This window comes from Elgaria multicarinata, chromosome 13 (assembly GCF_023053635.1).
Source record: "Elgaria multicarinata webbii isolate HBS135686 ecotype San Diego chromosome 13, rElgMul1.1.pri, whole genome shotgun sequence".
Classification (NCBI taxonomy): Eukaryota; Metazoa; Chordata; class Lepidosauria; order Squamata; family Anguidae; genus Elgaria; species Elgaria multicarinata.
In genome coordinates, this window is record NC_086183.1 from 10742657 (window position 1) to 10814334 (window position 71678).

The window sequence follows — 71678 nt, forward strand, 5'->3', positions numbered from 1 at the left end:
GCAGCCTTCCAGATGTTGGTGGAGGCTGTTGGTTGTGATGTCAGTGGTGTGGTGAATCTGTTCTGGGTTTCAGCACCTGGGATAGTTCCTTTAGTATTCTGACGGGGACCCCGAGCAGATTCACTGCCCCACTGACAACAGAGCCACCAGACTTCCACTATTCCTCCATGCTTTCAGCTAACCCTTTTAAAAAGCCATCTAAGCTTAGTGGTCATTCCAACATCTTGTGGCAGTGAGTCCCATAGGTTGTCGCCACCTCCACCATTGCTAGAAGGTTTTTTTGACGTCGAGATAAAACTGGAATTCATTTTATTGTGTAACTATATACAACAAAGAAGTGGGAGGAAAGTCAACAGACGTCTTTAAAGTTCAGCTACAGGCATTGAGGCAGAAGATATACTTTCTCCGATCCTTCCTCCTAGATCCAAAAGTTAATCAAAGCTATTTCTTCTTTTTTGTTTGCTAAGGTCTAATGCTAAACTTTCCTGTCTTCTCTAGTGGCTACACAGTGCAAAGAAGTGGTTTAACTAAATGCCAGAATCAATCAATGTCCTTCAGTCTGTGAAAGGCTGCTCTGAAGCAGGAAAAAAAAAGATGGAAAAAAGCTTATTTGTTCTTTACAAAAAAGAAAAATCAAGTGCCATGACAATTATGTACAAAAACACACAGCATATAAAATGTACGAAAGGTTCCGTTTTGCACCCGTGTATAAAAGTGTCTTTGTGCAAGTTTTTCTTTCTGAATTGCCAAGAACTCCACATTCCAAATGGCTCTTCCGTGGCTGGACTTCGCCCCATTCCTCCTCCCGTTGCTTTTCCGGCATTCAGTTTGGATTTTCCCCCACCCCACCCCTCCTCCTCTCCTTTCTCCTCCTCCCCAAATCCTCCCAGTATCTGTACAGGTAGAGTTTCTTCTTTCCCCTTGGAATTTGTTCTTTTTTCCTGCTTTGTTACTGAGGACCTGAAACAAAAACAAAAAACAAAAAAAAAAGGAGATAGAAAAGGTAGGTTAGGGAAAGGAACCAATTCAGGACAAAAGGTCATGTTTGATGGAAGCCAATCTGTGGATACTGACAAGATAAGGACCACATGCACAGGGGTTTGCTGGAAAAGACAAAGTCATTGACTTATGAATGGATTTTTGTGCCAGGATAAAATATATGTCTCAGGTTGAATCCAATATTAGTCTTTCTTAGAGTTGGCCCCTCGAAATGAATGGGACTTAGGTTAGTCATGAAAGACAAATTGCTGCTTTTGTGTGTGTGTACACACTTCTACTTTCTTTCTGGTTTACAGGTCTAGTAGGTTTTTGTCTTGGTTCAAAAACCTGCAAAATCTATGTAACCAGAGACAACAGTGGGCATTTCATGCAGATGCCTCTCTCAAACGTTCTTTAACTCTTAAAAGCTATTAAGAGCCTTGGTCACACTGGAGCAAGACAGACAAAAATAGGGAACTGGCTGAGGGCATTTGTATGTAGGCTTTATTGAAAAGAGTTTTAGTAGTATCAATATTCTGAATAGAATAGCTCAGCCATGATGCTCTTCATGATGGCTTTTATAATGGTGAAACTATAGCTAATGACAAGTATTTGTAGGGGGGAAAAGAAAATATTTATTGGCTGGGCAGAAGCTAGTTTATCCAGAAGAGTTAACCCATCAGTTTGAAAACAGAAGAACAACCTTCAGGGGGTTAGAGCAATGCTTCATATATCCCAGTCTCCTGCCTCTGACAGTAGTCAGCTCCTAGATGCTTTATAGAATAAATGCCCAAGAAGTAAATAATAGAGAAAGCCAGTCCCTGCTGCTCTGTTATGTGCCATGGGGATGCTGCTGAAAACAGTATCCCTTGATTTGGGCCACAGCTAGACCTAAGGTTTTTCCTGGGATCATCCAGGGTTCGCCCCTGCCTGAGCACTGGATCCCCTGTGTGTCACCTAGACGAACAGGTTTGACCCCTGGATGATCCAGGGATAAACCTTAGGTCTAGCTATGGCCATGGTCTCATGATCCATCCCATTGGGAGTGTCCCCACCTCCATCAGTAGCAGCCAAAGATGTGGGAAGTGGCAGAAGGGGAAGTCACGTCACAAGAAACATGCTAGGGAAGGATCATAGAATAGCAGAGTTGGAAGGGGCCTACAAGGCCATTGAGTCCAACCCTCTGCTCAATGCAGGAATCTACCCTAAAGCATCCCTGACAGATGGTTGTCCAGCTGCCTCTTGAATGCCTCTAGTGTGGGAGAGCCCACCACCTCCCTAGGTAACTGGTTCCATTGTCGTACTGCTCTAACTGTCAGGAAGTTTTTCCTGATGTCCAGCCGGAATCTGGCTTCCTGTAATTTGATCCCATTCTTCCGTGTCCTGCACTCTGGGAGGATCAAGAAGAGATCCTGGCCCTCCTCTTTGTGGCAACCTTTCAAGTGCTTGTAGAGTGGTATAGAACTCAACAGTCCGTTCCCATGGTATCATTTCACACACACACACACACACACACACACACACACACACACACACACACGGGCTCAAATGCCATGTCCAATGGCATCCTCCCTCTCCCCACACCCTGGTTCTGGCCTCCAACTACGTTTATCCTCATGAGAGTGCATATCCTTCATCTCTTTTTCCCCTTTTGCTTGCTCTTTTTTCCGTACCTACCATCCACATTTCGGACTTGAGGGTCCTCCTCTTCTGTTTCTTCTTCCTCGTTCAGCTCTTCATCATCTTCATCTTAAAAAGGAAGGGAGGAAACAATTCAGGAATGGTAGAACCACATTTTCTACTGAGAACCCACCTGCTTAAGGACATTTCTGAGAGGGAGGCTTAAGAACAGGCCAAGGGTCCATCTAGTCCAGCACTCTGTTCCCACAGGGGCCAACCAGCTGCCCATGGAAAACCCACAAGCAGAATATGAGTGCAACAACACCCTCCCATCCATGTTCCCCAGCAACTGATGTATACAGGCTTACTGCCTCTGATACTGGAGGTAGCACATAGCCATCAGGACTAGTAGCTTGAGTAAGAAAGGGTTTATACAAGGTCAGACTATTGGTCGATCTAGTCCAGTATCGCCTGTTCTAACTGTCAGCTCAAAGCATTTGTCCATCTAAGCCAGTATTTTCTGCTCTGACAGGCAGCAATTTCCCAGGTTCCTTTCCCCATTTCCTCCACTCTTACACTTTTTGGACTGGAGATGCTGGGGGTTTGAACCAGGGACCCTTCTCTATGCAGCTCATGTGCTATTACTGGGGATGGGAGAAAAATAGCTCAATGGCGGTATCCAGGGATATGCTGTAACATTAGTACACTCGGTGTCCTGGATCTGCCACAAAAAGTCCTCTCTGTGGCTGAAATGACTATTCCCACCCCCCAAACAAGCAAAACCTGTCGTGTCGTGGAGCTGCAAGCCCCAAGCAATTAAGCATGTTGCACAGAAGGTAATTGGAAGTCCAGAGATGTAAATAAATAATAAAGTAATTTGTATTAAAAGATGATACAGGTTCACCAGCAGGTTTGCAATGAATTCTGGGTAACTGGCATAAAAATAATTGTCAAGGATGACCTGGATGGTATCCAAAGAGAAAATGCTGATTTAAAGCCCTACCACTTGGGCCAAAAAAAGTTATTTGAGTAATGAACAGGTGTATTACTTCAGGACAAAAGCGTACTTAAAAGTTTTCGCTTATCGTAATGAGCAAAAAATATTCTGTAAGGTATGCACATCAAAAAGCTTGATATACAGATGTCTAGAAAAATGATAAATTTATGTACTTAAGTTTAATTAGTACATTTTGAATAAAGAGTGATTTGAAAGATAAAAAATTCCAAAAAAATTGCATTTCAAAATTTTGAAAGCGTGTTCAGATGAGGGCAACCAGGATGATCGGGGGTCTGGAAACAAAGCCCTATGAAGAGAGACTGAAAGAACTGGGCATGTTTAGCCTGGAGAAGAGAAGATTGAGGGGAGACATGATAGCACTCTTCAAATACTTAAAAGGTTGTCACACAGAGGAGGGCCAGGATCTCTTCTCGATCCTCCCAGAGTGCAGGACTCGGAATAACGGGCTCAAGTTAAAGGAAGCCAGATTCCAGCTGGACATCAGGAAAAACTTCCTGACAGTTAGAGCAGTACAACAATGGAATCAGTTACCTAGGGAGGTGGTGGGCTCTCCCACACTAGAGGCATTAAAGAGGCAGCTGGACTACCATCTGTCAGGGATGCTTTAGGGTGGATTCCTGCATTGAGCAGGGGGTTGGACTCGATGGCCTTGTAGGCCCCTTCCAACTCTGCTATTCTATGATTCTATGAATCTTACTAGTTTGAAAGTTCTTTGTGTAAGATTCATATGTATAGGAAAAAAAGCCCTGCTGGATCCAATTTTTAGGAATGTTTTAATAACAATGAGATAATTAAAACTGTGTGCCCCAATTCATGAGACTAGTTAATAGTATTATGAGATAATTTCTCCATAAAAAGGGTATAAGTACATGCTGATTTTACAATGCAGGAGCTTCTTAGAAGCTGCCTGGTAACCTTTCACCTGAATAGCCTATTCATAGAGTGAGATCTCTTCTTTTTTTAAAGGGTTAAAACTAGAAGTCTAAGAACAAGAAATGGTTAAGAAATTCTATTTCTTCTTAAGCTATTAAGATCTAAGAATCTTCAGCAATGCTGTCTAATAACAGAAATGTTTTTATGCACACAATGGGAACCACAGTATAACAATAGTGGACTTTAGTCGCTGGAGAAATCCACAATGGATTTAAATGAGTTTAGATTTCAATGAATTCAACCTGCAGATTTCACAGTTGACTGACTTTTTCCGGGTCCCGTGAATTCTATGGATTTGTGGACCACTTTTTTTAAAAAAACTTTTGAGGGTATTTGCATAATTTCATTCATTTGCAAATGCACATTTGCGCACGTGTGCATGAGCTAATGTACATTAATTAATGCGCCCTTGCACATTTGCGGACAAATGAAATTCTCGTGCAAAAAATAAAATTCCATCAATGATCAACGACGGAATGAAAGATGCCTAAGAATCCACAAAATGCAGACGGAACTGATTTAATTAAAACTGTACATTCCTAACCACAGGGCAGGTACAGAGGCGAATTAGAGCTCAAATGAATTTGCTTCCCCAAATTCTCCATTATGATGCTCTCCCTCGATTATCTGCATGCTCAAATATTTATTGAACAAACTGCATTTGACAACCTCCCCCCACATCACCTGTATATTTCATGGCAACATTTGATAGATGAAGCATGACAGTTGGCATGCAACGGTATTAAATTTAAGAGTTGACATGAAATGGTACTAGTATTGGTGGCTGATACATATAAATCACAGTGGTTTTCACACTGTATTGTTTCTTATTATATTTTAGCACATGGTTCATTGGTCTGTGCAATTTGACCTTCAGGATGAACTAAACCTCTCAGACTCCCTGTCCTTGCTATCCATACTGTCATTTCTGACCATAGTTTTCCTTATCAAAAGGGTGGATTTGATAGGTCTGAAGATAGGAAGCTTGATATTATTTTCAACAGATGCTAGCGGGTCCTAATTCACCTAGCAATGAGAAGTTCAAAAGGGTAATTTCGTACACTGAAAGGGTGCCGACTGAGTTACCATACCTGCTTCAAAGTCAATGCCTCTCAGGACTTCCGTGACATTTTCCAGGTCTACGGTGAAATAATCCATATTTTCAAAACCTTGCTCAATCTTCCCCAATTGAGCTCCCTTTGATGCCTCCACAATTCTAGGGAGAAAACAGAATGGGAAATGATTTTGTTTTCTTCCTGCTATTAGTGTGTTTCAGTGTCTTACCCAAGGCTTTTATTCTGTTGTTTTTCAACAACTTGCACTGTGTTGTTTTATATGTTGTTGTAAACCAGGCTTGGGTAACCTGTGCCCCTCCAGGTGTTGCTGGACTACAACTCCCATTATCCTTGATCATTGGCAATGATGATGATGATTGTATTTTTTGAAATCTGGAACCTGTGCCTTGAAGGCAGAATTATGCCCTAAATTGCAGTCTATAAAACCAGGTAATAAATACAAATAAATGAATTTGTCATGCACTAAGAGAGAGACGATGTCTCAAAGTGCCTGAAAAATCACGCAGCGAAAGGGGTCCAATTTGGGCGAGTTCTTACAGCACGCTGCGTGATGATTCATGTGCCCCTGGCTTATTGCAGCTCAAGAACCCAACAAAATAGTACAGCCCATTTAAAATTTTGTATTTAAGTTTTCAGCCAGAGGGGCCTTCATGTTCAGAGCCCTGTGTTTGTCACTGAGAACAACTATAAGACCATTTGCACAAGGAATTGCAACTTAGAAAAAGAAATTCCAGGACTTACGTTTTAATGAGCTGCTTGGCAGTCTGGAATGAGAAAAGAAGAAAGACAGAGAGAGAGAAGGGGATCATTAGTGCATAAAGACAATTCAGTTTAAAATTGGGCCAGTTTGTCTCAAATTCTATTTGGGTTGACTGATTACATTAGTATCCTACCCTTCCTCCAAGGAGTACAAAGCAGCAGACCTGCTTGTCCCACCCCCTTTTATCCTCACAACACAACAACCAGCCAGAGAGCCTCCTGTCTGAAGAGGGATTTGAATTTGGGTCTCCCCAGTCCTAATGAGAGCAACAACTGACACAGGGCCTGTTCAGACAACACGCTAAACCATGGTTAGGCTGCTAACCCTTTTGCAGCAAGTGGATAGTGAGTGTGTTTAAACTGTGGTTATGTAGCCACCATGGTTAGGAGTGGTGCGCACAACACACTAAGTCAGGGTGCACATGACACGCTAAGCCATAATGTTTAGCTCAAACCGCTTAACCATCATGGTTTAGCATTACAGGGCCATCATGAGAATTTTTGTGCCTGGAGAATTACGTTTAGATAGTGGCTGATAAAGGCCCCAGTTCAAATCTCACCTTGGCATGGGGTCCGTAGGAATCTTTAAGTAAGAGCACAATCCTATGCACGTTTAGACAGAAAATGTCCTACAATTCCCATCATGCTGGGAATTATAGGCCCCTTTTCCTGGCTAAATATGCACAGGATTGCACCCTTAATTAATTAAAAAACCCAGATGGAGAACACTAATTCATGACAAATACCCTCCAACCACAGGAAACAGGAAGCAATTAACGCAGAATGAAGCAGCAAGGAGGAAGCTACTAATTAATGTTACAGGCAACCTTTGTTAAATGGCGCTTCCTGGTAAATAAATATTATAGAAGGATCTTGGCCATGCAATTGGCCATTGCTGGATAATACACTACTATATTAAGGGCCATCTGAATCCACCCTTCCCATTCTGCTTCCATGGGCTTCTTTAAATGAGTGATTTATAGCACACCCGTGACTGGCTGCTCATGGAAGTTTGTGGGTCGTTTTGACGACGTCATGAGCCTCCTGCATGTCGCCTGCTCCTTCCCCTGGTTATTCTGTTTTTTAAAAAAAACCTTGAATATCCCGATTGTTCTGAAATATCTCGAGATTTCCTGTCCTGTGCAGCCGAAGTTGCACTACAAAATACCCACGAGAAGGCGCAGTCCCATCCAAGTGTATGAGCAGGGAAGTCTTCAGTTACAGACCACGTGGTGGCCCCTCTCCTCCCATGTAATTCAGCTCATTACAATTGCGGAAGAGAAACAGGAAGCAAAACACTGGGTAAGCAAAGACAATTTGAACTCTCTTCCCGGGGAAGCTAGGCTGGCTCCCTCCTTGATGGGCTTTCGGAAGCAGGCTAAAACTTGTTTGTTCCAACAGGCCTTTGGAAAATAATCTGGTCCTCCATCTATGTTAATAACTTATAATTTTGTCGTGTATTTTAAATGTGTATGTTTTTATTTTATTTTATTTATTTATTATTTTTATTTTTACATTTCTTTTCCTTGGTTTTACAACGTATGTTTTAAACTTTGTAAGGCCGCCTTGAGGCCCAGTATTGGGCAAAAGGCGGGATACTACTACTACTACTACTAATATATTTAATATATTAAATTATATATTGTTTTAACTTGGATCATGGTTTAATTTGTTTTTAATTGTGTATATTTATTGTTTTATAATGTATGTTTTTATCTGTACGCCGCCCTGAGATCTTAGTGATATAGGGCGAGATATACATATTTTAAATAAATAAATAAATAATATCCCTTTAATCTCTAAAGACATGACTATGGAAAAAGCAAGGCCTCGGCAGAGCTAAAAGCCAGAAGTGTGGAAGCCACCCTGGTGTGTTCTCTAAGACACCCTCCTGATGAGTTGGGCGTGCAATTCCCATCATTTCCTGCAGACATGATGAGTGTGGATGATGATTTCATGTTTGATTCTTGTTTTCTCATGTATCTATGGATCGCAATAAAGTGGTATGGTATGGTATGGTATGAGTGTGGATGACTGGGCTAAGTCGCCCCGCGGTTGCCAAAGGGAAGAGAAAGGCAATCTGTCCCCAGTCTCCAACTGGAAGATGAAGAGCACTTGGCCATGGCTTGCCTTTCCCTAGTAATATATATATATATATCGCAACGGGGCTCACCATGAGGAAGGCAGCTCCTGCCTCCTCCTCCATGGACTGGATGGCGGACTCCACCAACTTGCTCGACTGCTCCAGCTGATCCTTGTACTGGAGGACCAGGCTCTGCATGAACCCCACCTTCTCTTCTTGCGCCTTGGAGATGCGCTCTAGCAGGTTGCTCCTCTTCTCCTCCAAGACGGCAATGAGGGCTTCGAACTTCTCGCACAAGGCCTGCTTGACCACTTGGCTATTTTCCTGCAAGGGAATGAGAAGAAATGAAGCGATTCCCTGTACATTTTTGATTAATTAAGGGCGCAATCCTTATGCATATTGAGCGGGGTGGTGGTGGAAAGCCCTACAATTCCCAGCATGCCTCAGCCAGCTGGCTGGGGCATGCTGGGAATTGCAGGGTTTTTTTCCCCGTCTATGCATGTGTAAGGTTGTGCCCTAAAAAGATTTTCCTGTCCTTTTATCCCCCAAAATGGGACTTCTAGGGCAGCTAATACAATCACATCACTGGCAAAAACAACACCAACACCCTGAGCAAGCAACAGAGACAGCACAGACTAAAATGCAGCAGCAAAGTCATAATGGCGACAAAGTTCATCGCAGAAACTCAAGGCAACGGCTTGTTGGAAAAGTACATTTTGTTTTGTCTTTCTAGGGAACACTAGCACGAGGATTTCAATTGAGATTGTAAGCCTATGCGGCAGGACCTTGCTATTTACTGTTTTACTCTGTACAGCACCATGTACATTGATGGTGCTATATAAATAAATAAAATAATAATAATAATAATAATAATAATAATAATAATAATAATAATAATAAGATTTTGCTGCTCATTTTGTTGCTCCTGTTTTGGTGCACCTTTGACCTGAGCAACGGGCAAAATGCTCCCCTTTCTCCTTTATACTTTATATCAGCGAGTGATTGGGAATTATTCAGACATCCGAATCTCGATTCGGATTCGAGGCAAGGCGGACTGGTTCCGAATCGTTCCAAAACGAATCGGGCTCGATTCGGAAGGTCCGAATCGGGGTCTGAAGTGAATTGCGGGGTCCATGCACAGGCCTAGTGTTGTTTATCCACTGTTATTTTAAAAAAAAATATTTGTTTTTTATCCTTTGTCGACATGCATTATCTAGTTATAACCCTTACCACAGCCTCTTAAGGGAAGTCAGTATTATTATTCCCCATATTAAAGGTTGGGTGGGGGAGCGCTGAGGCTTGGCAAGAGTGGCTTGCCTAAGGCCACCGTCTGAGTTCATGGGGGAGGTGAGATTTGAACAGGGGACCTCCTGATCCATAGCTCAGTCTCGTAAGCTTTACGCTCTACTGGCTTTCCAGTCCCTCAGTTGGAACACTGAATTCCCTCCAACCCCGGCACAGACTTAAATCAGGTTTCCCCAACCTGGCGCCCTCCAGATACGTTGGATTACAACCCCATCATTTTGGGCCACTGGCTGGGGATGATGGGGTTTGTAGTCCAATGCATCTGCAGGGCCCCAGGTTGGAGAAGGCTGTTCTAAATTAAATAGCCGTCTCCCGGACCCTCTTTAGAACTCCTCCCCGCCTAACTCCTGTGCCATCAGCCATCGCCCAGGGTTTGGGTTTCCCTTCCGCCGCTCAGATTTCGGAGGACTCAGCCGTTTCTCGCATTCCTCACCTCGGTGGTCTTGCACGACTCCTCCAGCTGGTTGATGATGGTCTGGACTCTGTCATTCCCTGCCACCAGCATAGAGATGCAGTTGGTCAGCTCCGTCTGCAAGGGGAGAGGATAAAAATAGGTGTGAATTCATGCCCTCTCCCTCTGAGTCAGAGGGCAAACAGTGGTCCGTCTTTGGAGCACAGTGAGAGTCGAGCAGGATGGCTGTGGAAACAGAAGATCCAACTTGGGGAGACAAAAGGGGATGCGACAATTCTAGGGGGAACTTGAGCTTCGGAAAAGATCAAAGGAAGGACATCTTTACACGGCGCATAGTTAAACTATGGAACTCACTCCCACAAAATGTAGTGATGGCCACCAATTTGGATGTCTCTAAAAGGGGGTTGAATAAATTCCTTCAGGCTATCAATGGCTACTAGTCCTGATGGCTCTCTGCTACTTCCAGTATTCGAGACAATATGCCTGTGTACACCAGTTGCTGGGGAACACGGGTGGAAGGGTGGTGTTGCACTTGTGTCCTGATTATGAGTTCTTGGTCAACAGCTGGATGGTCACTGTGTGAGCAGAATGCTGGTCTAGATGGACCCTTGTTCTGATCCAGCAGGGGCACAGTGGAGGCTGGTGGCTCCAATGTCAGTGGGGTGGTGAATGTGCTCCAGGATTCAGTCAGAACCAGTCAGAACTCTAAAGGGGCCATCCAAGGACTGAACAGGCAGGTACACAGCTCACCTGGTCACAGACATCCATGCACTGTGGTGAGATGGAAAGCTCCTTTAGAGTTTTTGATCAGTCCTAACTGAAACCTGGAGCAGATTCACTGCCCCACTGATGTCGGAGCCACCAGCCTCCACTGGCATGCAGGTTAATGGGACACGTGCATCTCTCTTGATTTAGGGTGGCCGCACATGAATCACCAAAAAAGAGGAAATGCATCTCCAAAAAGCAGAACAAAAGAGGACACCTACCTCCATAAGATTCGCACCTCCTCATTTGTACATAGGGATGCAAATTTAGAAATAATGATCATTCAAACAGAAATATAATCCAGCCATCTCACCCATAAGGACACCTGTGACCTGTGTGCCTGCCTGCTCAGTCCAGTGTGCAGGGGCTAACTGTGGATGGGCCATGCGTCTTATAGTCTTTGATCTTTAAACTGGACTTGGCCTGAACAGCTCTTCAAACAGAGGACGCCTTCAAATAGAGGACATCCCTCTGTGAAAGAGGACACACGGCTGTGTGTTAAGGACTCCCCCCTCTGCTGCTTTTGGCTTCTTCGGAGATGGCACAAAGACTCTCCGGGCTCGTAGAAAAAGCCCGTCCAAGAAGTTCAGGGAAAGACTCCCACCTGCCCCGGCCCGTTCGCAGCTGCTCCCTTGGGAATGAATGCCCTTCCCAGAGCTCCACTGCTGCTCCGTGGCTCTTCAGTGACTCTAAATATAACCTGCCAGGGACAGTTTGGGAGCTGGAGTCAGCTGTGTATTCATACCAGCTGTGTTAGGGGTCAGAGGCTATTCCTGAAAGACACAGCGCAGCACATCCGAACGTCTCCAATCGCCTGCCGGCACAAACTGGAGATACTCGCTGCTGCCCAGAGATCCCATTGGCGTGCCGAGCGACAAGCTGTGTGAACCCTCCTGAGGTCAAGGAGTGGGACCCCTTGATCTGGTGGGCAGCGATGAGTTTCTGGCTCTAATGCAGAGGTTTGCTTTTCAAACTGAGCTCCCGGAAACTCCAAAACTACTCAGAGCAGATCAGAAACGGCGGAAAAGCTACTGCGGAATACCGTTTAGGCACTGCAACTGATTAGAATGGATTTTCACACTTATTTTGGGCACCAGGAAAAAAGCTTTAAAAGGCTGCAGAATGTTTGCAGCGTGGGTCACTGTTGCTGAGACACCTGGTCCGGTGCTCCCTCCCATGCTGAAATCACCGCTTGGTAAAAATAACAACCGGAAGTGTTGGCCTGATTGACTTCGCATTGGGGATGTATTCCCTCCCACCCCCATGCCCATTCAGAGTGAGGGCAAAGTAAGCAGACTTCAGATGCCCTCACTCGAAAGTGTCGCACAACAAAATCTGCTTGATGACATGGCGCTGTATCCTCCTCTAGCCATGATCCCAGTGGTTGGCTGGGATCGTGTGTGAAGGAGGAAGGAAGGAAGATATTGTAAAAACTGCACTGAAGCAACATCCGATTGGAGGCCACAAGTTAGGGTGGCCAGGTGTCCTACTTTACAGAGGACAGTCTTCTATTGGAAAGTGTCCTCTATTTGAAGGGCTGTCCAGTCCAAATCCGGTTTAAAGATAAAGAACCATAAGAAAGGAGAGCAGAGGAGGGGGCCTTGAAGTTGCCCACCCGCAGGTAGCATCGGAAAAGCAGACTGAGCACCAAGCACGCAGGTGACCCGGCCTCACTCTTCCCCACTATGGTGAGATGTACTGTATTTCTAGTTGAATCCTAGCAATTATTTCTAAAGGTGCATCAATACATACGAATTGGCAGGTGCAAATTTTCTGGAAATCAGTGTCCCCTTCTGTCATCTTTTTGGGGTGATGCATTTCCTCTCTTTGGGCAATGCCCAAAGGACCACACTGCTGCAATCAAGTTACAAAAATCGTTGAAAAAAACAGAAGGTGGGGTATTGCTCTTGGAAGGAGGGGCGGTCTTTCTTGCGAGTAAAATGGCTGTACAGCCGTGCGGCTCGTTTCCCCCTCTGCTGTGCAGCCCCAGAGGGGAAGTTGGGTGTGTTTGGGGGGGGTGCATTCACCTGTTCTGCTTGGGGTCAGGGAAGGCCGACAGACCCAGCAGAAACCTCCATGTAGCAGCTTTCCCTAGCCTGACACCCTCCAGCTGCGTGGGACTGCAACCCCCATCCACCACAGCCAGCATAGTGTGGGTGATGGGAAACAACAGCTCTCATCCTCCACACGATGCAGTGGGGTGTGGGACTACCACTCCCCTCTTCCACAGCTGGCGTACTGTGGAATATGGGAGCTGTAGTCCAGCCGGTTGGGGAAGGCTGCTCTTCGACATGCAGGGCTTCCACGTCAGATTCTTAGACGTTCCTCTGCAGACCAGCGGACGTGGGGAAAGCGTTCACGGGAGGTGAGGGGTGGGATAGAGAATCGCAAAACAGCCGGCTTTGGGCTTGCTTTTACCTTTTGTCCCTGAAAGACGCTTTGCAGTGGTGCCACTTCGCAATCTTTGTGAGCGCCAAACACTTTGCACATGGAGCAGGTGGGCACCTCACAGGTAATGCAGTAGATATTGATCTTCTCGTCTTCGTGCTCTTTGCACATTGGATGGTTTCCCTTCTTCAGGGGCCGGCTGGAGGAAACACAAGATTGGGCCGTTGAGGGAGACAGCGGAGCAGAGTGGTGAGAGCAGCCTTCCCCCACCCCCAAGCGGGAGCCCTCCAGTTGTGTTGGATTGCAAGTCCCATCACCCCCGGCCCGCTTTCTCATCGTCGACGATGCCGTGTCAGTTTATGATTCCATGGGTATAAACTCAGCCCCGACCCCATCAGAGTCGTCACAGGTGTGACAGATTTGGCGTGAAGGTAATGGAGCCCAGAGCCGTCTCATCGTACAGTACAGTTTGGGTGGACTCCCACCTCGTCTGTAATATTAACCTCCTCTCTGGGGTTATGTATAGACCTTGCTTCTGTGCGTGCCAATGGGTCCGAAAAGCTAAGCTCGGTCTATGCAAGGCCATTGATTTTATTTTGGGAGGCCAATGCTATTTTTTCTTTTCCTCCTGGAGAAGACTTATGATGACACCCTCAAAGCATCATCAGCATCCCCTCCCCTCCCCATGTCCCCGAAAGGAAAGGGATTCCATTCATGTCCCCAAATGGATTTCTCACAGTATGTGTGTTGGTTTCCAGTAGCCTTTCTCAGCCCATAGTCCTCCAAAAATGTGGAACTGCCAATCCCATCATCCCCACTGGTTAACGACTGGGGTTGATGGGACTTGTAGTCCAACACCATCCGAGAACCTACATTTGGGAAAGCGTAATCTACTGTTCCCAACACTATCTACCTACGGATGGGAGAATTGGTCAGTTTCTGTTTCTCTCAGTTTGACGTTTTTCCTGTCTTAAGTTTGGTTTGTCAAGAACTGAGAATTTTCCCAATCTTGAATTCATTTCATCCTAAACTTTGAGAATCTATATATTTTTAATAAAATACTGGCATGAAAACTTGTGCACATTTTTTGGTGTGCATTTTGCCCAACCCATGCATTTTTGTATGCGATTTTGTCTAATATACACATCTTTTGCCAGCAATTTTCCTAAATAACATTTTTGAATGTTATTTTTTTCTGATATTTATTTATTTATTATATTTCTATACCGCCCAATAGCCGGAGCTCTTTTTATGCACATTTTTCCTTAATATAGATATGCTTGTATCCATTTCGTTTATGAGAGAACTCCATTTCAAAATCCGGAAAAGTGCACATTTCAAAGGATTACTGGCTTTCCGTGTTTTGTTTCAAAACTGCAAAAGTAGGTAAGTTTGCAATAAGATGCAAATGTAACCAATTTCTCCCCCATCCATATATAACCCATGTAAAGCTCACAAGTAGACCATGGAGACCACAGCTTACTGCCTTCTCGTTTGTTCCCAGTATCTGGCATCCCCCAACACCCCATCATTGTACTTCTGTGAACTAATTCCTCTTTTTGCACTCTTGCTTTTATTTTTTGTTTCAGTTTTGCAAATAGCCCTGTTTGGAGCTGAGTATTTATCCCCCAGCATCTTGATCTAGAGTGTTTAGCAGGTGCTAAGGATTTCTCTGCATGCTGTATAAAGCTTCGCCTGCTGATGTCTACAAATCATGCTGGGCTGGATCTACACTACTGCTTTAAAGCGCTTTATAACAGTTTTATAGCGCTTTAAAGCAGTTAAAGCGCTTTATAACTGTTATAAAGCGCTTTAAAGCAGTAGCGTACATCCAGCCCTGCTGCTAAGGATACACCAAGCAGGATATTGCACTATGCAAGTGATATATAAAAGGCAGGAGCCACACTACTGCTTTGTAGTGGTATTGAAGTGCTCTGACAACTGTCGGGGCCCATTGACACAGACCATATACCACTCCCATACTGCTTTCATTGTGCAATATCCTGCTTGGTGTAGATTAGGCCAAAGTATGGGTTCATCCCTCCCTCCCAAACAGCCACCCCTCCATGACAGAAGTCCCCAATTCAAACCCACTGTGGCCTCACATCTTTACACTGGGCAAATTCCATGGAGGAACAAAAGAGATGAACCCAGATGTATTCATTAGTTACAGACTGGTGCCTCCTAGCGCTTTTCAGAGAATAAACTGTACCAGATCATTCTAGCTCTAAAGTAGGGGCTAAGAATGCTTCCCCTGAGGAAGAGAGGAAAACAGCGGTGCACACAAACCTGGAATATTCCTGCTTGTAGATATCAATGATGTTCTCCACCAGTAGATTCCTCTGGAGGCCGTAGACTCCGTGACGGTCGAGGATGACTTCATGGCGGCAGGAGGGACAGCGGAACCGGCCCCCTGATATGGTGGTTCCTCGGGTCGTTTGCCAGTATGGGTTAGCGGCCTACACATGCCATCAACGACATAAGAGCAAAAGTCAGTCATCTTGGCACACACACACACACACGGCGCCCAACCCACTCAGTCTGGGAACAGTGATGTGAGAGTTCAGCTATTTAAGGATCATCCGAATCATCCATCAGGCAGCACCTCCTTAAGAATGATTCATGGCTGTCCTTTCTGATAGGAGTGGAAATCCCCCAGCATGCTTTGTGCTTGTTTCAGAGAGCTCGTCACTGGAAAACTGGGCAATATCAATGAATTGCTCCCACCTGAGCCTCTTTTCGGAAATGTTATAACCCCTTTCTTTTGGGGCTTGCTACAGGCGGGCAAAACTAAACTTTTCATTTGACACATATGATCTGGTCTGCTTTTTATCTGGATAGCGTGGGCATCTGATTGCCTCTGAGCCCAAGAGAGAGCAGCTGAAGGAGAGATCTAGAAATATATATATCTTTTTAAAGTAATGTATGTTAACAAGATTGTTTATCCCTAATTTATGGACATAAGAATGTAAGAATAGGCTTGTGGGATGAGACCAAAGTCCATCTTGGCTCTGGAAAGATTCTATTTCCAGCAGTGGTTGGACAAACTCTATTGGAACAACAGAAGGAGGCATGGTGAGATTTGTTCCCTAGTAGATATAGAAGAATGGGAAGGTAAACTGTCTCTGAACATGGATGGAGGTGCCACTTTAACTTATCATCGCATTAGGGTGTCGACTTAAGCATCACCCCAAAAAAGTGATGCGGGGAGATGACTCACCAAGAGAGGAAAATGAGGGAGCAGATTTGCATAAAATCTGCAGATGCTTATTTATATTTCTAGTAGCCGTTTGTGGCACTGTGGACTCCATGTGCTGTGTGACGATGGACTGTCTTTTGTTTATCTTCAGCCTCCTGCGAATCAGCTTCCTCAGGAGATGGTGAGAGAAGGTGTTCGCTCGAACCTTTGATCAGTCGTCAGGCAGATGCCGTGCAGATTTCAAAGGGTGTCGGCAAAGCCTTCCTAGAAACGGACTGCCAGATGCCACTGTCGGCTGAGTTCAGGTCCTATTGCATTTGAATGAGTACAAGTCCTACTACATTTGTTTCCATCTTGCAAATGGTTCAGCTGGTTTTAAAGCTCTTGGTGGACACATTCCAATGTCGGAGAATGGGCTAAACAGTTGGGCAAAAAAAACCCACCCACACCCTGGATTGTTGTGCTTTAGATCTCTTTCTTCTAAGGATGTGTCCATCATCGAGCAGTGTAGAGTATTGCAGAATAGCTGATTTGAGAGTCTGCCTTCAGATAGTTTGCATTCATAATGCAATAAATACATACAATTGCTCTAGTCTTATCTGCCCGGCCGTCAGGTCTTTGCAACAGGAGCAGGGATGTTGCCTCTAATTAGTACTTATGGTGTGTTTTTTAGCTCCTGAAGAAGGATTTTATCTGAAACTCGTCGAGCTAATTAAAGAAGAATTTCTTAAAGAAAAGATTTGTCTGTTGCTGTTTTTTATTAGCACCAGAGTTTGTCACTCTTTCCGCCTCTGGGCTAAAAATACCCCAAGTGGCAGCATAGTTTAGCTTAGCCTTAGGGGGGTGGGCAAGTCAGCCTTTAGGAAGATGAGAAAAATGGCACAACACCAGGGAAAATCCAAACTATTGGGGGAATTGGGGGCAGGGGATGAGGGTGTAGCCTTCTGGGGACCTCGGAGAGCCAGAGAGCCCCCCCCCCCGAAGGGCCACTTGGCCCCTAGACCTTTGATTCTGCACCCCTGTGCTACAGGAATGAACCAGAAAAGTGGATTTGTGCTGGTCCAACCTAGCTTTAAACCAGCTTTCCCCAACCTGGTGTCCTCCACATGTGTTGGACTAAGAACTCCCAGCATGGCTGGCTGGGGGTGTGTGTGCTGGGAATTGTAGTCCAACACATCAGGAGGGCTCCGTGTTGATAAAGGATGCTTCAAAACTCGCCTCCTCTCACAAATCGTCCCTAGGAAGAAACAGACAATTTGCCACCAAATAACCAATCCCAGGTCTGGTGCCAGAGGAGACTGTAAGGCTCAGTGGGTAGGGCTTGGCGTCAACTGTCCAAACCAGATACTCATTGGCTTCTGAGATGTGCATCTTGTATAGACTACAGGCTCTTCCCCATTGATATTGTGAACTATATGTCACTTGGATCAGCCTCCTGTGGCATTCCATTTCTGGAATCAGCTCATGAAATCTCTCCACACAAAATGGGTCTTCTCTTCCACGAGGATATTAACCTCATGTGTGTTTGTTCATTTGTTTAAAGGAGTTTGTCACGTGGCTGGGTTTCCCTAGATGGAAGGGATATCTGTCTGGAGGAAGCCATCTTGCGAGAAGTAGGGTATGTCACTTCTCAGGGACACATAGGGCCATCAGAGAACATTATCTCAAGGCATCCTTTAGTTGAAGGGTTCCCCTGCCCAAGTCCAAGTTAAAGACAAAGAACCAGAAGACAGGAGAGGAGCAGGGACTTTGAAGTTAGAAACACAGGAAGCTGCCTTATACTGGATCAGACCTTTGGTCCATCTAGCCCAGTATTGTCAACACTGACTGGCAGCAGCTCTCCAGGGTTTCAGGCAGGAATTTTCCCAACCCTACCTAGAGAAGCCGGGGATTGAACCTGGGACCTTCTGCAGGTAAAGCAGACGCTCTACCACTGTGCTAGGGCTCCTTCTATTGCCCCGTCACCATTTGGCACATGAATAATCAGAATGAGCAGCAGGCACAGTGGTCACGATCTTCTCCATCACGGTATCACGGTGTGCTTTGCACTCTACTTATCATTCCATGCAATTCAAATTGCGTCTAAAGGGGTATTTATACACACAAAATCAGCACATGTAAATGTTTAGGGAAATCTGGCTCCTCCTTTTCGGGTGATTTTTTTGACCATGTGTAAGTGGCCACCTTGAGGAGAAGAAGCCCTGGGTTATAAACAATCAATGGTAGGTCTGGCTACAGTTTCAGCAAGCACCTCTCTGCTCCTGACACCCTTCCCCTGCGGCACAATTGCCTGCCAAACGAGAAGACCTTTGGAAAACGTTGATCTCTCTTCCAGCAAACCGGATCTAGTTTCTCATCTCTCTGCCCCTGGGCTTTCCTTCCTGTCTCTCCTTATTTTGTTGCCCTGGAGGTCCCACAACAACGGTCAACATTGTTTGGGAAGACTGCGTCATACGTAGAACAGGCCCTGAGAGACCAGTGCCTTTATCGGCTGGTTCTTAGCCAAAGTGCCTCTTGGAGAAGGCAACTGATTCTCTTGCGAGCTGGTTCAAGTGCGTTCCCCAGGAATCAAAATCTGGTGTTGGGCGGGGGGGGGGGGGGCGGGGAGTATGTGTTTGAATGTTCAAAGATAGAGACCCTGACAAATATGAACTCAGACTGTATGTTGATTAATTTATATAAAGTGAAAAATGTTTCACAGTCATGACCATTTCATTAGACTTGACTTAAATATTAAAGGCGCAGTCCTATGATTGAAAAGTCCCTCAATTCCTAGCATGCTGGGAGTTGTAGGACTTTTTTTCTGTCTAAACATGCTTAGGACCCCACCTTAAGTCAGTTACAATTACACTCTTGTTGTACTTTTCCACAACTCTGCTCATGAGTTTTTCAAATGTAGTGCATTCATTTTCCCTTGCTTCTCTAGGGTGGCCACGTATCTCTTATTTTAAAGACAACAGACCCCAGTTTGAAGGTATCCTCTATTTGATGGGCTCTGTCCGCTCCAAGCCTGGTTTCGAGATAAATAACCCTAAGGGAAGGGAGAGGGCCTTTTCGGTGGTGGCCCCCCAACTGTGGAATGATGGCCCCGATGGGGCTCGCCTGGCACCAACACTGTTATCTTTTAGGCGCCAGGTCAAGACTTTTCTCCCAGGCATTTAACACCATTTAACAACGTTAAGTTTGTTTTTTAACGGACCCCCAGAACTGTTGTTTTTAAATGGATACTGTTGTTTTCATACTGTTGTTTTTATGTTTTTAAAATTTGTATACTTTTAATGTTTACTGTTTTTAACTTTTTGTAAACCACCCAGAAAGCTTCAGCTATGGGGCGGTATATAAATATAACAAATATATAAATGTAACAAATAAATAAATAAGAAGCAAGAGCAGCAGGTGCTTTGAAGTTGTTCATCAATAGTTGGCACATGGTCTGCAGACTGAGCAGAAGACACACAGCTCTTCTGGTCACAGTCTTCTCTACTAAGATGTGATGTATTGTATTTCTGTTCAACTTATAGTAAGCCTTTCTAAATTTGCATCTATACTATTAACTTTTATGCAAACCTGTGCCTCCTTCCGTCCCCATTTTTGGTGGTGCGTAAGTGGCCACTCAATGCATTTTCTGAGTGTGATAGTCTTTCGGTTCCTATACTCCCTGGTTCATTTCCATGATCAGTCAGAAGGTAACTTATTTCGGAACATACCAAGTCTCTTCAGTGATGAAGAAGAACCCTGAACTGTAGTTGAGATGGTTGGAAGTAGCCAGGGATGAATTCCGGACTTCATAAATACCTGGAAACCTCCAAGAATCTTGTGACACCTTAAAGATCTACAGGTTTATTCTAGCATAACTTCCATGGACTAGATTCCACTTCTTTTAGTCAGCTGAAGGGCAGAACAAATGTGTGAAGTCTTCAAGGTGCCACAAGAATTTTTTTGGTTGGTTTTGCTGCAATAATTGAACAGAGCTCCGCCTCTGAAAATCCCAGGATTCTAGCACTAAGGTTGGGTCGAAATGCAGCTTTGTTTCAACGAGAAAGTGACAAAAGTGCATTTGATAAATTGATCTCTGGGAGGGGGTGGGTGATGGAGAACGCTGTTCACTATCCAAGCCTCTGATATATATATATATATATATATATATATATATATATATATATATATATATTTTGTTATGAGCCTAAGCAGGCTTACAAGGGCATAAGTCAAAAGACCGCTGTCCTATCCGCACTTTCACCTACTCAGTCGAATTTTAAAATGTCTGGCTGTTATTTTAATAATGTATTCGTTTTATATGTTTTTAATCAGTTTTATGTATTTTATAGTAGTTTTGTATTTGATGTTGTTCCCCGCCTCGATCCGGAGGGAGAGGCAGGGTAATAAATATATTATTATTATTATTATTATTATTATTATTATTATTATTATTATTATTATTAGAGAGGGAGTCCCATTGAACTTAATGGGACTTGCTTCTGGATACTCAGGCATACGATTGACTCAAACCCATTTCTATTTCCATTACAGACCGATTTAAGGGAAAGCTGATTTAGACCTTTGTGAGAACATCTTTCCTCTGGTGGGTAAACCTGGTGCCCTTCTATCTGTTCCACCCACATAACCTTCCAGCTTTTCTGTAAGCAACCCTCAGCATGGGCAGTTTGGTTCTTATCAAGCACAAAGCCTTCTAAATCATGCCCACACCGTTACCGACCTTGGACCACGTTAGGGCCCCTACTGACCTGGAAGATGTCATTGGCACATTTCCTGCAGAGGTTATGCTGGCAGGGCAAGATCACCACGGGCTTGGCGAACATCTCCAGGCATATGGGGCAGATCAACTGCTTCTCCAGATTCTCCATCGGGTTAGAGTCCCTGATGATGCTCGACTGGTAATCCATGGTTCGGTTTGGCGCTTCCCAATTAAATCCTTAGCGGAGGACTTCACAGGAGACGTCGGACGGTCTTCTTCTGGGGCAGGCCGTCTGGATCCTTCTAGAACGGTGCTTTATGTGTGTCGGCTCTGGAAGTGAAGCCTTTGGGTTTCTGCGCTTTGTCTGCCTCTTGTCTATTTATAATTTATCTCTGAGAGTCACATGTGCTTCGGCTGGCAGAATCGGCCGGGAGGAGGGTCGTGTTTCCTAAAACCTGACATGCTGTCACATGAAGGGGTGTGTGGGGAGGGTGAGCACTCGTCCCTCCAGAGAGGTCTGTAAACAAGGCCGAGGGGACAACGTGTTCGAAGGCTGGGAAGTCGACTTCCAGGGATGAATGTTATTTTCCTCCACCCACACCTCCACCCGTGTCTTTTGGGACAAAGAAACCAGAGCTGCAGTTGTGCAAACGGGTCACACTTCAACAAGCAACATGAGCCTGCCTTCCCCCTGCTGTTACACCCACAAAACCAGGGGTTAAACTCTGAACCGCTCAACAAAATTGTTTGCTATGTCCAGCTCCCCCTGGCTGCTGCCCTCTTCCAATGGGTCACTCTTAGAGCTTCATCCCACGTACCTGCTTCCCTCGGATTATCCCCATAGCACTAAGCTTTCACGGTTGTTGTTGTTTTTTGCTACTAGGCAACAGCGATCCTTTGCATACTAGGAAGTGAGTTTAAGGGGGGAAATGTAAAAAAAAATCATTTAAAAAATCAACAGATGACCCAATTCAATTCAAATTTGGTATGCTTAAAGCTCTCCCTAATATCTATTACTGTGCCAATTTTGGTGTCTTTATCTTAAAAGCTTACACAGATGCAAGCATTTCTTTAAAATCCTGCTCCTGTGCCCCAGCGGCGGCTCGGAAGATACGCTCAAAAAGTAGGGGCTAAATACGGCAAATCTTTTGGCTTTATTGCACAATTAAGGCAGGATGCATGGGAGCACTTCACAATCCAAGCAGATTATAAGCTGGAAAACTTCTGAGTCCTTTGCATGCAATTCGCAGTGATTGCACAGTGTAACGCTGGTGTGATAAAGCTCCAAGGCTCATTACTCAAGAACTACCATGCGGATTTTGCTCATTTTTGTTTTGTTTTTCTACCACAAGTCCCCAAACGTCATGGGCCATTCCTGCACAGCGGAGATTTTAGTAGGGCTGAAAATGTATTCCCATATTAGAGCCAGCTGGCCCAAATGGTCCCTATCATGAGCTGAGGTGAATGATTAACAGAAGTGCACCTGTTATGCAAAATATTGGCGCTGCAAAAGATTCAATTCAAGAACATTTGTACAGGGAAATTTCCCAGTGGGTTGATGTGGTGTGTGTCAGCATTTCGACAGCCTGCCTGAGGAACCAAAATGGCTTAGGCCAAGCCCTAAAGTGTGTTTAACTGGTGCAAGAGCACTGAGGTAATAGCAAAGAGCCTCAGAAAAAGCAGATGTGCCTGTTACTTAGGGTGACCCTACGGAAAGGAGGACCGGGCTCCTGTATCTTTAACAGTTGCATAGAAAAAGGGAATTTCAGCAGGGGCTCATCTACACCAAGCAGGATATTCCACTATGAAAGCGGTATATAAAAGGCAGGAGCCACACTACTGCTTTATAGCGGTATTGAAGTGCACTGCAGGATCTACACTACTGCTTTATAGCGGTAGTGAAGTGCACTGACAACTGTTGGGGCCCTTGACACATCTACACAAAGCAGGACACAACACTATGAAAGTGGTCTATGGTATGTGTCAATGGGCCCCAACAATTGTCAGTGCACTTCAATACCGCTATGAAGCAGTAGTGTGGCTCCTGCCTTTTATATACCACTTTGTGCTATATAAATAAATAAATAAATAATAATAATAATAATAATAATAATAATAATAATAATAATAATACCACTTTCATAGTGGCATATCCTGCTTGGTGTAGATGAGCCCCAGGTGTCCTTTGTATGCAGGCAGCACCTGGTGAAATCCCTTTTCATCACAACAGTTAAAGCTACAGGAGTCATACTCTCTTTTGTATCTGATCGCTCTAATATAGCTCCTGCAGCTTTAACTGTTGTGATGATGAGGGAATTTCACCAGGTGCTGCATGCATACCAATGACACCTGCTGAAATTCCACTTTCAATACAAGTGTTAATAAAGATACAGGAGCCCTGTCCTCCTTTTCATATATTACTCAACTTCTGCTGGTACATATTTACTGATGTTGATCAGTGAGTCCCAGCAGAATCTCACAATAAGGAAGAAGGGAGGTGAAGCATCCCCCTAATAGTTCAAAGAGGGGCAGCTGATTTCCTTGAAAAATAAGTGGAAGAGGTTACGCTGCGTCCTTCAAGTTTCCAGAAAAAGATCTAGAATGAAAACATCCCTGTTTACAGTTCCATGCCAACAAACCAAGCCATGCCTCAAATCCCCAAGTGGGAGGAGCCCATTTCTTTGATAGGGCAGAAACTGAATACATAGCCAGGAGACTCCCGGCTCAGTGTCAGTGGGGATTGTGTGTGTTGGGGGGTGGGGGTGATAAAATTGCCTCTGTAATGCCAGTGGAAGTCTAGGACTGATGCAGGCTGGAAAAATCATCTCCTTTGCAGCCCTTTCTTCTGCATTTTTATTCAGCTGTATGCCATGCTGTGTTCAATGGGACTTAACTCCCAGGTGACTCCCCATAGAATTGCAGCCTTACAGTACAATCCCATTATATTGTGCTGCATCAGTGGAGGCTGGAGGCTCCAACGTCAGTGGAGTGGTGAATCCGCTCCGGGTTTCGATCAGAACCAGTCAGAATTCGAAAGGAGCTCTCCAAGCATTGGCAAATGTTATGCAAATTTGTGTCCCTTTTTGGGTGATTCACAAGCAGCCATCCTACTTTCTCTCGTATGCATTTTTCACTTTGTTCAATGTTCATTGAATCACTGTTTTACAGGGCAATCAATATATTATATATAAATTTCTGGGAAGTAATTCCCACGGTGTTCCGTGGGGCCTGCTCCCAGCCTGGAAAGTGTGCTTTGAATGGATTGCAGCTTGAGTCTGTTGCCATCCCATCCAATGTATCATAGAGTAAAATGTGACTATTCTTGTGTACTTCTCTAACCCCTCCAAGTTCATCAAGGTCTCTCTCTGCCTGAGCTTGCACCCTCCAACAGGCACACATGAAGAAAGCTCTTCGCCATTTGCTGTTAATTTTCTCTGTCCAGGGGGATCTACACTACTGCTTTTAAAGCGCTTAAAAGCACTTTGAAAACGTTTTGAAAACTGTATATGCAGTGTGTCCTGGGCCCAAACAGTTCTCAAAACTGTTATAAAGCGCTTTAAAGCAGTAGTGTAGATCCCTAACTTCTGAACCAGGATGTGTTACTCAAGTGATGAACAGTTTACTTTGCAAAGTGGGGAGAGAGAACTCTTGGAAATGTTTCGTATCTCATAACAGATCTTGTGACTCTTATATAGAATAGCTTAAACATGGTCAGCAGCCACTCAGTTTCTGAAGAAATGGGTCACCGGATGGAAGACTGCACTGACTAAGCCATGGTGGTTAAGCATTTTGAGCAAAACGTTATGTGTTAGCATGTCATGTGAACCATTAACCATGGTGGCTACATAACCATGGTTTAAACATGCTCGCTAATCATTTACTGCAAAAGGGTTAGCAGCGTAACTATGGCTTAGTGTGTCATCTAAACAGGCCCGTTATAAGACCACACATAGATGTACATTCATGTGCACTAAAATCAAGATAGATTTATTTATTTATTACATTTATATACCACCCTGTAGCCAAAGCTCTCTGGGCGGTTTACAAAAGCGCCCTCCACTCCAAAATTTAACTTCCCCTTCCCCAACCAGGTACCCTCAGAATGGGTTATACTGCATTTCCCATCATCCCCAGGCAGCCTGACATGGGCAGATTGGCTGGGGATGATGGGATGTGTAGTCCAACACATCTAGAGGGTGCCCAGTTGGGGGATGGCTGATTTAACATCTGGAGACCGGTGAGCTGTTTTCCCAATCAAAACCGCCCCTCCCAGGTGTTTTTCCACCAGTAGCAGGAAAAGTATCACATCAAAGGACAGAGGGGGGTGGGGGTGGAGAGGGATCATTCTGAAAAGTGGATAAAGGAGAGGCATGTTCTCCATCACTCGTAATACTAGAAGAAAGCGATAAAACTCATAGATGGGAGATTTAGGATGGACAGATGGGCACATGCCTTTGCACATCATGGAAATCGTTTATGGAATTTTCTGCAACAAGATGGCAGGGGGGATGCTTGGAATGAATTCAAAGGGAAAGACAAATTCATGGAGATGGAGGAGGAGGAGGAGGAGGAGGAGTCTGTCATGCTTTTGGGAGGAGGTCATAATAAGGATAAACTTTGTATTGAAACAGTCTTTAATATGGAATGGTGTATCTGATTAAATTCCCCCCTCCGACATTTCTATGCATGCAATGTTTCTTCTTCTTCTTCTTCTTCTTCTTCTTCTTCTTCTTCTTCTTCTTCTTCTTCTTCTTCTTCTTCTTCTTCATTTGTTTTCTGTTTTGTTCAATTCACAATAAAAAGCAAAAAGGATGGCTTCATGCTGGCTTCAGTTTCAGAGGCAGCATACCTCTAAATACCAGCTGCTGGAGACTTAAGAAAGAGGAAGCTCTTGTGCTCATGTCCTGCTTGTGGGATCCCCATAGGCATCTGGTCAGCCGCTGTGGGAGCAGAATGCTGGGCTAGACCGGCCTTTGGTCCGATCCAGCATGGCTCCTCTTATTAATGATGATGGACTAAGTAGTCCCATCATGATTCCTCGTGTACTCATTGAATGATGAACCCCAGTATAAACTTGAATGGAGGTTCTCCATTATTACAAGATCTCAAGATATCTTCTATGTTTTGCACATGCACATCACCCAAGTTTATCTTAGGAATGCAGCATACTTTGTGTGATGTCTTTTTCCACTCCATGTGTCACCTCACACCCTTCTCTGATCAGCTGTTATCTTAAACCACGCCTACAGCTTGTTTGGAAAGAAGGTTCCTTAAAGTTCCATCTTTGTGTCTGTTACAGGTGGGCGTGGATGGAGAATATGTATTTGCTATACTGCCCATTCTATAGGGATACTAGAGAGGTTTTGAGCTGGTTTTCTTTCTTGTCCTGAGATGTCAGATTTTGAGAGGGGGGGGAATGCTTTTGGCTGATCAAAACAAATAACATTACATAGAGAAAAAAAGATTTCTCAAGGGCACCAGGTTGAGAAACTTGGGTCACAGCAACAAATAACAGAGCATGCACAGATATGGAATAGTTTGACAGACCATGACAGGTGCAGGAAATATAAATGAGCTCGTAACCAATCTTGGTTTGAATTCTGAAAATGTTGAAATCCACTGTATCAGAGTTCTACATTTGGGAATTACTAATCTATTAGATTTGACTTTTGAACAGATGGGTTTTGTGTTGGGGGCAACACTTCTCTAATTATTATTATTATTATTATTATTATTATTATTATTATTATTATTTACATTTATATACCGCCCCATAGCCAAAGCTCTCTGGGCAGTATACAAAAGTTAAAAACAGTGAACATTAAAAACATTAACTTCTTAGGATCAGGAGAAGGGCCCACGGGGAAAGAGCTAAGAACGAAATTCCAGCCCCCCACATTTGAAGCACCCCCCTCAAAAACGTCTGCATTGACATCGCAACGGATTCTGTCGGAAGACGCTGCATGAGCCTCCCGCGTCACTTCCAATGAGGCCTGGAGTGTGAGGGATGTTGATTTGCTCGCCCTGCCACCCAAAGCCGCCTATTGCTCAAACGCTCTCTTGCATCTTGTTGCAGAATGATCCAGAGACACCCTCCCGGGTAAGAAGTCATGAATTTCAGCTGACAAATCAGATGATGACCTGTTGAAAGAGGGGATGGGAAAACGTCCAGCCAAAACAACAGCTGGGAGAATGGTGTCCTCTCCCCACCTCCACTGCTGATACTGTATTTTTGGGTCATTGACATCAATGACCCCCTGAAGTCGAGGCATCTGCAGAGGCTGTCAGAGCAAAGGTGCAGACTTTTTGTTTCATTGACAAATCTGTCCCAACTTGGGAGGGCATCCAGTGATGGATTTTGTTGATGACAGTATCAAAGATGCGATGGAACTGCGGTCAAGACAATGAAATTACAGGAAGAGACTGAGGGTCATGCGAACCAGTTGGAAAGGCCCTGGGCAGGGCTGGAGATAGGAGAAGGCAACTCAGGCGACCGCCAGGCGTTCAGGACCTGGAGGGGGGCATCAGGCTTTGGCTTGTCACCGGTGGCCAAAGGGAGATCTTTTCAACTATCCACTAAACCAGCAGTGTCAAACCTCTTTCAGCTCAAGGGCCAGGGCCGGTGCTACAATAGAGGCCACTCAGGCGGCCGCCTAGAGCGCCAAGCTAAGAGGGGCGCCGGGCACAGTGCAGCACTCAAGCGCGTTGGCTGTGAGCCCGCCCGACCCAAGGACTCAGCTGGGCCTGGGCGGGCGAGATGGCGCCCCGCACCTGCCCAGCCGAAGTGAAGCCAAGGACGCTGGGGTGGGGCGGTTCCACGTTCGGACTTCCGGAACGTGCCCGGAAGAGAGAGAGAGAGAGAAAGAATGTATGGGTGAATGGGGTGCATGGGGTCTTTGAGTGAATGCATGTGTTCATGCGTGTGTTTGTTTGGAGTGAGTGATGCTGAGTGTGTGTGTGTGCACGTGTGAGTTGGGGGGGATGATTTGGACGTGATATTCCTATTAAATAATGCATTTTAGACCCATAGACATTCCTTTCCAATTTGTTTGCTATAATTGGCATGACATATTTCTTGCACTTTAAAATAAATTTAGCAGTTTCAAGTTTTGTGCTTCTTATTTTTTCCAGGAAACATATGTTCTTAAAAATCAAAGTTGGCATTTTTGGGGGGGGGTGTGTGTGTGAAAGTAGCTCACCTTGCCTAGGGTGCAAAATAGTCTGGCACCGGCTCTGTCAAGGGCCAAATTCCATTTCAAAGATGCTCTCTGGGATATATTGCCTCTGCACTTGGAGATTCTTCCAGCCTCAGGTTCTAATGATAGTTAAATGGACCCTTCAAATTCAGGTGTACTATACTGGGTTGTAGGAGGAAATTTAAAATATTTTAATTCTGTTTTTCGATGCTTTTTCTCTCTCTTTATTCTTTACCATTCAAGAATTTTGTTAAATATAGAGCCATATGTAAATCTTGTAAATAAACATCACCGGAGGGCTGTTGCCTCCATGTACTGCATCTGGCTGGCCACTGGTGGAAACATAGAATTATAGAATAGCAGAGTTGGAAGGGGCCTATAAGGCCATCGAGTCCAACTCCCTGCTCAATGCAGGAATCCACCCTAAGGCATGATGCTAAGTTAGATGGACCTTTGACCTGAATGAGTGGATGCTGGTGGCTCCAATGTCAGTGGGGTGGTGAATCCCCTCTGGATTTCATTCAGAACCAGTCAGAACTCTAAAGGAGATATTCAAGGTGCTTTGCAGCTTATGTTGAAAGATCCACCCAGCATTTATAAGTATGGATGGCTGAGAAATTAGCTCCACAGAGGATTTTTATTTTTATGGATTTATCCAATTAGTGCCTTTCAGAAATTAATGCTAAAATGGATGTAATATGCTGTCAGAAATCTGTATATTTCAGGGCTTAATAGGTTCCGTGAAGGAAAGAGAAAGGCATCCGAGCATGTACATTTTTTAAAAAAATGTGCTAAAAACACCGTGTACTTTTCTAAAATATACACCCAGACGACAGTTACGATCTTCAGAGGAGGTCCTGCTGGCCATTCTGAAACAAACAGAATGTCATCATGAAGAACCTCGACATCAGGCCTTCTCTGTAGCGCAGCCTTCCTCAACCTGGGGCGCTCCAGATGTGTTGGACTACAACTCCCAGAATGCCCCAGCCAGAGCTGGCTGGGGCATTCTGGGAGTTGTAGTCCAACACATCTGGAGCGCCCCAGGTTGAGGAAGGCTGCTGTAGCGGCACCCACCCTCTGGAAAACCTCCCTTGTGTGGTTCGGGAGGCAGAAACTTTAACATCCTTTAAACGCTTCCCAAAAACACACCTGTTCACACAGGCTTTCCCTGGACTGTAATTCATGGGATTTTATATTGCATTCCTAAACTTTTAACGTTTTAACGTTATTGTGTACTTATTGTATTTTATAGTTTTAATTGTGCACTGCCCAGAGAGCCTTGGCGATTGGGCAGTGTAAAAATGTAATAAATAAATAAAACGTGCACAGACACACTTTAGTCAATGGGGGCATGTGTCCATTTATACGTCCATTTGAAAAATGTACACAAAAAACATTTAGATTTTTTTTTCCTGTAAAGCAACAACAACCACCAGTACAGAACTAGACTTGGAACAACTTGGAGGAGGAGAAATGGCCTTGACCTACCAGCATTGCTACATCCTCCATTAAAAAAAGAAAAAAATGATACACGGATGAAATGTGGAGTGTATCTCAGGGATGCAGAGTTGTTTTCTTTCTCTTTCTAGAAGCAGACCCTGCTGGCTTGGCCAGCTGTCTCCGGGGCAGAAGTGTTAATAAAAGAAACTCCGCCTAGTAACGGCTCCTAGCGCCGGACAGCAGGTTCAGATAAACGTAAAGCTGCTAATTTTGTCCCAGCTGCTGCTCTGCGCCCTGCAAAGCCCATCAGTGGCGAGTCAGGAATGGAGAGAGGGCCTTTAAGAGGTTAGAGAGGAGGTGGCCCAAAATAGAGCTCAAAGACAACCAGCATCTGCAGTCCTCTTGAGATCCGAGCGTTGCACTGTGTGATTGCGTGTGTGTATGTGTGTGCGCATGCACAGACTGGATTATTGTGTTATACGTGGGGCTGCCTTTGAAAACGGTCCTGAAACTTCCGCTGGTCCAAAACAGGGCAGCAAGGCTGTTAACAGGGACTGCCCAACGTGATCATATTATACCAGTGCTTTTCCATCTGCACCGGCTGCCAGTCTATTTTCTGGGCCCGATTCAAAGCACTGGTATTTACATTCAAAGTTCTAAACTGCTTGGAGTCAGGTTATCTGAAGGAGTGTTTTCTCCCATATGTAACCTGTCCAGATCTTAAGATCATCTTCAGGGGTCCTTCTCCAGTAGCCCCTACCAAAGAAGAGGGCATTTTCTGCTGTGGCACCCTGGTTGTGGAATGAACTTCCCAGAGAAGCTCACCTGGAGCCTACGTTGTGCATTTTTTGGCCCCAGGTTAAGACCTTCTTATTTTCCCAAGCATTTTTGTCTTTTTCCATCAGGTATACCATTCATTAAAAAAAGGGGGGGAGAGAGAGTTATGTATACGTTCCAAGAAAAGCAGACGGTATGGCCCATGTATTTATCCACTCACAAGTCGTGCCTATATAACACCCATTCAAATGTTGATAACATTGTTAAGTCCTCTATCCATTTCATTATGAGAGGTGAGCATTTTTCCTCCCAACGTGATAATATAAGTCTTTTAGCTGTCGTAAGGGCTCTGAGAATCTATTTGCGCTGACCATGTGTTAACTTCCAAGAAGCTGGTAGGTAGTTTAAAGAGACATGCACATCGTTCCATATTAAAGATTGTTTCAGTACAAAGGAAGGGAAAGGAAAGGAACCTCTCATGCAAGCACTGAGTCATTGCTGACTCCTAGAGGGACGCCTGCTTTCGCTGACGTTTTCTTAGCAGGCCTTATAGCGGGGTGGTTTGCCGTTGCCTTCCCCAGCCGTTATTACCTTTCCCCCAGCTAACTAGGTACTCATTTTACCAACCTCGGGAGGATGGAAGGCTGAGTCGACCAGAGCCGGCTGCATGAAACCAGCTTCCGCTGGGATCGAACTCAGGCCGTGGGGAAAGTTTCAGCTGCAGAAACTGCTGCGTTACCGCTCTGCGCCACACGAGGCTCAGTCTATCATTATTTTTCTTTTTCACAATTTACTTTTTTTGTTTTGTTTTGTTAATATTCACATTAAAAAAGGATTTTATTTTTTTAAAAAGCATTTTTGGTCTTTTAGCTCTGTCGTTTTAAATCTGTTATTGTATTTTATATCTCTGAATTGTTGCTGGGTTTGATTTCGGTTTGTACTTTTCCGTTGAAGTTTTTAGCGTTAACATTTTATATTAATTTTATGATGCAATTTGTGGATTTCATTGTTGTGAACTGTCCAGAGAGCTTCGGCTATTGGGCAGTATAGAAATGTAATAAACAAACAAACAAAATATATCCAGCAATTTAATAAGAATGTTACAAATAGGTCCTGGTTTTCATCTGTGCATGTCGATGTTTATGGTGTCCTAGGCCTCCACTTGACCTACCGGTCTAGCACGACGGAGGGGTGAAGATCTCGCGATATTTTTATCATGCGATCTCCCCATTTACACATGGCGGCAACAACCTCAGAGGGAAAGAACATCGCACCCACCATTTTTTTTTAAAGAGGAAGGAGCGCATGAGCGCTCATGCACAAAGGTAAGTTTTTTGGTGTTTTTTTTTTAAAAAAATTCCTGCTCACCCCACCCCACCCCTGATGGGTGCAGAGCTCCGAGCTCCTCGTGAGTAACCGCGAGGAGCTGGGACAAACCGTGACAGTGGGCCACACTTTCCACAGTCTCGGGATCATCCCGAGACTGCAGAAAAGGCGGGCCTAAAGTGTAGGGCCATATCCTGGGGCAAGGGAGGGATCATCCCTCCCTGATCCTGGGATCCCCTGTGCGTCATGTGAGAGCACAGGGACGATCCTGGGGATCGCCCTGGCACAACGCCCCATCTAGCTATGGTAGGGTGACCATATGAAAAGGAGGACAGGGCTCCTGTATCTTTAACAGTTGAATTGAAAATTGGAATTTCAGCAGGTGTCATTTGTATATATGGAGAACCTGGTGAAATTCCCTCTTCATCACACCAGTTAAAGCTGCAGGTGCCCTGCCCTCTTTTGTATCTGGTCACTCTAGTATAGCTCCTGCAGCTTTAACTGTGGTGATGAAGAGGGAATTTCACCAGGTTCTCCAACTGACACCTGCTGAAATTCCCCTTTCTATGCAACTGTTAAAGATACAGGAGCCCTGTCCTCCTTTTCATGTGGCCACCCTAAGCTATGGCCCTAGAGTGGCAGGGCTGGCTTCAGGTTTAAGGGGGCTCTGGACAGCGGAGCAGGAGATTATCTTACATCACCTCGCTCACCACCACAGCCTCAGTCATAGTCCCTCTGTCGCCGCATGTATTTTTGGTATCTTTTCCTCGAATTTGATGCACTACTTAACTTCGGGGCTGCCTTAACGGTGCAGCCTTGATGCCCCAATCCCCTTAAACCCTGCAGTTACCCTCCTGCGGGATTGCGCTGGGTTATCCCCATGCCAAGGAGGGAGGGTGGGGCTTGCGACGGTCATCAGGGCACTGGTACTACACCCCCCGCCCCCTGGATTGGCCACGGAGCGAGGTCATACTGGGTAAGACAGTGGCTACCTGACCCCATGTGCCTGCCGCTCAGGCTAGATCTATACCAAGCAGGATATTGCACTATGAAAGCAGTATGAAAGCGGCAGATCAGAGGCAGGAGCCACACTTCCAATTGGCACCAACGTTGATTTCATTTCATTGCCAAGTAAAAACATGGCTTTTAAACAAAGCCTTTGATGGTTAAACTCACTGGCACATTGTTTTAACTGTTTTTACTGCTTTTAAATTATATATTGTTTTAACTTGGATCATGGTTTAATTTGTTTTTAACTGTGCATATTTATTGTTTTATACTGTATGTTTTTATCTGTACGCCGCTCTGAGATCGTAATGATATAGGGCGGGATATAAATGTTTTAAATAAAATAAATAAATAAATAAATAGCAGTATTGAAGTGCACTGACAACGGTTGGGGCCCATTGACACATACCATAGACCGCGTTCATAGTGCAATATCCTGCTTGGTGTGGCTCCTGTCTTTTATTTACCACTTTCATATTGCTTTCATAGTGCAATATCTGGGCCAGATCTACACCAGCAGGATACAACACTTTAAAAACGGTTTGAAAATGGTATATGTAATGTGTCCTGGGCCTGAACAGTTGTCGAAACCATTATAAACTGTTATAAGCAGTAGTGTAGATCCTGCCCTGGAGGGTGTTGGCACACTTGTGTCCTATTTCTGGGTTTCCCATGGACAGGTGGTTGGTCACTGTGTGAACAGAATTCTGGACTAGATGGACCCTTGATCTGATGCAGACAAGCTGGAGCATGTTCAGAAGAGGGCAACCAGGATGATCAGGGGTCTGGAAACAAAGCCCTATGAAGAGAGACTGAAAGAACTGGGCATGTTTAGCCTTGAGAAGAGAAGATTGAGGGGAGACATGAGAGCACTCTTCAAATACTTAAAAGGTTGTCACACAGAGGAGGGCCAGGATCTCTTCTCGATCCTCCCAGAGTGCAGGACATGGAATAACGGGCTCAAGTTAAAGGAAGCCAGATTCCGGCTGGACATCAGGAAAAACTTCCTGACTGTTAGAGCGGTGCGACGGTGGAATCAGTTACCTAGGGAGGTTGTGGGCTCTCCCACACTAGAGGCCTTCAAGAGGCAGCTGGACAACCATCTGTCAGGGATGCTTTAGGGTGGATTCCTGCACTGAGCAGGGGGTTGGGCTCGATGGCCTTGTAGGCCGTTTCCAACTCTGCTATTCTATGATTCTATGATTCTATGATCCAGAAGGGCTCTTCTCATGTGCTTTTGTTCTCATGCTGCTCCCCCTTCTTAGGTGCTTTTTAAAACCTTTAGACTGGAGTCTGAGTGGATATTCAAATAGACAATGCCTTCAAATAGAGGACTGTCTTTTGAGACCCCATCAAAAAAAGGACTGTCCTCTATAAAGTAGGACATAGGGCTACCTTATGAGTTGGCATCCGAAGGGTGCAAACCTATGCACGTCCCCAGCCAGCCATGCTGTAGGACATTTTCCTGCCTAAACACGCGTAGCATTGTGCCTTAAACCTAATTCCCCCACAGGTAGAAGAGGTAGAGGAAGGAAAGCAGGAAGAACCAGAGGACAACAGGGGACTATCTTCACAGTGCCTCATTGGTGCCACCTCCCTCTCAAACCCTGTGCTTTCCTTCTCCCAGGGATGCATTGGGTAATTTCTGGGTGGCCATCAAGGTACCGAAGCCACCCCCGCCGTCTTCCTGGTGGAAGGCGACCAATCATCAGTCGCCATCCACCGGGCACCACCCCCAGATCGACCCTGGAGCAACATTAGATGGTGAAAAGGATTGATGTCAATCCAACTGAAAAAGTCAAGGAAAATCCCTGACATTTTCAAACTGCAGCATTGCAGGAAAGCCCCACGGTGGCTGCAACGCCAATGCAGCACAGATCCGAAGTAACCACATGGCTTTCCCTGCATATAGGCAGCCCCCAGGAAAATCCCACAACTGATATCTCCTATGGGAAATGTACCTTCGCCTTTGCTTCCTTTGGCCAGAGCTGGTGGGAAGAAGCCCTAAAAAATGACCTAGCCACAGCTTAACGCTTTCCCTTCATCCGCTGGAGAGGCGGCCTTTGCTCTACTATCTTTACATCCTCACATAGCGCATGGGAATGACCACAGCTCAACAGTAGAAGAACACAGGCTTTGCTTGCTCAAGGCCCCTAGTTCAAGGCCCGGCTTCCCCAGTTTAGGAAAAGATCAGGTAGCCGGTGATGTAAAAATAAATAAATAGCCCTTCTGCTTCTGATTTGTCGATAATCCCAGGCTACAAGTACAACATAGTCCGACCTCGTCTAAAGCAGCTTTTTGCATTGCTGCATCCCTGCTTTGCCTCAGCTCCATTCTGCCAGCCTTGGAGGAACTTGAGGCAGTTGCTGAACAGCAGCCTTGTGCACCCCCAACCCCTGGAAATTTCAGGGATTGCTCACTAGCACGTGATGGCGAAATGTCCGCCATGCTTTGGCGCGCCGTCACTACTGGCAGGGGGATTCCCCAGATGTGCCATAGCTCAGCTGTTTGGCTGGGGCTTATGGCGTAGCATCTTGACCTGAATGATTAATCCAGTGAAAATCACCCCCTCTGCTTGAGGTTAAAAATTGACCGGGGTGAATCTTTTCTGTGTCAATGATGTGCGGGGAAATAAAAAGCGTCCCATCTTTCAAGCAGTTCATAAACTGCACGCACGCGCACACAAATATAAATACACAGACACACACAGACCTAGCTCGGTCAGGAAGAGGGTTAATATGGGGGCAGCAGGGACGTCTCCCCCAAGTCTTGAGGACAGAGGTGAGCTTAGCTCAGGCCCAAAACAGCTAGCTCATCATATGATCAAGGTTTCACGTTCAGTCGCATCTGGGAACCCAAGTGATAAACAGGTTATTATTCCAGATCCACACTGAGACCTGTAAATATTGGTGGGACAAGGAAAGGGGTGGGGGGAAGGCAGCACAATTTTAGCGCTGTGACTCAGAAAGATCTGATGCCAGAGGGCCGCGTGTTAATCGCCTTGGCACTCTCACGGGAGGCATTCCAGCGTCATGTAAGAAAGCAACGAGATAGCCAGGCTGGCTGGGCAGCTGGCCCTGTGAACCCTTCCCCCCTCCACCTGAGTCTAGCAACAATTTCAGCCCCTTGCTGCCGCTCTCCCTGCTGCTGGCTGGGATTCCCCCTCCCCATCTAGAAAAGATGATTCAGTCAGGAAGGATAGGAGCAGGGTGACCGTATGGAAAAGAGGACAGGGCTCCTGTATCTTTAACAGTTGTACAGAAAAAGGAATTCCAGCAGGTGTCCTTTGTAGGCATGCAGCACCTGGTGAAATTCCCTCTTGATTGAAATAATTAAAGCTGCAGGAACCCTGCCGTCTGTTGTATCTGGTCAAGAGGGCAGGGCTCCAGCAGCTTTAACTGTTGGGATGAAGAGGGAATTTCACCAGGTGCTGCATGCCTACAAACGACACCTGCTGAAATTCCCTTTTCGATACAACTATTAAAGATACAAGCGCCCTGTCCTCCTTTCCATATGGTCACCTTAGATAGGAGGAGTTGCCTTATCACAAAACTGGCCCTTGATCTATGTATCTAGGCCACGGGTACAGGACCTCAAGCCTAGGGTTATCCACTCTGGCTGTCCAGGGGTCCTAGTTCTCTGAAGTAGGGTGACCATATGGAAAAGAGGAGGGCTCCTGTATCTTTAACAGTTGTATAGAAAAGGGAATGTCACCAGGTGTCATTTGTATGCATGCAACACCTGGTGAAATTCCCTCATCACCACAGTTAAGGCTGCAGGAGCCCTGCCCTCTTGACCAGATGCAAAGGAAGGCAGAGCTCCTGCAGCTTTAACTGCGGTGATGAAGAGGGAATTTCACCAGGGCCAGATCTACACCAAGCAGGATTTAACACTTTGAAAACAGTTTTAAAACTGTATGTGGAGTGTGTCCTGGGCCCCAAAAGTTGTCACTACTGTTATAAACCATTCTAAAGCAGTAATGCAGATCCTGCCCAGGGGTTGCATGCATACAAATGGCACCTGCTGAAATTCCTTTTCCTATACAACTGTTAAAGATACAGGAGCCCTGTCCTCCTTTTCATATGGTCACCCTAAATAATAGTCTTGTCCGGAAGCACACCCGGTCTTTTAAATCAGGGTACCGATTTGACCCTTACCAGTTCCTGGTTGTTATTGCAAGAAAAAAAAATTGTTATCTAGGGTCACCTTATGAAAAGGAGGACAGGGCTCCTGTATCTTTAACTGTTGCATAGAAAAGGAAATTTCAGCAGATGTCATTTGTATATATGGAGAACCTGGTGAAATTCCCTCATCATGACAACAGTTAAAGCTGCAGGAGCTATACTAGAGTGAGCAGATTTAAAAGAGGGCAGGGCACCTGCAGCTTTAACTGTTGTGATGAAGAGGGAATTTCACCAGGTTCCGCATATATACAAATGACACCTGCTGAAATTCCCTTTTCAATACAACTGTTAAAGATACAGGAGCCCTGTCCTCCTTTTCCACCCTATGTTAATGCTGCTGGGTTTTGGAGAGAAATCTTTCCAAGGCTGCCATCCTGTGCGTGCGCACTTACTTAGGAGTAAGCCCTGTTGAACACAATGGGGTTATGGCTGAGTAAACGTGCATCACTGGCTTGGGCTGGGTGCACGTGGCTCCCTGGAGAGACTGAGAATAGAAAACTCATGGGTGCACAGATCAGATGGCTCTGTTATTTCTAAGGCCAGAAAAGGTTTGCTTGTTGTTTGTTTGTTTGAAACTTCCAGGAACGAGGCTGCAGTAACTCACTCCGGCCTCAGTCCCTGTGTGCTTTGGTCCTCGTGACCTTTGGGAGGGGGGCATGGATGTGCCTGGCTGGGTGGATACATTTTCTCAAGCTGCAACACTGAGTCCGGCAGAAACCCCCTGGCACGGCCCTATCAGTTGATAGCAGTCTTTAAAATAAAATAAAAAATCAGAAGAGTTAAGCAACACTAACATCTGTTGCGTCCTGGGAAAGTCTCAGCTGTTGTTTGGAGAGGTGTTGATCGGGTGCTTTCATATCTGCCCAGTGAATGAGTTGGGAGCTGCACTATATGACTTCCCCCGCCTCCTCCTCCTCCTCTCCAGCCTGCACTGTCCTTCCCCTGTTGGATCCTGGAATGGATCCTGGTTATGTTTTCCATTGCTTTGTTAATTGCTGAGGATCTGGAAGAACAGAAGACTCAGCAGAAACTTAAAGGTAGGGTGACCATATGAAAAGGAGGACAGGGCTCTTGTATCTTTAACTGTAATGGAGAAAAGGGAATTTCAGCAGGTGTCAATTGAAGAGGGTGAAATTCTCTCTACATCAACACAGTTAAAGCTGCAGAAGCCCTGCCATCTTTTGTATCTGGCCACTCTACTATAGCTAGTGTAGCTATACAAAAGAGGGAAGGGCTTCTGCAGCTTTAACTGTTGTGATGAAGAGGGAATTTCACCCACTTCAGTTGACACCTGCTGCAATTCCCTTTTCTACATTACTGTTAAAGATACAGGAGCCCTGTCCTCCTTTTCGTATGGTCACCCTACTTAAAGGTCAACTCTACACCTGGACATTGAGTGTCATAATTGAATAATTGTCTAACTGATTGTCTTCAATTAAGGGTTGCAAGGAGTTGCGTCATTGTACAGGTTGTCTATAAAAGTAAATGTGTTTTCATGTGCATGTGTATAACTTCCATGTCCCTTACCCAACTTGATGTGAGCTGTATTGACTGACCGTTTGTAAGTATTTGTATCTGTACTGCCATAACTAAATTATATATTTATTTGCCAGTAAAATGGTTTATTTGAACCTACATAAATCTCTTTCTTAATTCATGTCTTTGCTGACTTGGCTGAGAACCGCTGCAATCTCTGCTAGTCTCTGGAAGGCCCAGACAGAGACTTAACACAAAAGGTTATGTGCCAAGAACCCAGTCTGTGCCATAACTAATCAGCTTCTAAAGCCATAACTCAACATCCCCTGGTTAAAATGGTTGTGACTGCCTCCCCCCCTCAACGCCATCCCCTGTCTGGCTTTGGCTGAGGTCAAGGTTTCAGGTTAAGATGTTTATTGCTGTCTCCGGACATCGTTTCTTTTCATCACCTGTACATGTTTACTTACCACGGGTTACTGTGCACAGTGCATTATAAATAATATTCTCATTTTGCAGAGGAAAACTGTGGGGAGATGTTTCGATAAAGATTGAAATATGCCAGGTGGGAAAGGTGCGTATGATGGGCCTTCCGAGTTAGATCCGCGCACGTGGGTACATGGACATGTTTGAATCAAACAGTGCTGTTACTTGATGAAGAGTGCAGCTTCATCATAACAGTTAAATAGCATGACCATATGGAAAGGAGGACAGGGCTCCTGTATCTTTAACAGTTGTACAGAAAAGGGAATTTCAGCAGGTGTCATTGTAGGCATGCAGTACCTGGTGAAATTCCATCTTCCTCACAACAATTAAAGCTGCAGGAGCCCTCCCCCTTTTCTTTCTGGTCAAGAGGGCAGGGCTCCTGCAGCTTTAACTGTTTTGAGGAAGAGGGATTTTTACTAGGCATGCACACAAATGCCGCCTGCTGAAATTCCTCTTTCAATACAACTGTTAAAGAGACAGGAGCCCTGTCCTTGTTTTCATATGGTCACCATAAGTTAGGGTGACCATATGAAAAGGAGGACAGCAGGGCTCTTGTATCTTTAACAGTTGTATTGAAAAGGGAATTTCAGCAGCTGTCATTTGTATATATGGAGAACCTGTGAAATGTCCTCTTCATCACAACAGTTAAAGCTGCAGGTGCCCTGCCCTCTTTTAAGTCTGGTCACTCTAGCATAGCTCCTGCACTTTAACTGTTGTGATGAAGAAGGAGTTTCACCAGGTTCTCCATATATACAAATGACACTTGCTGAAATCCCCCTTTCTATGCAACTGTTAAAGATACAGGAGCCCTGTCTTCCTTTTCATATAGTCACCCTACCCTAAGTTAAAGCTGCGGGAGCCCTGCTCTCCTTGCCATATAGTCGCCCTAGTCAGGTCAGAGGAAGGAGAAGGGGCATGGCTACCTAGAGAATCCCAGTAGGCCAAATCTGGCCCCTGGATCTGAAGTTCCTCAACCCTAATGTAGATGTAGCGATGGCCACCCATTTGGATGGCTTTAAAAGGGCATCAGGAGAGGGCTATCAATGTTACTAGTCCTGATGGCTGCATGCTACCTCCAGTATCAGAAGCAGTCTGCCTATGTACACCAGTTACTGGGGTAGATGAATGGTGTTGCCTTCATGTCCTACCTGTGAGAGCTTGGTTGGCCAGTGCTTGAACAGAATGCTGGACTAGATGGACCCTCGGCTTGTTACTGCAGGGCTCTGCTTGTGTTCTTATAACAAAATAAGCAAAGGAAAACTAAAAGTGCGTATATTCAGACAAATGATAGAATGTGACGCTGTTTTTCAGAACACTGATGCATTAAAAGAAAACACACTCAGTTAAAATGTAATCAATGCAGACCCAGAACGACTTGTCCTTCCATTAACATCGGAGAACTTGTTTGAATGGCTGCAGCAAGAAATGTGGCTGTATTCTCAGTAACCTTAGAAAATCTATGCCATTGGGATAGAGACATAAAGGTCACCTGACTTTCCAAAATATAGGGAAAACACTGGGGAGATGAAATGAACTTTTGTAACCTTATAGAAATCACAGGAGAAGGGCCTTCTCTGCTGTGGCACCCCGGCTGTGGAATGAGCTCCCTGGAGAGGTTCGCCTGGCACCTACATTATACTCTTTTCAAAGCCAGGTGAAGACCTTCTTATTCTCCCAGTATTTTAACAGTTTATCATCATAGTCTTTTAACCTTGCTGTTTTAAAACTATGTTTCCAAGCCCAGTTCAAGTTGCTGGTTTTAACCTATAAAGCCCTACATGGCTTGGGACCACAATACCTGACAGAACGCGTCTCCCGACATGAACCTACCTGTACACTGCGCTCATCATCTAAGGTCCTCCTCCGAGTGCCTAGTCCGAGGGAAGCTCGTAGGATGGCAACAAGGGAGAGGGCCTTCTCAGTGGTGGCCCCCCAATTATGGGATGATCTCCCCAATGAGGCTCACCTGGCACCAACATTGTTATCTTTTCAGTGACAGGTCAAGACTTTTCTCTTCTCCCAGGCATTTTAACATTTTAACAGCATTTTAACAGCATTTAACAACGTTAAGTTTGTTTTTAATGGACCCCAGAATTGTTGTTTTTTAAATGGATACTGTTTTTATACTGTTTTTATGTTTCTGATGGTTTTTTAAATCTTGTATACTTTTTAATGTTTACTATTTTTAACTGTTGTAAACTGCCCAGAGAGCTTCGGCTGTGGGGTGATATATAAATGTAATAAATAAATAAATAAGTATTTTAAATCTGTATAAATCTCTCCATTGCTGCTCGGTTTTACCCTGGTTGTGCTTTTATATATTATTTTTATTGTGTTTTTATACTATTGTTTGTTTTATGCTTTGATTTGTGTCTGATGGTTTTAACTTTTGTGAACCGCCCAGAGAGCTTCAGCTATTGGGTAGTATAAAAATGCAATAAATATTTTTTTTAAAATGGACATCGATTCAGGTTTCCACTGCACCACTTTCATGACTGGCAAATTGCCAAATACCCTATTTCTTCGATTCTAAGACACACTTTTTTCCCCATATAAACATCTCTAAAAATGGGGTGCATCTTAGAATCGCGTGTGTGTGTTAAGATTTTTTTTTCTGTTGGTGGTACTGAAATTAGTGTGCGTCTTACAATCGATGGTGTCTTACAATCGAAGAAATATGGTAGTCATGGAAGTGGCCTTCCATGACTACTGATGGCAAAGTATTGCAGACAAAACATTCTATTTTAAAATATTGCAATCCTATGCATATTTAGACAGAAGTTTAATATTGGAGTTTAACATTGCAGAGTCGATTCTCCAGAGACAATGGGGGATTCTTATGTGGGGGAGTGAATTGTCCATGGGTCTTTATGCTCTGGATCCCCAACGCCTGTGAGCACTGAGAAATCCCAGGGATGCAGCAATTACTTAGATTTGTTTCTTTTTAGAAGGAGATTATTAGAGACTAAGGATGCAATCCTATACATGTTTAGAAGGCCTACAACTCCCAGCATGCCCCAGCCATTTAGCACCTGGACAGCAGACTGAGCAGCAGGCCCACGGGTCAGGTGATCACAGTCCTACCCAGTCTGGTATTGTATTTAAAGTAATTCTTTCCAAATTTGCACCTATACATTATATATCTATAAATTAGCACAAGCACATGTTATGCAAATTGATGTCCTCTTTTGCCCTCACGCATAGGATTGCACCCTTAGTGGCATTTTGTAATATTTACACTGATTCACAGATATACAGGTTGAACGCAGATGGAGGCACACAGCTTAAAATGCTCCAACAGATAGCTCCAGTCCACTGCCTCCATGCCAGGTCTCTAGGGAGGGAGACTGCACCCCAAAAGTCAACACTCAGAGGCCCCAAACGCGGCTCTCTGACTTTGTCTTCAGTCTGCTTCAAACCAGCAGTCCTCTTTTCTTCCCTTTCATGGGCAGCTTGGTTATTACAATCCTTACTCTGGAGGAGGGAGAGAACACAAGAAGAGCCCTGCTGGATCAGACCAAGGGTCCATCTAGTCCAGCACTCTGTTCACACAGTGGCCAACCAGCTGTCGATGGGAAACCCACAAGCGGGACATGGGTGCAACAGCACCCTCCCACCCATGATCCCCAGCAACTGGTGTATATAGGGTTACTGCCTCTGATACCGGAGGTAGCACATAGCCATCAGCAGCAGTAGCCATTGATCTCCTTCAGGAAGCCCTGATTCCATCTACCAGAAGAATCTCCAAAGGCCTAACTTTGGGGGTCTCCAACATGGAGCCCACGGGCATCAGTGTTGCTACACAGACACCTCTCCTGGTGCCCACCATGCTCCCAGGCCCTCCTGATTTGTATTATTTCTTAAAGATTTAAAACAAAACAAAACTGGGAGGCTGGAATCTTGCAGTCAAAGACTGTATTCCAGAACCATCTTTATTTAGGTTCAAAAGAATAATTTTGTATTTTGGGGCTCAGGTCACACCTCTGTTTTGTACATAGGCTACTGGGCAAGATATTTTTCTTTTAGCCTCATCATTTTACCTACTGCGAAATGGTGTGTGTGTGTGTGTGTGTTGTGTGACTGATCATGCCTGCTATGGTAGCCTTTTGATGAATGGGCAGCCACTTTGTGAGAGCACCCATGACACACACTCAGAATTCCAAAGGAGCCTCTGACCAAAAAGGGTTGGAGACCCTGGTCAAACTATTAGTTCTCATGGCAACATATCACCTGTACTTGACTATTTTACCTAACTAAGGACGTGCCACGCATGCATGTCCAGCAAGGCTATAGAGTGAGCCACGTATGCATCACCCACTGGCCCTCCTCTGTGTGACAACCTTTCAAGGACTTGAAGAGTGCTAACATGTCTCCCCTCTGTCTTCTCTTCTCCAGGCTAAACATGCCCAGTTAGTTCCTTCAGTCTCTCTTCGTAGGGCTTTGTTTCCAGACCCCTGATCATCCCCGTTGCCCTCCTCTGGACCCCCTCCAGCTTGTCTGCGTCCTTCTTGAAGTGTGGAGCCCAGAACTGGACACAACACTCAAGATGAGGCCTAACCAGGGCCGAATAGAGGGGAACCAGTACTCCATGTGATTTGGAAGCTATACTTCTATTAACGCAGTCCAAAATAGCATTTGATTTTTTGCGGCCACATCGCACTGTTGTAGACTTTTACTGTCTAAGCTGACTGAAAGTGGCTCTTCCAGCCCCCCAGCCCACCCCTCCAGGAGATGCAAAGGATAAAACCAGGAACTTTTTGTGTGCAAAGCTTGTGCTATGCCAGTGAGCTTCAGCCTTGGCTGGCTCCCTGTGCGGAGAGAGCAACTTACAGGTTGCTTAGTCACAGCAAGGTGCCCCACAATGTCTGAGTCATCCAGAACTAGTCATAGGAGAGCATATATTATGTGGCTGCTTAGCAACCACAGAGTCATTCCTCTGCTGCACTGACAAAATGCACCACTGCCATGGGCTGAAGTGTGGTGGAGTCATTCAGAAAGTCCCACAGCTCCTTCCAGCTACCTAACCACCAAAATTAAGAACCTTTGGGTGGTCCCACAGAAATACAGAACAAGAGAGTGGTGAGCATTTCGTTTCAGTTCAGTTTGGGTAAAAAAAAAAAAAAAGACAAAAAGTGAAGAGTTCTCCATAACTGGGACAAAAAGAACCTGAGATTAAACCATTTTGAATGTAGGAGAAAGTGAAACGGACCAGTTCATCCATGCAGGACCAGGGCTTTGAGCGCTTCGCTCTTAAATACCTGGGTTTGAATCCCCGTGTATTCAACCATATTACTGCTCAATTTGAGTTGCCACTTCTTCTTTTCTAGAAGGCTCCTTTGCTTTAGCAGCTATGTGCCAGCCAGGTACATCATGGTCTTCTCTATGCTAGGAAATGTACCTGCTGAATTTGGTTAGTGCAGATGGGTGAGAATATTGTTTCAGATTGTTTTTTGATAAGAATTTCCCCAAATTTGCAAAGTTCTTCATATTCAGCAGAGAAAGAACTTGAGATACTTTTTTTAAAAAAATGTGCCGTGCTGGATCAGACTAAAGGCCTATGTAGTCCAGCGCTCTGGTCCCATAGTGGCCAACCAGATGTCTATGGGAACACAAGAAGAGCCATGTTGGATCAGACCAAGGGTACATCTAGTCTAGCCTTCTCCTCCAGTAATTTATCCACCCACCCCCCTTTTAAAGCTATCCAAATTGGTGGCCAATACTACATCTTGTGATAGTGAATTCCATAGTTTAACTATGCGCTGTGTGAAGAAGGACTTCCTTTTATCTGTCCTGAATCTGCCACTGCTCAACTGCACAGCGTCATTGGATGACCCCACGTTCTGGTATTATGAGACAAGGAGAAAAACCTCTCCCTATCTGCTTCCTCTTCAGTCGGAGTGGGCACCTTTTGTCTCTCCAGATGTTTTATTGGGAATGATGGAGTTACAGCACAACACATCTGCCGGGCACATTGCACAGAGGATTGCAATTCCTTCTGGGAACAAGAGAACATGATGGTGCATCATCATTCACAGGGAAATTGTACAGAACAAAACCCATGGCTGCCCTTATGCACCTTTTTAACCCCCAGAGCTGGGGTCATGAGTAGGCATGGTAGGGCACCTGCTAAGGGCCCGCACCCCAGGAGGGGCCCACCAATAAGAGCCCCATTGGAATTGCTCCTCTTCACCATTGCAATCTGCTGGTTCATCTGCCTCTCACTCTGGTCCAGATAGTGGTGGTAGTGAGAAGGAAGGAAAAGCAGCAGATGCCATGGCCTACTTGCTCCCTAGCTCTCTGCCTGTCAAACAAGCAAGTGGAAAAAGTGGCCATGGCTAGATCTGCTGATATCCTGGGGATCGCCCCAGGATCATCCCTGTGCATTCACATGTCGCACAGGGGATCCTGGGAGCAGGGAGGGATGATCCCGACACCGCAGAACATGTGGGTGGGCGTCACGGGTTGTCCCGGCTCCTCACGAGTAACCATGAGGAGCCGGGAGCCAGGCACGGGGCTCTATGCCCATCAGGGGTAGGGTGGGGGGAGCAGGGATTTTTTTTTAAAAAAAATAATACTCACATTTGGTGATCGAGCACTCATGCGCTCTATCTCCTTTAAGAAAAAAACACAAAATGCCGGGCACGATGTCCTCTTCCTCCTAGGACATTGTGCGCCGCATGTAGACAAAGAGGGAGATCTCGCGATAACCATATTGTGAGGTCCTCCCACCTCCGTCACGCTAGACCAGGTAGGTCTAGCTATGCCCTAAGATGAAAAACAGAACAAGGAGCAAGACAATGCGGTGACAATAGCAATGAGAAGGTAGACTTGCTGGTGGAGGTAGGACCATTGAGGACATCTTCTCAAGGGCCTCCAAAAATCAGGAGCTGGCATTGGCTGGTTGATTGGTTGGCTGGAAGACTGAACAGGAGCACTCCAGTTCATTGCAGTCCCACTTGAGTAGACCAAGTAACAACATGGATCTGCACCAAGCAGGATACAACACTTTAAAAAAATGGTTTGAAAACGGTATATGTAATGTGTCCTGGGCCTGAACAGTTGTCAAAACCATTATAAGCAGTAGTGTAGATCCTGGCGTGGTCACATGATCCCTGTAACAGGCACCCAACCACAGTCAGGCAGCAACAGTTTGCATCAGCGGACTTTTCTGAGCCATATCGCAGAGGGGGGAGAGGTCGTGGAGGCTGAGAGAGAAAGGTTTGCCTGAGGCTACTGCCTGGCCAAAGGAGATTCCAACCAAGGACATCCAGATGTCTAGCTCAGTCTCTCTTACTGGGTATAACAGCTGCCTCGGAAGGAGAAACCGATGGATTTACAGAGAGGGGCCTTGGTTAAAGTTTCCTCCTGTTTGCTAAGGAAGTGGCTGACTTCTAGAAACTTCTCTTGCACTCAGATGAAATTGCCGTTGATCCACCAGCAGCTGCTGTCATTCACTCATCGAGGGCCCAGTGGGGAAGAACACTTAAAACCCAATGGTTAGAATTTACCTCTCGCCTGAAGGCAGCCCAAGTTGTTTGTGCATGACCTCTTCTCCCCATTTGGCATGAGGGTTCATCCTTGCCAGGTTTCTCCATTTTCCAACTATTGCCCAACCCTTCCACCTGGAATAGGGTGACCATATGGAAAGGAGGACAGGGTTCCTGTTTCTTTATCAGTTGTATAGAAAAGAGAATTTCAGCTGGTGTCATTTGTAGGCATGCAGTACCTGGTGAAATTCCTTCTTCATCACAACAGTTAAAGCTGCAGGAGCCCTGCCCTCTTTTGTATTTGGTAATGATAGGCAGGGCTCCTGTAGCTTTAACTGTTGTGATGAAGAATTTCACCAGGTGCTGTATGCACGCAAATGACACCTGCCAAAATACCCTTTTCAATACAATTGTTAAGGATACAGGAGCCCTGTCCTCATTTCCATGTGGTCAGCCTAACCTGTAAGGGATGGCTATTCGTCTTCCCGTAACCCCCCTTCCCCCACCCTCCATGCAAAACTCTGAAATCCAACTTAGCTTTTATTTTGTGTCATTATACTTTTTTGGAGGCTTGTGAAACAAATTTGATTGGCCCATTTGGGTGAAGTCCAGGAGCTGAGATCCTGATTTCAAAACATATCTCTTCTAATGGGGCTCTCTACTCTTTGGTAAGGTCTTCCCCATCATGGTCCCCTCCAGATGTGTTGGACTGCAACTCCAATGATTCCCAGCCAACACAGACGGTGCAATCCTATCAGTGGAGGCTGGTGATTCAGATTTTGGTGGGGTTCTGAACCTACTCTGGGTTTCAATCAAAACCAGTCAGAACTCTAAAGGGACTGTCCAAGGTGCTGAACCTATTTGAGGGACAGGGTTCAGTACCTTCGATAGTTCCTTTAGAGTTCTGACTGCAACCCAGAATGGACCCACTGAAATTTGAGCCATCAGCCTCCACTGAATCCTATATAGGTCTACTCAGTAGTAAGTCCCATTGAGTTCTATGGGGCCTTCTCTCAGGTAAGTGGATAAAGGATTGCAGCCTTACTGTGTACTCCTATGCATGGCTACTCAAATGTCTGTCCCATTGAATTAAATGGGCCTTACATTAAATGGCAACAAGGGAGAGGGCCTTTTCAGTGGTGGCCCCCCAATTATGGAATTATCTCTCTGACAAGGCTTACCTCGCACCAACACTGTTATCTTTCCAGTGCCAGGTCAAGACTTTTCTCTTCTCCCAGGCAGTTAACAATGTGTGCTAAGTTTTTAACTGACCCCAGAATAGTTTGTTTAAAATGGATATTTTTGTTTTTATGCTTTTGATGGTTTTAAATTTTTATATTTGTTTTAATGTTCACCGTTTTTAACTGTTGTAAACTGCCCGGAGAGCTTCGGCTATGGGGCGGAATATAAATGTAATAAATAAAAATAATAAAAATAAAACAATACTCCTAGGTAATTGTGTGTAGGGTTTCAGCGGCCTTAGTGTACTTTGCAATACAAATGCAGCTTCCATTGCTCAGTACTAGCAGAGGAGCTGAGATGTGTTGCCAAGTGCATTGCTGATGCAGTCCAAATGATGAAATAAGCACATGATGGCATGTGAGATGAAGGCAAACAGGAGCAAAGTGAATTTCCAGGAAGCACATGTCATTCAGATATGGTGGGCAGCTGGATCAACAGTACTCAGGCAAAGGCACAATCAACATTTCATCCCAGGACTGCAATATCCGGCTCATGTGTGGGGCACATGATGCACTCCTCGACCCATTATACGGATACTATTTTTTCCTTGCAATATTCCATTATTTCCCAAATGACGTTTTTGTTGACAATTTCAGTGTGTGCGGTTTCCATGCAATACAAAGTCATGTGTGATCCAATATAATAGGATTATAATTGTTACTGGTGGGAGCAGCTTTAAAGCTGTAGAACCTGGCTTGCAACATTTGCCCCACCACCAATTTCTTGCCACTTCCCACGTCTCTCTCTCCTCCTTCCATTCCCTGCTCATTCTTTACACCAGTTTTGATGGGATTTATGCCAGGAAATTCATGTTTTTGTTTGTGTTCCTATTTTTCACTGTGTACCTATGCAGCTGCGCAGCTGTGGATAAACACACTATTTAGTTTGGAACATGCGTTCCTGCACATCTGCGAAGGCGTGCATGCAGTTAGCAGACTTAAAACAACGACGACAACACCCTGAAACAGCAGCATGCCTCCAATTTCTCTCACAGTTGCTGTGTCTTGTAGCATGTGCTCACGCTATACAGTCAAACAATAAAACACACATGACCTTTCAAACTCCTCCTACTTCTCTTGCAATTTTGACTCTATGCATTAGTGTGTGGCACGTGGTCGTATTATAAATATGATGGATACTGGCCCCATTAACCATGGCTTTAACCATGGTGGTTAAGCCAGAAAGCCAGGCCGTGTTCAGAAGACACTTAAACCACAGCTTTAACCACAGTGAATAAGGCTTTGTTGCTTAACCACCGTGGTTAAAGCTGTGGTTTAAGGTGTCTTCTGAACACGGCCGGCTTTCTGGCTTAACCATCATGGTTAAAGCTGTGGTTTAAGGTGTCTTCTGAACGAGGCCACTGTGCTGCATTCATTAACATGTGCTTCCAAGAGAAACATTTTTTAAAAATAAATTGTGGCACAGCAGTGTCTCACAATCAAAAGGGGATGGAGTGTAGATCTTACCCTGGTCAGACGCACATTACAATACAACTGCCTGCACCTGCTATTTGCATCAGTGCAGACTCTTGCATTTCTATCTTTTCTATGACAAAGAGTGTGTCCATTTCAAAGTTTGCACAACAGGCAGAAATCAACACGCGTGGTTAAATCTTCATGCTGGGGAAAGTTTAACGTGTTGATTTCCACCTGTCTGCAAGCTGTTCATGGCATGGCACACCAGAGCTTAAATCTGCCTATAAAAAGATGGGTTTGCATGGATGTCATGTGACTTGTAGGGGTTTGGGTGTGCTGAATAAAAGACATCAAAGACCATCTCCCCTCAATAGTAATGCTGCAAAAAATGATGCTCCTCAAAGGGAAATCCCTTTTATTTTATTTATTTACTAACAAGGCACCACTTTGGGGAATCCCGTTCTAACTGCTCCAGCCTTAGGGGTGTGTAGGAATTTTTCCCAATTTTGTTGTTCTCTTTGTTTTTGTTCTTAAAGAACTCATTAATTTCTTTAACCATGCATAAAACCCATATTGTTTTCTTATTCATTCCCCCTGTTAATGAGTTCGTTCTTTCTTTCTTTCTTTCTTTCTTTCTTTCTTTCTTTCTTTCTTGTTATTTTGCTGCCAATTGCGGTGGTAGCAGTACTGGAGCTTTCCTTGATGGCTGCAAGCTGGAGGCTGACCATTTTATTTTCCCAGAATGCCGCAGACATTGTATTGTTGTAGGGCATTCTGGGAAAATAAAATGGCAGCCATCAGGAGTGGAGAAAGGTAACCTTTTCTCTGAACGAGTGAAGAATGCTGAAAGCAATACTAATTTGTGCACATTCTTCCCTTTATATTTGCTTCGGAATAAATGAAAATTGAACTGAGCTAGCTCCACTGAGTTCAACTTTTCATTTATTCCAAATGTAATGTTCGCCCCTATACTTAGGCCTTAGCTAGACTTACCTGATAGACCACAACGGAGGAGGGAAGATCTTGTGTTGCGATTAATGCGAGATCCCTCCTCCGTTTACACATGAGGCGTGATGACCTTAGGAAGAGAGGCGTCGTGCCCTTCATTTTTAAAATTTTTAAAGGAAAAGGAGCGCACAAACGCTCGTGCGCTAAAGGTAAGGTGCTTTTTTTTTAAAAAAAAATTCCCCGGTCCCCCCATCCTACCCCCAATGGGCGCAGTGCTCCTGAGGAGCGCTGTGCCCTGTGCGCAACTCCCACCTCCGCGCAAGGAATTGTGCGGAGCCGAGTCAAATTGCGGCAACGGACTACACGTTCCACGGTCTCGGGTTCAGCCCGAGACGGTGGAAAAACCGGGCCCAAATGGGAGTGCTCTATCACGGGACAAGGGAGGGATGATCCCTCCTTGATCCTGGGACCCCGTGCGTCATGTGGATGCACAGGGGCAATCCCGGGGTTCACCCCGTGATAAAGCCTGGTCTAGCTAAAGCCTTACTCTCTAAAATGGGGTTTGGGCTGCAAGATCACTCTTGAGTCTTGTGATTTAGAGTTGCCTGTAGGGTGGCCGCTTATGAATTGCCAAAGGAGAGGAAATGTTTAAAATAGAGGACTGTCCTCTGTAAAAGAGGACACATGGCTGCCCAACACACGCCCCAACTCTGCTCTCTAAAACGGTGTTTGGGCTGAAAGAACATTCTGTGTATTGTGATTTAGGATTGATAGGTGAGATCCTGAGAGGACTTCTAAGTTTTCAGACCTACTCATGCTGACTTGTGGGTAAGTCTCACTGGATTCCTATGAGGCTGAAATTGGCGTTGGTTCCTTGCACCTCATTCGACACGTGGAAGCTGTGCAAGCATTAGGCTACCCCAGATCATATACATTCATAACGGGGAGACTGCCGGTACCTGCACTGAGATCTCCCTGTATTATCTCTAAAATGAGGTTTATTCGGGGGCACAGATGTCTGTGAGTGTCATAAGACGAGTGTTTTATAGCACTCTCGTTACTGGGCACTAATGGATTTTTGCGGGGCCCTCTAACGACACCATCTGCCTCCCATGCGCCTCCTTCTGCCCTTTCTTTCGTAGTAAAATAGTCCAAACAAAATGCGACTCTTCTGAGTTATAATGAAATTGGTTGCCATTTCCTGCCATGTTCAGAGAAGTTTTGCTATAAAACGTCCACTGGGGGGGGGGGGGGCGCTGCTCCATGGATGCAGGAAGCAAGAGTGACGGTAAGGAAACGCGATTTCCCCCCATCTGATGATCCCCTGTAAATTTCTGTGCTTCCTGCAGACTGTCCAAAATGCCCTGTGTTGTGTAAGGAAGTGGTGGGAACCAGAACTCTTATCCGTGTTGCTCATCCTGTCTGATTTCAGAAACGCTAAAATTGTGGGAATAGAGATTGAAGAGATACCTACAGTGGCATTACTATCACTATATGGTAATTTAAAGTGTAATAAAGAGATTAAAGAACTGATAACAAATTTGTTGACAGCAGCAAGGTTAATCATATCTAGGAACAGGAAGGTGCAGGGAAACTATCATATAGAAGAGTGGTATAAGGAAATATGGGATATAGCTATTAATGATAAATGTAATATAAGGTTAAGAAAAGGTATAACAAATGTAAATGAATTTGAGGGAATTTGGAAACAGTTCCTAGAATATGTATTCTCTAAGGGGGGTGGAAAACCACCACCAGAAGAAACAATGAGATTTTGGAAGCAGGAATAGATCCCGAAGGGTGGTGGGGTGCATTTATGATATGTTATGTGATTATGTAAAATTAGATAAGTATAATCCGGAATTATAAGCAATTTATGTTTTTTTTTATGTGTTAATTGTATTAAGAAAAAAATTTAAATTATTAATTTTATATTTCAAAAGAAAAAAAAATTAAAAAAAGAAAAAGAAACGCTAAGCCTGTCCTTCACAGCAGGCAACAAATTGCATGTGTGCCACGCACATGACCATAATTTGCATAATTACTCACGATGCAACACGGGTTGCCATGTTCATAGAATCATAGAATAGCAGAGTTGGAAGGGGCCTACAAGGCCATCGAGTCCAACCCCCTGCTCAATGCAGGAATCCACCCTAAAGCATCCCCGACAGATGGTTGTCCAGCTGCCTCTTGTTGTCCAAACTCGGCTTGTTACGCTGCTGGAATGGCTTCTTAAGCAATGCCGCAACCCGTACCACAAGCCATGGCTTCTTTCACCCCTGTGGTCGTCCGAACCCAATCACTGTGTGAAGAGATCTATGTGTAGACTTTATTTGCATCTAAAATAAACGGTTTTCAAGCTCTCTCACACACATCGTTCATCAGCTGGACAGTTTTCACAGTGCCCTTTCTTCTAGGAATTACTAACCAACGTTTTTACCAGCCTGGTCTCTCCATCTCTTTCTAGTGATTGGAGAAAAAGGACAGCCTATACTGAAGCTACAAGGCGCCCCCTTCTGGCAGACACATACCCAAACACCCCCGAGTGTTTCTCTTTCCCCATAATGCACTCTGTTGACAGCTGCTGTGCCTATTTTGAGCCCTGTGCATCGATCTCCTGAGAATCTACAAAGTTTAGTGGGAAAAGGGTGAGTGGGTGGGGGGCGCTTGCTGACAACCTATCCAGAATTACATTGAAACTGGCATGTTCTAGAGCTGCTGTTAGGGGCTGCCCCATTGGACAAGCAAATGGCAAAACATTAAGGGCCATGTCCTATATTAGGTTTCTACTACAGGGAAAGTCATTCACAGTGCAAGCCCATGTAAGTCTCCACTATATTCAATGGGGCTTACTCCCATTGCAAGTGGATTTCCACTTACATCCATAATATGCACTTCCCTGGGAGTAAATCCCATTGAACTTAATAGAGCTTAATTCTGAGTAGTCATGCATAAGATTACCTGATACTAGCATTTGCCCATAGTAAAATGCAGGCATTCATTTTAATTACCTCCCCCTTCTTCGCTCCCTATTAATTTTCCCTTGTGTGTTGTCTCTTAATTTGTAAGCCCATAGATAGGGAACTGTCTTGTATTATATTTTATCTAAATATATAATACTTGATTTTGTGTAAGCCACTCCCTAAGCCTCTTTGGCTAGGAGCTGGATTAAAAAAAAGTAAATATATAAACTTTTATCAGCTTAGGCTGATATACCAACTGCGCCCTTATCTGGACAGAAATAGCCTACAGTTATCCATGCTCTCATAACCTCTCGTTTGGATTACTGCAACGCGTTATATGTGGGGCTGCCTTTGAAAACGGTCCGGAAACTTCAGCTGGTACAAAACAGAGCAGCACATTTATTAACAGGGACTGGCCAATGAGACCACATCACGCCAGTCCTGTTCCAACTTCACTGGCTGCCAGTCCAGGTCTAGGCCCAATTCAAAGTGCTGGAATTAACATTTAAAGCCCTAAATGGCTTGCAGCCAGGCTATCTGAAGGAACGCCTCCTCCCATAAGGTCCTCCCCAGGGGTCCTTCTCTGTGAGCCCCTGCCAAAGTAAGGCAGGTGGCTACCAGGAGGAGGGCCTTCTCTGCTGTGGCACCCCAGTTGTGGAATGAGCTTCCTAAGGAGGTTCGCCTGGCATCTACACTATATCCTTTGAAGACCTTTTTATTCTCTCAGCATTTTAACAGACTATAAATTTAATTTTAACTTGGCTGTTTTGAATTGATATTTCTGCACTGCTGCTATTTTTATCCTGGTTGTGCTTTTATATTGTATTTTATATCATATTTTTATACTCTTTGTTTATACTGACATTGGAGCCACCAGCCTCCACTGCTTTTACAGTTGTGTAGGGCAGGGGTGAGTAGACCTCAGACTTGTGGGATCACCTCCTTTTTCTTCTCAAACCCCAAAGGTCCACCAACCAGCCCCAAGGTGCAAAACAGAGGCATTTACCACGGACTTCTCATGATGAGTCCTGTTATTGCTGCTACTGCCATGGTTGTTCTTGCTGGTTTTAGTGTTGGCTTTTATTTGTATTGTTTTATTATTGTGGGGTTTTTTACTATGCTTTTAATATTTCAACTTTTAAAATGTATTTTATTGTTGTAAGCTGCCTTGTGTGGGCTCCTGCCTTGAAAGGTAGCCAAGAAGTATTATAAATAAATAAATAAATGCTAAGATGAAGAACCAGGGGGCCCATCTGAGAAAATGCACTGCCCAAGGATAGTCCTTTCACACAAAAGCCCACCCCTGGTTTTCCTCCATCCTTTGAGGAGTTGCACAGAAGGGTAGAATTTTCAAAGGTGAAACTTTTCCCATTGCAGTGCAGCAGAGGTATCGCTTTCTATTGCCTTCTGCACAACCCTTAAACGTCTAAGCCAGCAGCCTTCCTCAACTTGGGGCCCTCCAGATGTTGGACTACAATTCCCATCATTCCCAGCCAGCCTGGCCAGTCCACTCTGAAGGAGCTGGCAACCCTATGCAATTATCGAAGCAGCTAGCAACGCTTCAATCCTCTTGGCTCCACAGCAAACCTGCAATGCACATTTCACTGGAACTTGTCTGTGGTAAACAATGTGCAGCCAACACACAGAGTAAAGTCTTGTCTCTCCTTCTGGAACAGGCAAGTGGTTGTGTAACCTAGAGCTGTGCACAAATAACATCTGGAATTTTTCCACCCTATTTGTTGGTGGAGAAAATGGCCATATGGGGGAGAGGGATGTATTTCAGTGAATTTCTCCAGAGGAAAGGGGAATTCTCCCTGTTTTTCAGAGCTGAGGTGCACCATGAGCACCATGACAGCAACACAGGATGTTTTCCTTACTCCCAAGGTTTGCTTACGTGTGCTGGCAGATTGAGTTAGCAGCCTGGGTACCATTTTGCATCCTAGCATCCTTCCAGGTTCTAGAGCATCCCTCGTGTGGATTGCAAGGAAGGGGAATAATAGCTGCTGCCACAAAACCAGCGGTGGAGAGTATTTGGAGAAAATCCCGCAAAGTGGCCTCTTTCTACAAGGCGTGCCGGCGAAATCGTAGCAGAAAAAGGAACGTTCTGAGAAAAAGGCCTTCTGAGACATTTCAGCTCAGCTGAATCTGATGCGCTGGTCCTCTTTCAAACGCAAAGATACACACACACACACTCACATTCCAGATGCCATATAGATAAGATGCTCCCATTCTCCCCTAATAGAGAAAAACGGGAAGACAGTGTCCCTTTAAGGGAAGATACCAACAGCCCTCCATCCTTTCGTGGAGGGGTGGGCAAGAGCCTACCATCGGAATCCCAACCTGCGCGTGTCTGCAGCAGCCACAGAAGCGTGTCCCCCCACGGCGTCGTGTCGAGGGGGTGGCGGGTGGGGAAGCGAACAAAAGGTGTCACCCACCTGCCTCACGTTGCGAAATAACCACCTACCCTTTCCCACGAGAGAGCGGGGGGGGGGGAGGTTGGTCTTTCTCTCTCCTTTAAGAAAGGCAGAGAAATCAAGAGGATTCCATTTTTATCTTTATTTTATTTTTTTTAAGCGGGGCGCTTGGTGGGGGAGGGTAGAAGGGAAATTGCCCCACATCTAACTGCGAGAAGAAAAAGCAAATATGACCAACGCCAGCAGGAAGACCTCTGGGTGACAGCCACGGTAGGTGCTTTGCAGAGGGGGGGAAACAGCAAGCAGGGGGCAGCAGCAGCACGGGGCTGTTGCGGGTGGCGGGGCGGGGGGAAGCCGCCGCGAAGGCGAGCGGGCTCCTGCGCACCGCCCGCCAACGGCCCTCAGCTCCCGCGGGTGCGGGGATGCGCTGCTGCGTGCAGCGCGGCTCCTGCGCGCAGCCTCCGAGGGCCAGCCCCGCGCGCTTCGCCGCCGTCACCTGCAGGAGCTGCGTGGCCAGCCCGCGTCCGCGCGCGGGGCCGCGTGTCTTGTTGCGCCGGGGAGGCCAAGGGACGTGCGCGTCTCCTGCCCTGGCCCTGGCCCGTTCGGCGCTTTTCTCCGCCACCGCGTGGTGAAGGACGCTGCTCTTCCCTCCCCCCCTTTTTTTTTAATTTGCAAATTTCGCTTTAGGGCTACGTCGCAATCACCGTTTCCCAAATAAAGCCAATAAATAAATATAAGCGGAAGAAAATTAAAAATAACAAAACAAAGCAAAACAACATCAAAGCACCCCCTGTTGCTTGCCGCAACGTTCCTCGGAAGCGCCTGCATGCAAGCAAGTGCTTGGCGGACTTCGGGGCTCTTTCTTTCCCTTTTCTTTTTTTCTGCTTTGCAAGCCCAGCGCGCGGGCCTCACTTTGCGCAAAGGAGCAGGGAAGGGCGGGGCGGGGCGACGGGAGGAAAGAAAAACCAGGCGCCCACTCTGAGGCCAGCAGCCAATGGGAAGCGGCGCGCGCGCTGCACCCAGCAAAGGGAAGGCGGAGGCCCGCCCTCTCCCTCCCTCCGGGAGCCAATCGGGAAGCGCGGAGGGGGGGAGCGACTCCGGCGTGTCTGTGCGCGTGCGCCTGTCAGAGGAGGCGCGCGCCTGGCCCAGAAGGGGGTGTGTCGGCGCACCCGGGAGAAGCAAGTGGGGGGAAGGGAGCCCGATAATGGCGGCCAGGAGTAGAGAGCGCCGCGGCGGCTCTGAGGTAACGAGATAGGGCACGTCCGGGCCTCGGCTGCGAGTGCAAAGCGCGAGCCTCGGGTCCGGGCGTGAGAGCGGCGCCCGGAGCCCCGAAGCCGCCTCATGACAGGTCCAGCGGGCGCAGCTCGGAGCCTCGGGCGCTCCGGTGGCCTGGGCCTGAGGAGATCCTGGGCCAGAGGCCTGGCTCTTGGGCGCTCGCCGTCGTCGGCTGGAGGCCCGGCCGCCTCCGCTGCTGCCGCCGCCGCCGCTTCCCCCTCCCCGCCTGCGTGTGGCTCTGTCATGATGCTCGTGGCCGAACCCGGAGTGGTTTGCGCGTCTTAATGGCCGGTTCACACGTTACGCGACAGCTAAGCCCGGTTGCTTATAAGGTGGCTGGCTTGGGAGGCGAACTCGAAGCCATCCGCAGCCGGCCTGGTCTGGTCTCCTGTCGCTTTAAGGGAGGTTTAACATCCGCAGGTGAAGCTCGGAGTTAAAACCAGCCCACCTGCTTACGGCTGCGGGTTAAATGGCTGTGGCAGCTCTGGCTTGCGACTGAGTGCGAGCTCAGTAGGTCGGCCACAAACTTCTTGTGCTGCCCCTTGCTTCTCTATCTTCGCTAGCTGCTTAAGCTGCGGCTGTGAACAGGCGACATTGGTTTTCCCTGTGCAGTGGAAAGCTTCATCTGCGGGTTTCTGCAGAGCCCAAGTTACTGCTGGGTGTTGGTTGGTTGGTTCTTTTTCCTTCTTCTTGTAAATTTTACCAGCAGGGACTCTTAGCCCTGCTAGATTATTATTCCTAAATTTTGGGGACACTTATTTTGTATGATTCACGTCTGCCCAGCTCTATTGAAAACTCTGAAATGCAGATTGTAAATATGCAAATTCTGTGCGTATTTACCCGAGGGAGCAGCCCCAGTTGGACTGGGAGGGATCTACTTCAGAGTAAACATGCATAGACTTTCACTTGTGGACATAGGATTACAGTGTAGGTAGACAGTAATGGCATACCTGCTTAGCTTCCAACATCTGGAAGGGACTTGAGTTTCTGCATGTTTTAGCTGTAATATAGGAATGACATAAGCTACACTGCTGTCAGTCGTCCTGCACAGCTACTCAAGGTGATCTCTCTCTTTGCTGGATAAGATATGCTCTGCTTAGGTTATGTGGTAGAGCTGATCCTTACAGAGCTTAGCGTAAGCAGTGAAAATATGGCATGACGTAGTGTTGTGTTGAGTCATGTGACTTGGGAAATCTTTGCATCAAAATATTCCTTTCCATAACCTGTATTCTTATTTTTAGGCCACTGATAAAATTCTGCCTGTCCAATACTAGAATTTCCAGAACCCGTTAAAGGCATGAGTAAGAAAGCTGGTATCCTACCAGCTAAATAGGTATTCCTGGAGAATATGTTTTAGTATTATGTACAGACCAGATACACAACACTTCATGGTATATATTTAGAGTGGGCAAATAGTTATTTTGAAGATAGGTAGAATTTGAAGATAGGTGGTAAGGAGAAGGCTAGATGGTAAAGGGGCTAAGTTAATAGGAACATAGCTGGAGTCCCAATTGCACGGTTGCCAGTCCTCAGTATACACAGAATTTGTATTTCAGTGCCTTTCAACATCTGTGTTGTATATATTCCCAAGGATTACCTATGGGTTTTCTAATTCAACCTCCTACTCAGGTTTACTTTTGGGTTATCTAATACGATACCCTGTATCTGCCATATTATTGACAGTTGCTTTTCACTAGTTCCTTGAACAAGATTCAGTAACATCCCCTGGTGGCTTGTTGGATTGTTGTGAACTGGTCTCATAGCAAGTTTTGTTAGTATATCAGCTGAAATGTACCTATTCCTAAATAAAATATTCATTTTGGTCTAAATAACAGACAAGTTATGTTGTCTATTCCCAGCTGTGTATGGGAGTTTTGCCTTTTGTTTAACATCTCTTTTGTAGTTCCTTGCATCTTTATATATCTGACCAGTATCTGAATGTTGTTCCTGAAAAGTAGCTGTTATAGAAAAAATATTAAAAACTGCTGTGTCTCATAGGTATTCCTGAGGAATAATCACAAGTAGGCTGAAATTACAACATGGACAGCAGTCATTAATACCATGAAAAACATTTAAAAGTGGCTCAGAATTGGAAAGAGCTCAGTTGCATAATGGGAGCAGAGTGCTCATTTATGACATTTGTTTAGTTTTATGTATTTATATACTTCTTTTCTGGGCAGAAAGACCCCTCAAGATGGTTTACAAAATTAAAAACAAACACCTGTAAAGATAAAATATCAATAATATAAAAAACCATTTGGCATCAGCAATAAAATAGCAGCAGGCACTGTGTAATTCTTTTTCTGGCAATGGTAGCTGCTGCTCATGTAGTAATTTCAGACTAAATAAGCTTTTCCTTTAGAAATACCTATGTACTTAATATATCCCATCCCCACCCCTGAATATTTGTTCAGATAACCTAGTCCCAGCCATTAAGAACTTTGCCTTTTGACTTGCCTAGGACATAAATCAACCACACGCCACTTCATTGTATTTATGTTTTTGCTTTTGTTTTTTGTAGACACCTTGAAGATGGTGAGTAGCCAGCCAAAGTACGATCTAATACGGGAGGTTGGTCGTGGCAGCTATGGTGTGGTATATGAAGCGGTAGTGAGGAAAACATCTGCGCGTGTTGCTGTTAAGAAGATTCGGTGCCATGCTCCAGAGAATGTGGAATTAGCCCTACGTGAGTTCTGGGCACTTAGCAGTATCAAGAGCCAACACCCAAATGTTATTCATCTAGAGGAATGCATTTTACAAAAAGACGGCATGGTGCAGAAGATGTCCCATGGTTCCAGCTCCTCACTTTATTTACAGGTAAATGAGGCCGTAGGTAGTAGAACAGACTGCATGGGTTAATAATAACAAAAAATAATAAATTTATTTCTTACCCGCCTCTCCATCCCGATCAAGGCGGGGAACAACAATACGTATAAAATACATAAAATATTTAAAGTAAATTGAGAAGCAGGGAGAGGGGAGACCAAGGGAAGCTGTTCAATTATACAGCAGGGAAGAAGAGGCTGGAGGCATGCATACTACTAGGGCCAGAGCTACACCTAGCAGGATATAACACTTTGAAAGCAGTTTGAAAATGGTATATGGAATGTGTCTAGGGGCCCAACGATTGTCCATATCTTATAAACCATTGTAGAGCAGTAGTGTAAGTTTGAATGAAGTATGCTTGGTTCTTTGCTGTAGTTTTAGACACTTATTTATTTATTTATTTATTACATTTCTATACCGCCCAATAGCCGAAGCTCTCTGGGCGGTTCACAAAAATTAAAATCATACTAAGACAATCAACAGGTTAAAATAGCACACATACCAAATAAACCTTCTAAATAAATTTTATTTATTTATTTATTGATTTATTGCATTTCTATACCGCCCAATAGCTGGAGCTACTCTAAGGTAGTATAAACCTTCAGAGAAAGCACAGCAAACAGTTATTACACATATGTCTGATGTTCTTAGCAGTCTTTAGATTGTGAATCTAACTCAGTTCAAATTATTTCTCTGAACTTTGGCTGTGCTTGAAAGAGGAACTAGGTGTAGGAAGCCACTTCTAAAAAAAAACTATGCCACTGCTCAAAGCAATAGATCTTACTGCACCACTAAACTAGTGCTTAGGCTGGGGAGTACCAACTGCTGTGCCATCACAACATTGGAGAGCATTATTTTGACATGGCAGGAAAGTTAATGGCATCATAGGGAGGAGTACTCTCAGGTTCATCTTGGAGCAAGATGCATTAATAATCCTTTTTATAGCTTTTGCAAGGAACTACTTCAAAAAGTCATCACTGTATCAGGAAATGGTATGATCACATCAGCTCTAATGAAATCTGTTGTCCTGTTCCTTGAATGGATAGTCCAGTGTTTCCAAAGGATTTAGTGCTTGGTTTTGTAGCAGCACTTTAAAAACAAAAACAAGAATAAAAAGCCAGTAAAATAATAAGCTGAAACTCCTTTCTTAACCATGTCCCTTTAAAAATAATTACTGTATGCCAAATTATTGTTCTAATATTAATGCTAATTGCCTCCTCTGATCCGTTTTGATATGGTAGGAAAATTTTGAATTTGTGAACATGTCAAGCAGATTGTGAAAAATAGCTGCTCAGCTATCTGTATTTCATGTGCTGATGGAGAATAGCCAGTAAATTGGGAGCACTTCAAAATAACTTTGAGAACAAAAGCAAGAGCTTCTAGTTTTCTGTAGCTGTGCATTTTGATTGTTGTGTTAGGTTAGCCTGTTGGTATTCATCCATGCAGATGGAGGAGAGTATATATTTCAGTGTTCTGTTAGATAAATTTCATTAGCAAAGGACAAGTGAACCTTTAGCAATAAATCAGTAGTGCTCATAAGAGAGTTCACCAGCTTCATTCAGACTGTCACACGAATCCAAGATTAAGGAAACAACTATGGTTTGTTGTGACGTTTATCAATTAGACCATAGTTTGCAATTAGCCAGCAAACTAGAAATGTAAATCATGGGTTGAAGTGGGTTTCCAAACCATAGTTAACGACTGGGATCTATGCCATAGAAAGTAGAATGCTGAGCAGATGCAAAATGAAAGCAGACAAGCTGCTCTAAACCTTGTCTGTATGTTTGGAAGTTCAAACCTTGGTTTGGGTTCTAAACTGGTTAGCACAATGCATGGCCTTGTGTGCTGTCTGAATTGAGCCTATGTTTTCATGGAAGATGTTGGTTGAGTGGATGGGTGATGCATGTTGCCAGTGAGTGTCTTTGAAAATACTGCTTAAAGAAAAGAATAAGGGTGAGCACAATAGAAAGATTTTTTATAAAGCAAACCTTTCTTTAAATGTCATTCCTGGCATAATTTTAGTCAACAACGGCTTTCTTATATGAATCATGTTTGTGGAACGTATGCATGAAATATCTTTCTTCACATTATAGCTTGTAGAGACCTCCTTGAAAGGTGAAATTGCCTTTGATCCCAGAAGCGCCTACTACCTTTGGTTTGTGATGGATTTCTGTGATGGAGGTGACATGAATGAATATCTCCTGTCCCGAAAGCCCAGCCGTAAGACCAACACCAGCTTTATGCTTCAGCTCAGCAGTGCCCTGGCTTTCTTGCACAAGAATCAGATCATCCACCGTGACCTCAAGCCTGACAACATCTTGATCTCTCAAAGTAGGATGGATGCTAGTGACTTAGAACCCACTTTGAAAGTAGCTGATTTTGGGCTGAGTAAAGTTTGCTCAGCTTCAGGACAAAACCCTGAGGAGCCAGTGAACGTAAACAAATGTTTTCTTTCTACAGCTTGTGGCACAGACTTCTACATGGCTCCTGAAGTTTGGGAGGGTCACTACACTGCCAAGGCAGACATCTTTGCATTGGGGATTATAATCTGGGCGATGCTGGAAAGGATCACTTTCATAGACACAGAGACAAAAAAAGAACTGTTGGGGAGCTATGTTAAGCAAGGGACTGAGATTGTGCCTGTTGGAGAAGCGTTGCTGGAAAATCCAAAAATGGAACTACTCATTCCCGTTAAGAAAAAGACGATGAATGCTCGTATGAAACAGCTGATTAAGGAAATGCTTGCTGCTAACCCACAAGACCGCCCAGATGCTTTTGAATTAGAACTCCGGTTAGTCAAAATTGCTTTTAAAGACAGCAACTGGGACACGTGACCTCTGGAGTACTTTGCCCTTGTGGTAGAGTTTTGTCTGTAACAATGGTGCAGCATTTTGTGGAAGCAAAAAAAGACTAACCCAAATTCAAGGTGTCAGGGTTCAGTGTTTTTCCTCCCATTGCATTTCTCCTGGTTTTTGTAAACTAAGCTCAAAGTGGCCATTTTTGTTTCAGTACCCATGTATGTATATTTCCAAGCTACAGCTGTATTGCTATCCACCTGGCCAGGAAAGTGATTGCTTTCTAGGAATACATTATGGAATATTTCAAACATTCCAGTTTCCTATTGCAGAATTTGGAATGCCCGTGGAATAGAAGATTTGCATGCTGGTAATGCAAATCATTCAACTTTGTAAACGTGTATATATTTATGTCGGTATGGGTGAATTGACTCCCCTCCTCCACTTTCCATATGGACAAAATATGTCCATTATTTATATTGTCTCGTATAGAATTGGGTGACTATGGCGCATCCATGAATTCCCCAGCATATAATCATTCCCCACTTGTATTTCCTTAAAGAAAGAAAGAAAATGTGATGGCACAAAATGTGATTAACAAATGTGATGCAAAGGGAACCTGTAATTCGAGCACTGAGCTACTTTGGGGAGAATCTCTTAGAATGGATGACTGCAATAGATAGTTCTGAAGGGACGTTCCAGCAGTCAAGTGCCAGCACTTTGGTTAGGCCATTATGCATTCAGCTTCATTTTTCTAGGGTAACGGAAGTGGGTATCTCCTAGACCATAGTTCTACCCCTATTCTTTGCATTTCATATTGCATTTGATATCCAGTATTACTGTTAATGCAGAAAGCTTATTTGATTACTTCATTATTACTATTATTACTATTTTTAAATGTCAATCCTAGGGAAGAAAAAAAAATCCCTCCTTAAAAAATTGACAAATATGATTATTTTCCCCAAGATCTCCTTTGTTGCCCTGGTATAGAGGCTAGTCGCATTAATTACTGCCCTGCCTTTTATTAGAGGTTCTTTGAGTCACTTGTGGTCTTGATGATGGGATATGTGTCTTTTTTGCTTATTGTGGGGGAGAAGAAGTCTGAAAGTGTTGTGTATCATTGAACCATCCAGATTCTTTCTTGTTAGAAAATGTTGCCAATTTGGGGTGAGGAGGAGAGGGGACATTCCTCTGTACGAAGGAGTAGTGCTCATTCTTCTACTCTTTTGTTTGGGGGTTGGGTTTTTTTCGTAAATTTTGGTTGGTAGATAGTGAACACTTCGCACAATCTGGCTAACCCATGTGCAGAGAACAGGGTGCAGAAGTAACTCAACCAGAGATGAATATAGCCCCCTCTACCACCACCGTGCCTCCTTAGTTCCCATCACTACTGTTTTCTATGTGCACTAGATCATGACTGGCATATTTACTCCTGAAGCGAGCCCTTCTGTCTCCGATTCTTACCCCAAAGCATTCAGCTACTTCCTTCTCCCTCCCAGGTTGCTTGTGTGCAGGCACATACCACTTTGCACCTTGCTCTCCATGCACAGGGTAAAAAGTGTTGCACACTTTGTTTTGTTTTAATAGGCGGGGCTTGATAGCAGACAGGAATAAAAACTGGCTCATGAGTAAATAGAGACCTTTATAGGGGAAAGTGGAATAATGTGTATATGTTCATTTTGCTTTCTTTGGGTTGACATTGTTCTACTGCCATCAGCTACAGTCTGGAAGCCAGGAAGTGAATGGACTTTTGTTTTCTCATGAAATGCACTGGGGCGGTTTATACCACCATAGCTAGGATTTGAAGAGTAGAATGAGAACGTGTTCTCGAGCAAGATACCTTTTAAAGGAAAGTATTTGCCCAAATTGAAAAACTTATATCCCTTTGCTCAAACTGTGCTTGCCAGCCATGCAGTGCAGTCCTATGTATGTTAATTTGGAAGCAAGTCTCACAGTGTTCAGTGGGACTTACCCCTAAGTAAGTGAATATAGGAGTGTATTTTTAACTATTTATAAAACCTTTTGGGGGGTGGGGAGGGGGAAATCAGATTGAAAATCTAAAATAACATTTGAGGAAATGTCACAAAAACAATCTGAGATTTCACTCAGTTATACCTGGAGAGAATTTCAGTTGGTGTCAATTTATATACTTTATCTGGTTTCCAGTGTGATGCTATATTGTGTAAGTTGAGGATCCAATTAATGTCTGTTGTCTGGCTGCAAAGAATACCTTAACTTCTGTGCAGTTAAAACATTATTGATAAACTCTCTTTACTCTTTAAAGCACCATCTGTGCCTTTAGAGACAAGATTATATTGCAAGCAGGAAGGCACTCCTATGGAACTCCTTGTTTAGTGCTATCTTGTCACCCATCAGTAGAAAATTCCTTAATATGTGTGTCAGACAAAATAACATGGGACAAGAGCTGTAGGAGCTTGGCAGTCTTTGAGGACAAGAAAAAGCAAGAACTCATTTATGTCCGAACTAGTTTGATTACTGTGTACAAATTCTTGGCACTTGCAGGTCCTTGGCAAATCCAGAGTTTGGATGCATTCTTGCATGTGCTTCTCAAATGCAGTGCAGAAACTAGGAATAGAGCATATATATAATGCCCAAAGTGCACTGGTTTCTTTTTTTAAAAAGTTGGGGAGACCTTCTCAGGTTCACCTCCCTTCATGGTGCTTAGCCCATTGGCATTGAATGCTAACTTGATTGTTCCATTAATTATCCTCTGAACAACTGTCCCTGAGATTTGTGTGTATGTGTATGTGTGACTTTTGTTGTTACTTGTGTTTGCTTTGGGTTCCTGTAAAATCTCTGAAATCAACTATTGTAGCAGCTACAAAACAATCCACCAGCGTAACACAGAAGTCAAGATCCTCATCAGCACTTCCGAAAGAAAGCAGACTTTCAAAGCTTTTCCTTATAAATTGTAAAATCTATTTTGTGAAGAATTTATTAAAAAGGGTGGGGGAATGATTGTGTAATTTATTGAGTTCATGGCTTTTTTAAAAAATAAAGTCTGAATTGAAAAGAGTCCTTGAGTTTAAAGAGATGCCTTTTTGTTGTTCTAAACAGCTAGAAGATTTTCTTTTCCTCTTCATAAACTAGGCTATTTTCCCATGAGGCAAAATGGGTGCTAGGGAGCTCAGTGTGAGCAAATCTTGCCAAATACTTTCATTACTGTGTCTAGAAGCAGCCTTTCTATGAGGCAGCTGCTTCAGGTGACTACTTTTGGTTGCCAGTAAGAACAGAGTGGATCTGCTTCATGAGAGGTAATCCACTTGCAAGTTCTGTACATGCTTTGCTGAAATCCTAACTTAGAAGCATTGTGTTATTGACAGGAAAACTGATCCACCCTATAAATACTAGTTCTTCAAGTAATGCTCTCCTTGTTCAAGCACCAACAGGTATTCCATGTATATACAGAGCTTGATCTGACTGCTAGATCAGGTTTAGCCAGAGAAACACAACCTCTCTGCTGATGGCAGTTCTGCATAAAGACTGGAATATGTGCTCAGCTGTAGATGTTTTGGATGAGTGGTTTTGTTTCCTATTGTTGAGTCTTGTGAAACGAATGGCCTGATTTACATGCCCTGAGTTGCAACATTGCTACTGGAGGCTCAGGTCACAGCCATGGCGTGGAGTGCCTTTTATTAGAGCTGTGCTCCGCTTCGCTTTGGATCGGAGAAGCGATAGCGAGGCGGCCTGATTCGCCTCCGACAAAGATGGATTGGGTCAGGGGAGCTGCAGATCGAGACCAATTGGATCCTTCGCCTCGATCCAGAGCTCTGAAAAAAAGGTAAGTGGGGCTTACCTGGCGCTGCCGCAAGTCCGTGTGGCGATGGCAGCAGAGCCAGGTAAGGGGCAGGGGGGGAGGGCGGCTTACCTGGCTCCATCGCGATCTGATGGCAGCTTCAACTGAGGCTGTTTGAGTCCTTGGCCTCAATTGAAGCTGCCGCTGGACCGTGATGGAGCCAGGTAAGGAGGGAGGGGGGCCTTACCTGGAACCGCTGCAGTCCATGCAGCAACGGCGGCGAAGCCAGGTAAGGGGCAGGGGGGAGGGGGGCTTACCTGGCTCCATCATGGTCCGGCAGCAGCTTCAACTGAGGCCGAGGATTCAAATCGGAAGACCAGGACGCGGCTGCGGCCTGGTCTTCCTGTTTGAGTCCTCGGCCTCAGTTGAAGCTGCCGCCGGACCACGATGGAGGCAGGTAAGTTGTGAGGGGGTAGGGGGGCCTTACCTGGCGGCGGCAGTGCTGCCGTGGAGTTCCAATTCGGATCCAGAGCTCCACAGCAGAGCGGAGCGGACCATAGGCGGATTGACATGGGGTGGAGTGGACCCGGATCAGATTGGGGGGTCCGTGCACAGCCCTACCTTTTATCAGCTTTGGCTGATAAATCAGCTGCACCCATGACCAGAAGACAGAGACCTGATCCTTATCGTTCATACTTTGGTGACCTTGAAATTAGATGATTATTAGACTTTACATAGGGCTTCCCTTGAAACAATTTAAACCTGCTGAAGCCAATTTTCTCAAAGACTTTCAGTCAGCTTCACTGGCTACTGATGCGTTTCCTGGCCAAATTCAAGGCAGTGGTTTTAACTTTTAAAGCCCTAAATAGTCAGAATTCTGACTATCTTGGGGTATGCATCCTTCCCTATGAGCTCCCTATTTCGACAATTAAGATGAGATCACACATGAAGACTAGGATTGCAATACTATAGGCTGCAATTCTGTACCTACGTACTTGGGAATAAGCCCTATTCAACTCAATGGGTCTTGTTTCTGAGTGGACAAGTATAAAATTGCATTGTAAATTAGCCTCCTCAGGAAGGTGGGGCTAAATGTTCTTATGTAGGGCCATTAATGTTCTGTTTTTCATTTGCTGTGTATTGTGTTCATTTTTGTAAATTGCTTTGGTCCTTTTTAATTGCAAAGCAGTATAAAAATAGACTCAACTGTTCAAGGAAGTTCTGATGAATGGAAGGAGGTGAACGTTGTTCCAACTTATTGTATTAAGAATTTAGGTTTTTTTTATTATTATTGCTTTAAAGATGAGGAAAAAGCCTATCATGGCACTAAATGAAAGAATGCACAGCATTAGCCTTTTCCTTTGGACTTAAATCTACTGCTTCTCAAGCTTTGGATCCCAATGTGTTCCTAGGTGGGTTGGACAGTGAGGGACCACCTTTTTATATAAGACAATATATAAGAAAGATAAACTTAACAGAGTAATTTCAAAATATAGTTAGCGCTAAATATTTTAGCTTCGCCCTCTTCAGTAGCAAGATAGGCAGTTTGCAACGCTGGAAGATGAAAATCCCTAAGAAAAAGGAAAAACAGGTGTGAGTGGCATAAAGCTTATGAATTATCCTCCAGATTAAAGCCATACAAATAGTTCTGAGTCTGTAAATCCTGAAGTTTCCCTTTCTCTCAAACACGCCAGAGTCCTTTGTTTAATTGGAAGCAATTGTAAGTTTAGGAGACTGTGCAGATGGGTAGTCTGAGTTGAAATTTCTTGCAACAGGGCTGCTCTTGTTTATAGGAAGAACTGCAGATTTTTGGTTACAGAAACTTTTTCTTAGGTCCGTTAGGGTTTTTCCTACCTATTGCATATGCCGTTCTTTCTGTTTTTTACATTCAGTTAAATAAATCACATTAGCGGAAGTGTGTGTTACTGGTTGTCTAATGCAATAGGTTTTGTTAGTAGCTGTGCTCTTAAAAGAAGAGAGAGAGAGAGAGAGAGAGAGAGAGAGAGAGAGAGAGAGAGAGAGAGAGAGATCTGGTACAGTAGATGAGAAAATTAAGCAAATCCTAGCAATTTGCCGCCAAAGGAAAGGAAAGGAACCTCTCGTGCAAGCACTGAGTCATTACTGACTCTTGGAGGGACGCCAGCTTTTGCTGACGTTTTCTTGGCAGGCCTTATAGCGGGGTGGTTTGCCGTTGCCTTCCCCGGCCGTTATTACCTTTCCCCCAGCTAATTGGGTACTCATTTTACCGACCTCTGGAGGATGGAAGGCTGAATCGACCAGAGCCGGCTGCCTGAAACCAGCTTCCGCTGGGATCGAACTCAGGCCGTGGGGAGAGTTTCAGCTGCAGAAACTGCTGCTTTACCGCTCTGCACCACACGAGGCTTAAAGAGCATTTAAAACAGCATCTGACGTGCTGTCAAACAGAAGTAGGTAAACTCCACTTTTCCCTACCAGCCCTCCTGTGAGGATATGCATTACAGCAGCCTTACCCAACTTGGTGGCTTCCAGATATGTTGTATTGCAACTCCCATCACTTCCAGTCAATGCCCAGGCTGCCTGGGAAGGATGGGGATTCCTGTTCAACACACCTGGATGGGACCAGATTGCAGAAAGCTGATATATACCTAGATTAATATTAAAATTAAATATAAGCTTGCTCAATGTTAACTACTGAAGTGTTAACAGCTGTGTTTTCTGGGGAGGGGGGAATTAAGGCTCTAACATTGGTTTACACGTGGGTCCTGGAAGGTTGAGTAAGTTAACAGGTGGGTCCCACTTCAAAACATTTGAGAAGCACTGACTTAGGGAGCAATCCTATGTCCCCCAGAGAGCGTCAGGAGGGGCCATAGGATACTTTGGATTCCAGGATCCAAGATCAGAGACACCACTCTGACCTCAGAGCCAGGAATCTGCACTCCTTAGCCATTTCCCTTTGCAGCCAGCACAGGAAGAACCATGCTGGTTGCCTCTCCATGGTTGGAAAAGCAACCTTGGAGAGGCAGTAAAGGGGATGTTCCAGTGGGAGGGGAGGGGAGGGGGGCAGGATATAAGCTAACCCGAGGTCTCTTCAGCCTCCTTTCCTCCCCTTGTGAAATGTCCCAGCTAGATGGGCCAAAAAGCCTGTCAAGCTAAAATACAGAGCAGAAGGACAAGGAGGCAATGGGTCGCCTCTGCCACATGTCCCACTCTGCATTTGAGTGATCGTAAACCTCTGAGCTCAGAGGCTTACAATCATCAAAGGTGGAAGGTATAGGATTGTGCCCTTAATCTGTTAGTCTACATCTCCATCTGAAACGCCTGAGAACATGTAACCAGCCATGTGTATTGTTGATGGCATAAATTTGCTATTGCATCACATTTTCATGCTAGTGTTCCTCTAAGGGGTTTGGGACAGTGTACATCTTTATTACATTTCTAGCCAGTCTTTTTACTAAAAATACTGAACCTTGTGAGGGAGGCGAGATTGAGAGGCTGGAGGATGAGGAAAGAAAAAATATTGATCAGATCTCCTATTAAAACCAAATAAACTTTAAAGCTGTTGTGGGATGAGTGCTGACAGAGAAACTCCAATTTTGTCTTGTGTTTATCTCTTTCACCACCCCCTAATGCTGTTTACCCATACTAAATCCCTTGCTATTAGCTCCGCTGGGGAGAAAAATACTTGTACTTTGGCCATGAATGCCCAGTAAACATCATGGCTGACTGTGGATTTGAACCTAGAGCTTCTAATGATTTGTCCTTACGCCCATTTGTCCATCACTGTATAACGGAAAACCTATAAACACTGGAAGATTAACCCCTCTGGCCAGCTCAAAGGCATGTCTTCCACAGCTCTGCCGATGTACCCACAAGTCCTGCGTGTTTCCTATTCTGGTGCTGTTGGGTTTTTTAAAGGAAGAAAGGACTCAAAATTAAGGCTATTGTATTTGAAGGAAATGAATAATGGAGTCAGCAAAGTGTAGTCTATAGAGGGCTGGATTTTAGACTGTGGTTTGTTGCTTGGCCAGAAGCTCACTGTGTGACCTTCAACCACTGACAGTGTTTAATCTTCCTCTGGGTTGTTCTGAGGGTAAAATGGGAGGAAGTATAGCCCCTGACCTCTTTGGAGGAAGGCCAGGCTAAAGAAAAAAATTGCAATAAAGTAATGCCTACCTAGTCAAATACCAGTTATTTAAAATTAAGGATTAAATTAGCTACCTAATTTCTGTCTTCTTGAGTTGGAGGGGAGGCACTCTCTTCTCCCAAAACTATTTGGAAGTTCAGAACAACTCAACCCTATGTGATGTTCAGGTCCAATTATTAAGTTTGCTGCATAGCTTTCTCCAACCTGATGCCCTTCAAATGTTTTGGACTTCATCTCCCATCAGCCCTAGTTGGCATGGCCAATGATCAGGAATGCTGGGAATTGTCATCGGAAACATCGAGGACTGAAGTAAGCGTTTGAGGCGCATGGAACGCATGCGTTTGGATGGTAGGTTATCAACTGGAGGGCGTAAGGAATCCATGCTCCTTCAGAAAGTTCTGCCCACAGTTTAGCAGTGGGACTATGCCTTTCCCCACCGAGTATGAGGATGTGGTACAATAAGAAATCTCTGAAATACTCACCAACACATTGCTGCACATGAAGCTGTTGTTGACGTTTGCTCCTCCTTGATTAAAACCTGCTAAGCCCACAGTGGCCTGGTTAAATGCTTCAGTTTAGCCAAGTTATCTATGGCAGAAGTTCTCATGGCGTGTGTGTTTTCCTTTCTTTTTAGCAGTCTACTGGAAAATTGCTTGGTGGACCACATAATGCATTTTGTTGTTCTACAAATCAAACCACTAGACTTGTCTTTTAGTAACCACAGTCTTGCCTTTAGCTGGTAAATTTTAAGGATAAATTAATAGATTCCACCAGCACCGCATTATGGGTCCTGTGTTAAGGCCTTTTATTAACCTGTTTGATAATCTGACCCTGGTGAAAACAGCTTTGATCTCCTATATTGGGGGTGGGGAATTAAACATGTAGGTCTATGCACAGTAATTTCTCAGCTCTGTTCTACAACTTTTCTGCAGACTACCTGGACAGAGTTTGCAAGACCCTGGGAACCTCTGACCTATGGCAACTTCAGCATTTTTGTATATTTGCTTGGTGGAATGTACAAATTGAAATAGGATGGGATGAAATTCCTCACCCCTCTGTGAAATGTAAAATAAATTGCTTTGTAGTAGATCAGGAATCAAAACTATACACACACACACACACACACACACACACACACATTCTGCCCTGCCTTTTGTGTTTTCTGTATGTGCCTGCAGACTTCAAATGGGGAGCGTTGCTCTGTGTGGCAATGTTTTCTCCTCTTCCTTGTTTTGATTCGTTTGCTTTCTATGAGAATTTCAAATGCCGCTCTTCCCTCTCTGACAGCCAATCAGGGCTTCTGTCTGAAAT

The 71678-nt window shown here is 44.8% G+C and overlaps 2 protein-coding genes across 2 annotated transcripts; one reads left to right on the forward strand and one right to left on the reverse strand.

Annotated features, from left to right (window-relative positions):
* Positions 1-292: 292 nt before the first annotated feature.
* Positions 293-21600, reverse strand: TRIM63 (tripartite motif containing 63). Its single transcript, XM_063140326.1, has 9 exons — positions 21282-21600; positions 15627-15796; positions 13368-13536; positions 10206-10301; positions 8558-8791; positions 6367-6389; positions 5641-5765; positions 2656-2727; positions 293-960 (listed from the first exon to the last, which is right to left on the reverse strand). The coding sequence occupies exons 1-9, from the start codon at positions 21438-21440 to the stop codon at positions 950-952; spliced, it is 1059 nt and encodes a 352-aa protein (XP_062996396.1). The 5' UTR covers positions 21441-21600; the 3' UTR covers positions 293-949.
* Positions 21601-56750: 35150 nt separating this feature from the next.
* On the forward strand, positions 56751-62612 carry PDIK1L (PDLIM1 interacting kinase 1 like). The gene is made up of 3 exons (XM_063140118.1): positions 56751-56834; positions 59388-59683; positions 61786-62612. Exons 2-3 carry the CDS (start codon positions 59399-59401, stop codon positions 62524-62526), a joined length of 1026 nt encoding a protein of 341 aa, XP_062996188.1. The 5' UTR covers positions 56751-56834; positions 59388-59398; the 3' UTR covers positions 62527-62612.
* The last annotated feature ends 9066 nt before the right edge of the window (positions 62613-71678 follow it).

Bases quoted from the DNA above. Each gene is read 5' to 3' on its own strand.
- TRIM63 (XM_063140326.1), bottom strand. From the start codon at position 21,440: ATGGATTACCAGTCGAGCATCATCAGGGACTCTAACCCGATGGAGAAT. The intron at 15,797-21,281 runs GTCAGTAGGGGC...TGGCATGTGTAG, and splicing joins GTGCCAATGACATCTTCCAG to GCCGCTAACCCATACTGGCA. The intron at 10,302-13,367 runs GTAAAAGCAAGC...CTCCCCTTGCAG, and splicing joins GCGTCTTTCAGGGACAAAAG to ACGGAGCTGACCAACTGCAT.
- PDIK1L (XM_063140118.1), top strand. From the start codon at position 59,399: ATGGTGAGTAGCCAGCCAAAGTACGATCTAATACGGGAGGTTGGTCGT. The intron at 59,684-61,785 runs GTAAATGAGGCC...TTCACATTATAG, and splicing joins GCTCCTCACTTTATTTACAG to CTTGTAGAGACCTCCTTGAA.